Consider the following 71579-nt stretch of genomic DNA (forward strand, 5'->3'; position numbering starts at 1 on the left):
CCTCAGCCTCAAACCACTGCCTGTTGTTTGTTTGCTTCTGATAAGATAGCAACCTAAGACAATAAACAGGATAACGAGTTTGTTTCAAAAACATTATCTTCATCAAGATTCTTAATCCACACTTTCACTAATGAAAATATGATTTGTTTTAAAAGTTACCTTAGTGGTGTTTGGTTTTGCAAGCTTGTTACAGATGAAAGCTGGGCATTTTTTGCTATGTTAGTTCCTATGGTGTCATTACATTTCTAAAACAGAGGACATATTTCAAATGAAGGGAAGTACAAAATGATAAATTCAGACATGTTGACTTTTCCTTAGGCTGTACAAATACAGCTCTTTTGACCTCTATTTACAGGTCATGATTTTGAAACATTATTTTTCCTGCCATCAGATCTGCTCCAATTTGTCATTTTGGTTTCCCTAAAAAAAAAAACACTAAAAGAAAATTGCTATAGTGAATAAATTAATTTGCATTGCTGTATATTTGCTTAATAGGCTCATTTTTGTTATGTGTTAAATAAAGAACATACTGTATAACTGAAGTGAGTATAGCATTTACTTTTTAGTTAGGCTTTCAAAAAGAAACTCTGATATATACCTATTACATGAAATATATTAGGAGACCTCATTATAGTGTGAGTTGATGTACTCTTAAAAGGGAAAGACAATGCATATTTATAGCAAGGAAGGTCAAAAGAAAAGGATGTAGAACATTGCTCTGGCATGCTGAAGAACAACATAGTGGTACAGCAATAAAACTGCTAGCACATTTACAAAGCTAAGCAGGGTCTGGTATGTTTCAGATTGGATGGGGGAACCACGTGTTGCGATTCCTACATTACAGGGCGTTTGACTAGATGATCCTCATGGTCTCTTCCAGCTCTACAATTCTATGATTTTATGAAAACAAAGGCACAATGAAGTCAAATGTAAGCACTTGCAAGTTCCGTTGATTTTTCTGGCAGAATTAAGAGACTACCTATATTTCTCTCACTGAAGTCAATGGAACTTCAAATTGTTTATTGGCATCACATAAGTCTATATCAAAGGATGAAAAACATAAATATTGCTGAATTTATTTATTTAATTTTATGTACCACTTAATTGTAACAAAGCCTCTAAGTGGTTTACAAGAATCAGGGTTTGAGGGTTTGTAGAGCTATTCCCCTTTCTATCAAACCTATACCTTGTTAGCTGAGAAGAATGGGAAGGACCAGTGTAGTAGTGGTGTAGATTGGGTGGGTGAAGTGTTTCTTGCTGTATGCCTGCATGGAATCTCTGATTCAGGGGCAGAACCATATGCATAGTTCTGTCTGGATAGATAGGTGAGATTTTCCTGCAATTCTTTGGGGGCGGGGAATTGTTATCTACAGGCAGAACAAATTTTCTGGTTGTGTAACACCTCCCACTGAATCAGTGACCTTGAATTTTATTGTTTTGCATTAAAAAATACCTAAGAGAAGGTGATGGCTGTATAGATGTAGCTTGTGCCCCTCTCTAGAGAAGAAGGATTGTGTCTGGTAACTCCATGCTTCTAGCATCAACTATGGAAGGGCCACAGCTCAGCAATTGAGTACATGCTTTGAATGTAAAAGGTCCCAGGTTCAATTGCTGGCATCTCCAGGTAAGGCTGGAAGAGAACCTGAAGCTCACCTCATGTTGGAAGCGAGAACATATTTTGTGGCTACTGCGCTGGTTACCATTTAGCTTCCAAGTCTAAATCAAAGTGCTGTTTTTCACTTTTTAGGTTTTTCACAAAGTAAGACCCAAATCTATCTCAGAAATCACCCTTCCTCATATAAGCCTGTTACATAGTCTGTATAGGCTAAAGGCACATGAGGCCACCATTCTGCTAAAGCTGAGCAGATCTGGGTTCAATCGGTGCCCATATATGACTACCTGGGAATCACATGTACTCTGCCTTGGATTCCAAGAAAGAAGAAAGGTGAGAAATATACGAAAGTAAAATAAAAAGAATCTGTATCAGTGGAGTCCTCCTCCATATAGCTGCATCACATGAAATGGGGACATCGGAGGTGAAGATAAGGGTCTTTTGCTGGAACTGAATGGCTCCTTTAAGGGCTTAGGACACTGTTTTATTCTGTCAGACCACTGGTTCATCTAGCTCAATATTATCCACACTAACTGGTAGTAACTCTCCAGAGTTTCCAAGGGGAGTCTTTTCCAGTCCCACATTGAGATATCAACTATTGAACCTGGTACCTTTTACAACTGAGACATGGCCCTGAGTTGTGTTTAGCTTCAGTGAATTTATAAACCCTATCTCTTCCAGAAGCTTTTAAAAAATGTTGCTCTGTTGTTTGCTTGGATTGTTTTTGTATGTTTTGTTTTTATTTTAGTATTTATCCTACTGTATCTTTATGGCTTTAGTTTTTGTGGTGGCACATAAATGAAGCAATATAATAATAATAATAATAATAATAATAATAATAATAATAATAAAACATTTAGACACCTAGATTTGTTTTTCTGTTGCTGGTTTTATATATGCGTAGAATGTTACAATGTGAAAATTGACTGCTTTTTTAAATCAAATCATCTTTTAAAAAAATTGCTCCTGTCTTGCCCCTGGTCTCACCTGCTTTCCATTTGCATACCTGTCTTTCATTTTCTACATGGCTGAAGTATATACTGGTCACTGCTGAATGTCCTGCAGAATCTTTTCTCATTTCCATACCTATATTATTTAATGGCAGTTTGATATAATTAGCCATTACATAATTTAGCTTTACTATTAAACAACTGAAAACAAAATTGACAGTAAATGCTTATAAACAGCATGAAGGTAATCAGAAACTACCAGCTTGAAGATGACAAACTTCAGGGCAAATATACCAGTTTCTTAAAGCATATATAGATGACTGCTGAGAAGAACTGGCACAAAGTATTATGTGGAAAAGTCTCTCAATACTATATCTGTCACCTTTGGTGTAGGTAATTCAGAGTACAGAAAACACACTGATGTATTTGCCTATACAACAATTGTGATCATTCTATATTATGATTATGATTATGATTATTATTAACTGCAAATCACAGGGTGGTTTACAATATAAAAACATAGCTGCTAAACTAGGTGAGGATAGCTGATGAGCCTCAGACTTCTCCTGCATGCGAAGACAAGCTATGGCGGATTGAGCAGATGAGACCAATAGTGGGTCCAATGGTCAAGAAGGCAGTTTCTGCACATGCTATAGAGGGAACTGAGGGGCAGATGGGGCTCATCAACCTGGAAAGGTAGCCCATCTAGGAGAAGAAAAACTCTGGTCCTAAACATCCACTGCCTTGCAGGATATCTCTGGAAGAAGAAAAGCCTAAGGAGTAAACCCTACACAAATCTGGAGTCCTTAACACAATTGGATGGCACCTTGTATGCCTCCTTCTGTCAACTCCTGCAGCCAAGCTGGTGCCAAATGTATTGCTCTGCTTTTCTTTGGACCACATCAGTAAGACCGGGGGGGGGGGGAGGATCTTGTCATCTGGGCAGCCCAAGAATGCCATACACACACTGCCCAGGCTTGTGCCCTGGGGTGGTGATGTCGGTGCTAACACAGCAGTTTGTCTCCAGCAGCACTCCATCATTTCCCGAGACAGACATATGCCGACAAGAAGTAACAAACAAAAACAATACACACACCCAATAATAATCATATGTATGCTTTCAGAAACATTAGTGCCCATACAATGATTGTGTCTACTGCACAGAGTGTAGAGTCCCCCTCAGATGTGGGAAGGACTGCTTACTATGGGATAATTAACATCTACATTACTCCTCACCTAAAAATGAAACCTCAAAATATTTTCTTTACAGATATAAATTATACCTCTCTGCGTTTGCTGAAACAATGGCTTCAGAGTTGAGAAACTTTGGACTAATTTCTGACAAATGCTAGGAAGCTGTAATGATTCATACATCTGATGCTTATCTTTTAACACATGGTGACTCTCTTTGAACAAGCTGAAAGAAGAAAAAAGTTACAATGAAAGCAAAAAAGGTGAGTGGAATTTTTTTTTTTTAAAAAAGAGAGAGATGTGAAGGCCAGGGCTGGCTTAATGAGGTAAAGGACAAAATATTGAAAAGATGTACCTTCTCTGCCTAAGCTAGAATCCATTATAATATATTTGCTGGGTAATACCTGCCAATGGGCATGACACAAACATGACAAACAGAAAGAACGTAACATGGAGCCATATAGGGACAAAACATTTAATACATCCCTCTACCTTCCTTTTTTAAGGAAGAAAAAAATCCCATTCTAAAATGCAGTATACAGAGGATCTTGCATTAACTGCAATAAAACAAAGACATGTGACATTAAATGCAGAAAGATAGCACAGTATGTATATTATAGGGTTGACATATGTCCAGAATTTCCTGGACATAACTGGAATTTGGCCATCGGAAATAGTGTCTGGGCAGAAATCGCCGAAATGTCTGGGAAAATCCAGATGTATGGCAACCAATGTCAGAAGTGTAGATTTTGGCAAAATTCCTTAAGAATAGCTCAGCATCTTTGCAAAAAAAACCCAACAAAAACAAAAAAACAAAACCTCAACAACTTTTGTATCTGTATTTCCGCTTTTAGAAATATGGCAACCCTAGTTCAATGGGAGATTTGCCAAAAGTTTAAGTGAAGTCAGAATTGCACCCTTAGACTTCAGTAAAGTATAGAGATAAAGCTTTTAAATTAAATATTTCTACCTTGATAAAAAGGTATAAAAGCAATGCTATTCTCAACTACAACTGCATTGACAGTTCAGAACTAGCCCCTCTTATTCGTGTGTTGATCAGAAGGTCTGCACTGACATTAGAGTAATGCAGGAGCCACTTTCTACTGTTATAGAGCACTGGCAATAACTATTCCCTCTCCTCTGGGAACTCTAGTGTTATTTTTTGGAGGAGGGGGACTCACATACAAGATAATGTAAGGAATCAATACAATATAATCTGCACAATCTTCAAACACTACAGCTCCTATTATTCTTCAGGGAAAGCCTAGGCAGTTAAAGGGGTATAAACATTATATATGTTTGTTGTGCAGATATGTCTGAATGTTTATATAGATAGGATTATAGCATTACAGTTTATGGGACTTGTTTATGTGTGATAAAATCAATTTTAAAATATTGCCTTTCATCAGATGCCTTCCATGTTTCAAGATCTTTTGCATTTTCCTTTTCTATCACTTCAGGATTGTGTTGATCTTCTTTAATCTTTTCAATTTGCTAAAAGAAAAATTATATAAACAAATGATATAATTGTATCCATGGACAGTATTCAACTAACTTCTTGTACTAGTTCAAGGATTAGCACTAGTTTAAGGGGATTTCCTCCCCCACCCTTCTACATATATCTCACCTGCTCTCATGGATTGGAGGAACCCCCAGAATAGATTTAGGTAGTACAGAGATGAGGAGACGGGGACAGAATCTTCTACCACAAAGGGAAAAATCCTTGCACTAACAGAATATTTATTGTAGCACTACGTTTAATACAGTGCCCCCCTTTTATTATGCACTACAGGGTACCCCATAGGCTTCAGGTTCCTTAAAAGTTGCAAAGTTGCTTCCAGCATGGAAAGGCAGTCTTAGTTTTCCATGACTTGTCTACACTAACCCAAGAAACCCAAGGGTCTATCTCTGCTTGCCCTTGTTTAATTAATGGCACCTTTCCACCTTAAAAAGCCCTCAGAATGACTTAGACCAATAGTAAAATATAAAAGGAATCAATTACAGTAGCTTAGATTCAGAACTTGATCTACTCTCAGGAGAACACTTGCCCTGACGAAAGAAAGGGAAGAAATTTTCACTGATTCCCACTTTCCACTGCACATAGCCCCCTATGAATCTGTTATTGAGAGCTGTGGGAACCTCTGAAGCAGTATAGAAGGTAGGGAGGCTACAAGGAACTAGTAAAATCACCTTCATCTGTCAGATTGCAATCACTTTTGTAAATGAAAGGAGCCCTTTTGTTCATGGGAGGCCATGACAGGATCCAATCTATTACATTTCTTTAAACTTATTAAAATCAGAATCTAAACTACAAAAAAAATTGTTAAGTTTTAAGACAACAGAAAACCTATTAGAAAAGGTCATCTCTCTATCACCACCACGGAAGCCTTCAGATGGGCTCTATGCTGTTTTGGCTGAAATTTTCAGATGTTTTTCTTCATTTGCACTCTTATCTTTGTTTCTGCTGTCTCATTGCCTGTAGCTGCCTAGTAAACCACAAAGATGTTTCAACTCTGGCAAGAGGGAAAGGGTTCTAGGGGCTATTGTGTCCACTATTTGAGTCTGTGTACACACCATACATTTAAAGCACATTTCCTGCTCCCACCCTATAAAAGGAATCCTGGAAAGTGTAGTCTACCCCTCATAGAGCTACAATTCCCAGCACCCTTAACAAACTAACATTGTCAGGATTCTGTGGGTGGGTGCATAAAATGTATGTTGCATATATAGCCTAAGTGAGCTCCAAAGTCCACAACCATAGCTTGTGGATAGTAAAATCAGGAGAATAGTCCTGCAATGGACAGTAGTATTCAGCCACCTGAATACTTCCCCAGTCTGGCAACTAACCTGATGCATTAGTCTCTGGAAATCTTAAGTGGTCCTCCACCCTTGTGGAGGCTTGAGGAACCTATAAAACCAATCTTAGATCTTATGGGGTATGTTCAGAAAAGCAAGTGCTATAAAGAACCCTGTTGAAAGGGATTGAAAGGCTCTGAATCCAGTTCTTCAAAAGATGTAGGGGCCTGAGGCCCAAGTCATACATTTATTAATAATGCTTTGCCTGACACATACAATCTTTTTACAGGTGTTACTGTGTGACATGCCATTAGACTATGCAGAACCTTTCAGACTTTTTAGTGGAAACTGATATACAGATTTTAAAAAGCTGACCTGGCCTGACCAGTTCTCTTTGTTCAATAATAATGCATGGATCATGCCACATTGTGAATAGGATGCAGGATTTTAGGTGTTTGAAGGGGAGGTATGCTAGGTGGTTTTTAATTCCAACTCTGGCAAGAGGGAAAGGGTTCTTTTGAATTGCCATAGGTATGTGTGTGTCTGAAATGAGGGTGTTTATGCTGCTTGTGACTGTGTGAATATGACATGGCAATGTGGCCTTTCTTTTACATTGATTGAAGAGAGAGAAAGAGAAAGAAACCAGAACACTGAGCAGTGAAATGGTTCAAATCTCTGCTCAGCCATGAACTCTGTGGGTAGCCTTAGGCAAACCACTATTTCTGAGCTACTGCCCCAAATCTGCAATAGGGGACAATAATGGTGACCTACATACTCAAAAGATAAAGGAAAAAGAATTGTAGCTGGAGCTATTAGTGTCTTCAATAAAATGTAGTGTAAAGTTTTTCTGGCAACAACAAAGAAATTTCACTGACATTTATATATTACCTCTCAGTTCCTTTATTTAACTTCTAATCAGTCAACCACTATGTAGCTGGGTCTTCAGTCTCTCCCCCTCCCCCTGCCCATGTCTGTTGTTACCTGTCAGATTCTAAAATCCTGACAGGCGCTTAACATAGGATGAAGATATTTCTTTTAAATTTGTGGGAGTTGGGAGGCAGTGGGGCTCTGTTGAGAGGTGGACTGGTGGAGAGCATCAGGAACAAGGAACTGCATCAGGGTGGGGGTCAGGATTTGGTAGATCTGAGTGAAATGCGAGACCTTGGGTGATTATGTTATCTGATGTGTGGTTGGGTATCATCCACAATGCTTCAGAGGAAATGAGGAAATCCCATTTTGTCATCTTAACATAGTAAGAACACAATAATTACCAACTACGGAACAGAGCTTGAAATAATGCAATATATCTTTAGCAACTGTGAGTGATATAGTAGTGTTTTAGCAGATGGTAACATAGCATGGAATTTAAAAGGCATTTTACCTGTTTGAAATAATTAATTTTCCTTTGTAGTTCTTCTGCTGTTTTTTCTAGTTCAAGTGATTGCTGCCTGAGAACCACTGCATGCGTAAGAATTTCTTTTGTGTTGTGCCTCAAAGAAGCACTTTCTTAAGTTAAGGAATCAATAAAACATACACAACAAACAGTCAAAGTAAAATGCTAAATGGAAACACATTTTAGTGTGCTCACTTGGATTTAAGCCTTTGAAATAAATGAACTTATTCACACTTACGCTGTTTAACTTGGGCAACTTTTAATCTCAACCCAGATTCAGCCACATTTGTGCTGAACATGTTGTCTGAATCATTTGCTATTAACCCAGAAATGTGCTGGAATCCACATTTGGATGATAAACAGTGGCATGCCATGCAATATTTAGGGCTTAATGTTCAGATAAACCACTTATCACAGTCTTTGTTCATGCCTGATGGAGGGGACAGTTGTCATATCACAACTGTGCTGGTTGTGTGAAATGAGTTCTAGTATTTCAACTGAACTGAACTGAAGGATTGAGCTTTCAGTGTCCTCCTGTGGCTAAAGAACTGGGTATGAACAACATGTAAATCCTTAGATTTATTACATTGCTTTGGAAAAGCTGAGGCTCTGCTCTGCTTCCGAAAATCTGAAACAATGTTAAGAACGCTATTGCAAGAATTAAGACCATTCTGAATAACAACTATAAACATCATACTTATCCCATTTTTATCCCACCCTATCCTTAAGATTCATGGTGAATGATATATGACAAAAATGTACCAGTAATAAATGCACAGAACTTTTAACATTTATTGTAAATAATTTAGAACAAATCTTTACTTGTGAATAGCAAATAGAGCAGTAAATAGGGCAGTTCTAAACTAAAGTTAAACTAATATTTCTTCCTTGCTCATGACTTGTTGATTACAGTAGCTACATGGCCTGAACTATAGGATTTGTTCTTACCCCTCTACAGTGGTGCCTCGCAAGACAAAATTAATTCGTTCTGCGAGTTGTTTCGTCTTGCGATTTTTTCGTCTTGCGGAGCGCGGATTCCCTGGGTATTAACGGCTTTAAGAAAAAGGAAGCAAACTCGCAAGACGTTTTCATCTTGTGAAGCAAGCCCATAGGGAAAATCGTCTTGCAAAGCAACTCAAAAAATGAAAAACCCTTTCGTCTTGTGCGTTTTTCATCTTGTGAGGCATTCGTCTTGCGAGGTACCACTGTATGTCAATTACAGTTCAATAGACTTCTTTAAGAGCTGGAAGACAATGTAGATAGATACCTGTGTTTTTCAACATCTTTCAGCAATCATAAAGTCAGTAACAAAGGGAAGAAAAACCACAGCGCAACTCTTAAACAGACAATTTTTAAGCTGAGTATATGGATACATCTGTAATGCCCACTGCGAAAGTGACTGGAACGGACCAGGTTCTGGAGGAAGGAAAGTTGTTCATGAATTAATCTCATTTTTACGCATTTTGGGTAAAAACTGGTCACAAAGGTTTTTAAAAACAGCTTTTCATTCCAGATTGTGCTATATCATATTCTCACCATGTTAATCTGCACAATGGATCCTGTTTTGGATCCATTGCTGTTGCTTGAGGCTCAGGTGGCCTTGGTGGCACGAATCTGGTCAAGGATAGCCTAACGTCTGTCGTCTATGCTCTTGTAACCTCTAGGTTAGATTACTGAAACGTGTTATATATGAGGTTGCCTCTGAATGGTTCAGAAACTGGCTGCTGCAGAATTCAGTGGCCAGATTGTTCACTGGGGCAAGATGGTTTGAGTATATCATTCCAATCTTTGCCCTGGCTGCCAATTAGTTTCCAGGTTCAATTCAAAGTGATAGTTTTAACAATAAAGCTTTATGGCTCAGAACTGCAATACCTCAAGGACTGCCTCTCCCATATGAACCAACCCAGACCCTGTGATCATCATCAGAGGCCCTTCTTCGTGTGCCTCCTCTGTGAGAGGTCCAGAGGGTGGCAACACAAGAACAGGCATCTCCTGTGGTGGCTCCCCATCTGTGGAACACTCTCCTCAGGGAGGCTCATCTGACATCTTTGTTACATATCTTTAGGTGCCAGGCTAAAACATTCCTGTTCTTCTAGGTCTTTGGCTAGTTAAACTATATACACCTTTTAAATCGGGGGTACTGTTTTTGTTTATTATAGTATGTATTTGTTGTTATATTGTGAACTGCCCTATGATCTTCAGATGAAGGGCAGTATAGAAATTAAATAAATAATAAACAATGACAATAATATCAGGTGGCTTGAAGGGCAACTGTTGATCTGGGCATACCCTTAAAGAAAAATAATCCCAACTCACTGTAATCTGTTGAATTAACTTTTAGATCCCTTCCAAACTCTTTTATTTCTGTGGATGAATTCAAAGCATTTTGGCTTGCCTTATAGAATGTTTCCCCTTCTCCTCCTGTCATGTGCCATTCTAGTAGTTCTCCCCGCAAAACACCCAGACCCCATTTTGTGGGGGTGCAGAAGAAAAAAAGGGTAAGAACCTCATTGCACAAGACCGGGGTTCCACTGATGGAATTCATTAGGTGAATTCCACCATGTATATTTTATTTCAGTTGGGATAACTGGCATTATAGAAACTATGTTTTTACCTCGAAGCTCTATCACTTCAGCTTCTTTCTTTTTAAGTAGCTCAGACTGCTTCAGAACTCGGTTTTGGATTTCTTCAAATTCGTTTTTTTCCTGGTGATATTCCTGAGCAATGGCAGTTGCTAAATATTTTTCTTGGTGCTGTTTAAAAGTCTCTTGATACTGAGTTGTGTAATCCTGGTACATTTTCCTTTTAAAACAAGGAAATACAATCACCCGCCTTAGACGCCACTTTAACTATCTTTTCAAAGCAAAGCCAGTACTTGAGACAATTGCTCAGTTCAACACAGGGGAAATTTGAAAAAAAATATGTGTTGCCTTAATTGAACTACAACATAGTTGGGAATATGAGAAACCACCTGTATTTTTCTATTACTTTTCAGTGATAGGATGCAGTCAGCAATTGCCACTGAAGTGGTGGTGTACCCCAAAATATAATTCTCCATTAAAGAGTAGGTCCTTATCTTCCTGAGTGTTCACATTTTTATAGGTAACAAATTCATTGCTTATAATCAGCAATATTTTATGGAAGTCTTAATATACAGCTGTCAAACATTTCTACATACTTGTCTTTTTCTGTTGATTCCTGGTAATTCTGAAGTTCCTTCTGCAAATATTCTTCATGCTGACTAAGAATCATGTATGTTGGTTTCCAGCTAAGGCAACAAATTTAAAACTACTGTAAGCATCTAATTATTAAAAGCATAGTTTAATTATATTCATAAGTAACAAAACCATCATAAAAATGGGTAATTCCCACCAGCACCTTTCTATTTACACTCTCCCTGCTTGCTACCAGAAGATAATGTGATGATGTCCTCTGAGAAACAGGAACCCGGGATATACTTTTGGCTCACAGTCACCTTTGTGAGCCTAAGCTAAAACCTCTGTGCTTTTCTCATTGATTTCAATTGCATGTAGCTTGTATCCAGTGTAAAGTTCAGTACTAACATGTGTACCAACTTTTCATATCACAAAATACTTACACTCAAAAATACTCATTAATACAATAAAACTAACTGGAACCCAGAAAACCTTCTCAGTTGCTGCTCTCAGACGCCAGAACTCCTTGCCAAGGGAGGCCCAGTTATCCCTGTCTCTGATGACTTTCCACTGGTTGGCAAATGCATTTGTATTAATACAGTACAGTCCTTTGACCCATATGTTGATTTGTAAGTAAGTTGTGGTTGGCTCTAAATGGTTATTTGTTATGTTTTTCAGTTTGTATTTTATTGCTGTTTTATTGTATGTTGATATTTTTATTATACAGTGATACCTTGGTTTACAAACTTAATCCGTTCTGGAAGTCCGTTCTTAAACCAAAGTGTGTTTTTCCATAGCAGCAGGGGACTCAATTTACAAATGGAACACACTTAACAAGAAGTGAGACATGTTCTGCTTCCAAGGCAAAGTTCACAAACCAAAACACCTACTTCCGGGTTTGCAGCGTTCTTAATCCAAGTTGTTCATAAACTAAGCTGTTCTTAAACCAAGGTACCACTGCATTTGTATTATTGCTGCTAGCTGACTGAATTGCCATTGGGCATAAACACAGGATATAAGTGTAACAAAGAAATAAATAAATAGCAGTAGTTAAGAAACTGGTGTGAACCATGCAGTGCCGGATTACCAAATAGAGAGTAGGGGCCCCACGACAACAGATCAAAATAATATTGATTTGATCTTGAAAGAAAATTACAACCAAGCTTTCCGAGTTCAATGTTATCCCACTAAAGCACACACACAAGGGCCCGCCCCCAAGTTTGAGAATGCCTAGGGGCCTCTGAAAGGGTTTAATCCAGCACTGGAACCATGAAGTCCCCAGTTCAAATCTAAGGCTGCATACACACTATACCTTTAAATCACAATCAAAGCACATTTTTCCTCTCAAAGAATTCTGAGGAATGTCTTTTGTTAAGGGTTGCTAGGAATTGTAACTGTGAGAGGTAAACTATAATGTCCAGAATTCTTTGAGAGAAAGAATGTTATTTAACTGTACTTTAAAGGTATAATGTGAACACATATCACAAATTTTCCAGGTGTCTACACCCATTCAGACACTTTACCACCCATATGCAGTATGTAAATAATAATACTGACTGACCTGACTGACAGAGTTGCTGTAAGATTATAGAGATAATGTACTGAAAGCACTTTAAAACCTCAGAAAGTGCTATGTATCTTCCCTGTCTATAACAAAATAACTTCACACCCCTTCTTACTAGCTAAATCCATAATTGCTTGATTACAAAGAGGTATATTATAGCCAATTGCGGTTTCAGAAATAAAGTTTTTACCATATACTTACGCATTACAATTCTCTCTACAGCTATTGTTTCGTTTGCGTAGGCTAGCAATTGCCTCCTTGTTCTTGTTAATTTCTTCTTGTAGCTGACAGATCTCAATCTTTTTCCCTGCAGTATTTGCAGAATATACTGAAAGAAAATGTTTATTTCATGTTTGATGGAATTTAAGATCGGAATAGGTCACTGGGATACAAACTATACAACTGGAACCACCCAATATGTTCCAAGGTTAGAGCTATAGAGCAGAATTTACCTAACAGTATCATCAGCAGAGGGACGCGGGTGGCGCTGTGGGTTAAAGCCTCAGCACCTAGGACTTGCCGATCGAAAGGTCGGCGGTTCGAATCCCTGTGGCGGGGTGCGCTCCCGTTGTTCGGTCCCAGCGCCTGCCAACCTAGCAGTTCGAAAGCACCTCCGGGTGCAAGTAGATAAATAGGGACCGCTTACCAGCGGGAAGGTAAACGGCGTTTCCGTGTGCAGCTCTGGCTCGCCAGATGCAGCTTGTCACGCTGGCCACGTGACCTGGAAGTGTCTTCGGACAGCGCTGGCCCCCGGCCTCTTAAGTGAGATGGGCGCACAACCCCAGAGTCTGTCAAGACTGGCCCGTACGGGCAGGGGTACCTTTACCTTTACCTATCATCAGCAGAAGCTGTGCACAAAGACTTGCTTACACAACAAGACCTGCCCTCCTCTGCTCCCCACACACTCTCCCAAAATTAGTTTGGGATTGGGGGAGAAGGTATAATTCCGACCAGCAAGGTGAAATGCTTGCACAGATAGAATGTTTGAAAGAGCATGATGCTAAATTCCACCCAGAATGTTGATCAAGCACCTTCTTATGCAGGCATAGGCAACCTCGGCCCTCCAAATGTTTTGGTACTACAATTCCCATTATCCCTAGCTAACAGGACCAGTGGCCAGGGATGATGGGAATTGTAGTTCCAAAACATCTGGAGGGCTGAGGTTGCCTATGCCTGTTCTTATGGATACTGGAGGTCTACTATGCATCTGGAGCTCCCCTGCTTTCTAGGGCTGCTACATTTGTTTCAATAAGGTAGCAGGTCCTTGTGCATGGTGGTTTTTGTTTGTGTGTGTGTTTTTTGTTAGACACGCCTTTGGATAGACACCACAAGTTGTGAATCATAACCAATTCTCAGACCAAGAGTACAACTTCTCGACAATGAGGACCAGTTTCCATTACAACCCACCAAGGATAAGAGGAATGTTTCTATCAAGGAAAGGCAAAGGGCATGCAGAAGTATATATGAGAGCTTAAACTGCAACAAATGCAAGATTCTGACAAAATCTATGTATTAAAGTCGACTCACTCTGTATCTGTTGCCTCAAATGCTCCTTGGAGTAAGATGCTTGCTGCAGCTGAAACACTGTAGCAGAAACATATAGATGAATGATATCATTGCCTTCAGATATTACGGTAAGTGTGAAAACTATTTTGCATTTTAAAACAGTAACTTAGTCACTTGAATACTATATTTTATTTCAGTGCTAGGTGTATTCAAGCTGTTTGCCTATGGCTTGCCTATATTAAACTATACCCTATCAGCTGCTTCCCCTCCTTCCGCATCCCAAAGCTGCTTTTCCTGCATTTCAGATGCATTTCCCTTATAAACATCCATCCAAACCTGTACAAAGCAGAAAACTGCTGATGGGGAAAGGAGAGGAAGAATTAAACCATTCCCACCATTCTTTGCTATTAATTCTCCTCTCTCAAATTTGCTTAGAAGTGACTGTTAGGACCTTATAACATGTAGTTTGGCGTCGAGTGTAATTCTATCTTAACCCAGTAACACAGATCCATATGGGACTCAGCTACATTAGTACTGTAAAGAAAAAGTGTTTTAAATGTGTTATAACACTGTGAGGCAAACAATATATGCAAATAATCAAAAACTATAGGTAACTGAAGGACTCTCCTTTGCTTGTTTCCAAAGCTGAACCACACGGCAACATACCAAGCTGTAGCAGTAGTTTGTTCAGGTTGTTTAACATGACATCAGCCATTTTGTAAACCTACATGAAGAGGGAAAAGAAAAGGAAGAACATAATAAAAGAACAAACTCACAATGACATAATAGCCCCAGCAATACAAAATGAAAATTGGAGACAAATGAAAAGAAAACCCACCCCTTGCTGTAAAGGCCTGGGTGTAGGGTAGTAAAGTATATAAATTCTATTATTATTATTATTATTACTACAGGCTATGCTAGCGCGGGAGATGCTTTGTAAGGCAGGGGTGAAATTTTCGTGAAAAAGGAGGGAATATGAGGCTAACATTAACCCTCTTGTAAAATTATCCCACTTTGTCTGAGGCAGTTTTTTCCACTGAACTGACCTGTTCGTAATGATAGCTGGAGTCTTTAACCAGCTTTTTACCATTAATAAATTTTAATGTATCTGAATAAGCATCACAAACTTTCCAATCTTAAAAGTGTTCAAAGTTACACTGCACGTTCACCAATCTTTTGCCCATCATAAATGTTTCCACAGGTAACGATAAACACGATCCTTAAATGATCAGTCAGGAGGAGTGCTTAGCACGACAGCGACATTTTTGTCTAAATTCAAAATTAAGTCAGGTGTAAAGTTTCCAGACCACATAACATGACGGTTCTGGGTGAAATCTGCATTTCTACAAAACCCTGTTTCTTTCTTTCTTTGTTTATTAAATTTCTACACAGCCCCCTCAGCTGAAGGCCACAGGGCAGTTCATTCACTTTAAAAATACTTGCAAACCACAGCCTTCACCCCCAACATGATTTAAGGGCAGTCTGACAACAACAGTAATAAAAATAGATTTTAAAACCCTATTGATGACAAAAAAAACCCCACCACAAACACGGTTTCAGAAGAACAGGTAAAAATAATCTGTGGCGTGTATGACACCAGACCTGCTGTCCTTTGTCAAAAAACAAAACAACCCCCCCACTTCGTTTAGGGGGGGTCTTGTTTATTCAATGGGGGCAGTAAGGCTCACAGGGAGGCTGAGAGTCAACCTCTTAAAACACTGTTCAGCAGAAAGCAAAATGGCGCCGCCCTGGAGGGGGGAAAGCGCGGGAAAAGCTGAGGAGGCGGAGGAAAGGCGCGCGTTTCTGAGGCGTTTCTCGCGGTGCTTTAACCGCCGTTTGGCTGCTGTGATCCGCCTCAGGCGCTCGGCAGCCTGTTTCCCGCCTTTATTTTAAGTCCTAACGGCAGCGGGGCGGGCGGGGGAGGGGAGCTGCGCCGCCTGAGGAGATTCGTTTGGCGGGAAGCCCTGAGGGCGTTGAGCCCGCTGCGTCCAAGAAGGCTTTGCTCCCTAGTCAGTCCCTCTGGGCGCGGTGGGGTTTTACTTCCGAGTAGACATGATTTAGGGTTGCGCGCCCTTCCTTCGGGGACTTATAAAATCCTACGGCAGTTAAAATGTGGGGTTCTTTTTTGGGGGGGGTGTAATTAGTTTGCTTGTTGTTTTGTTATATATAATAAAGTTCTCATTTTGCATTATTCTGTTGTGAAGCGTCCTGGGCTCTTTGGATTAAGGGGTGGTATACAAATTTAATTGGTGGCGACGATAAATATATAAAAATAACGACGACAGTTTTCTTCTCCAAGCTTAATAGGGTTGAAATATTTCAAAAAGTGAAAATCCAGATACAAAAGTGAGTCTTCCAGGAAATTCTGGACATATGGCAATCCCACGACCAAGCACTTTTGTGTGAAGGGCGGTATACAAATTTAATAAATTATTAGAATTATAGTCTACTAAAAATTAGCAACAAGAGTATTCTTCTCCAAGCACATTTGGATGGAGGGTAGTATACAAATTTAATAAAATATTATTATTATTATTATTATTATTATTATTATTATCTATATTAACAACCATAATCTTCTCCAAGCACCTTTGGGCAGTTCCCCTGTCATGTCTCAGATTGCACGTCTGCTTGATTCCCTGCACAACCCCACAAGAAGAGTGCAATCCTAAACCATATTTGCTCGGGATTAAATAAATGCACCCATTTTTTTTAAAAAAAGATTGAAGTATTAAACAGTACTACTACCAGCCATTTAAGTGTGTGGTTCTTGGCTGAAATGGTTCCAGCTGAAAAAAAGCTATGTATACAGTCAATGTTAACAGCTATGATCCTGGAGGAAGAAGTATCCAGTTTTCCAAAGTACATAATATTGTGATTTGACTACTAGGAAAATGCAATATCATACTGCACCAAAATTGGGAAATTAAAGGTGGTCATGAGAATAGCCCCAAAGTTTTGAATACTGTACCTGACTGAAATCAGTGGGAACAGAACTCTTTGTATTTGGTTTTTTTTTTTTTTTAATGAATCAACTCACTTTCTCTTCCTTTCTCTTTCCCCAAATACTCTTGAAGAAAAGCAATGAAGATGCTCCATCTACTGGAGAATTGATGCAGCATATCCCCAGACGATTTCAGGCAGCTGCCACCTATGTGCTGATGACAACACATGCACAGATGACAGCTTTGGTGAATTGAAGTTCAGTGTGGGAAAACAAATCACAGTGGCCAAGCTAGCCAAAAGACACTTGGAAGGCCCACAAGCTGGACATGAGGGCAATGACTATTTCTCACCCTTATCCAGCAATTGGTATCTAGAGGCTTGTTGCCTCTAAACCTGGAGGCTGGTACCCACTAGCAGCTACTGGTAGGCAGAGTCAGGGATCACAGTTGTTGTTGTTTAGTCGTTTAGTCGTGTCCGACTCTTTGTGACCCCATGGTGGAGTCAATTAATTGCGATCTTCTCCTCACCCACCTCCCTTGCAAAGACACAAAGGACTGAATACAAGGTTGCAGCCCTATGCATGTTTATATCATAGAAGTGTAGAGTTGGAAGGGACGCTGAGGCGCATCTAGTCCTACTCCCTGCAGTGCAGGAACCCCGACTAGAGCATCAGATGTTGTTTTAGGGGAGTGCAGCCAGTTTGGTCACACTGGCCATAGAGCCTTGGGGGTGCTGCTGGGGCCGCCACAACTATGATTTACAATGGAGCATGAGAGGTGTAAGAGAGCCGAATTTTAGTGTCACACAGGGCGCCAATGAAATTTGGGGTCCCAAGATCTGCCACTGAAAGCATCCATGACAGATGGCCATCCAACATCTGCTTAAAAGCCTCCAATGAAGGAGAGTTCGCCGCCTTCTAAGGCAGTGGTGTCCAAACTTTTTTCAAAGAGGGCTAGATTTGATGAAGTGAAGGGCTGTGGGGGCCAATCAATGTTGTTGACCCTTTTTTTAGGATTGAAGAGTTGTTGTGCTTTTTTAAAGGGTTGGAGTTGTTGAGCTTCTTTTAGGATTGAAGTAGTTGAGGTTTTTTTTTAGGATTTTACCCCAGGAAATAAACTGCTATTGGGACTGGATTGAACCAACCGGCAGGCCGGATTAGGCCCCCAAAACAAACTTTGGACATGCCTGTTCTAAGGGAGTCTGGTCCATTCTCGAACATCTTTTACCATCAGAAAGTTCTTGTTTAGTTGGAATCTCCTTTCTTGTAACTTGAATCTGTAGTGAATGGTAGTAAGCCTCATTGAACTCAGTAGGATGTACTTCTAAATACAGTGGTACCTCAGGTTAAGTACTTAATTCATTCCGGAGGTCTGCTTTTAACCTGAAACTGTTCTTAACCTGAAGTACCACTTTAGCTAATGGGGCCTCCTGCTGCCGCTGCGCCGCCAGAGCAAGATTTATGTTCTTATGCTGAAGCACTCTTTCTGGGTTAGCAGAGTGTGTAACCTCAAGCGTATGTAACCTGAAGCATATGTAACCCGAGGTACCACTGTAGATCACAGCACCTCAAGGCATTTCATTGACCCAAGGGCTTTGCCAGACATGGAAGCAACTGCTGGGTCATGTGTGAGCCGTGCAGCACTTAAAATTGAGTACAGTTGTTACTGTCATAATTCTATCCCCAAAGTATTCTGTGTCATTATAAGGGATCCCAGGGTCCACCCCTTAGATTCCATGCAGCTTCACTGCAACACATACATTTTCCTGCCCCAAGCAACCTCATGAGTTGCTTGCCCAATTGAACTGGCAGAGAGAACAAATAGGAAGAGCATCATGGGTGCACATGTTTGGAGAAGCAGATTGTTTAATGAGAAAGAGGGAAGTAAAATGTGGTAGTCTAAAGCTGATGGTCAGGCAGGAGATGAAGGAAAGATGCAGCAACTGGAGGAGGAGGAGGAAAAAGCACATTGGAAGTGAGATATGGGCAGATGCAATGAATTAATTCTGCTCAAAATGTAGCCTATTGTCAGTCACAGACAGGATATGTTGCCTGAGGAAATGAAAACTCACGCATCAAGAAATGCAGGAGGAGCATGGAGGAAGCACTGACTAAACTGACCTTAGGTTGAAAACACAAAGGGACAGAAAATGAATCAGACCAACATAATTGCATAAAAAGAGAGGTTTATTTATAATATATACAGTATGTTTTAATACACAGTTGCTCAAATTTGGCATTGAAAAACACCACTGAATATACTGTTATATAGGCATCGGCCTCTTCATCTGTGCTACAATCTCTTCGTTTTATTCTGATTTGCTTATGGCATCGTTGTCTGTTTACAGTATTCTGTCACCACCTCACCACCCTCCCTGCTGCAGTTTAAGGCACTTGTTAATGTCTTTCTGTCACCAAGCTTCTTGTTTCATGAATGTCTCACAAATGAATCATGCATATCCAGCCTAAGGCTGCAATCCACACACTTCCCTAGGAGTAAACCCCATTGTAGTGGGACTTACTCCAGAGTATACATGCATAGGTTTACATTGCAGAACTCTTTTTTGCTGCTCTGATCCATACTCATCAGAGGAAACAGGTGTACATTTCTTAACTGCCCCTAAATCATAAAATCATAAAAAGCTCAACAACTTCAATCCTACAAAAAGGTCAACACATACAGTATATTAAGTAAAATAGAAACATCGCCACCTGTCCCCGTCCCACTCACCTTTCCCCCATCCACCTCTTTCTCCCTTTTTCTTCGTAATGTAACACTAATGTCTCAACAAATGAAACTGATCTGTAAAAATGTAACGGGGGGGGGGGGGGGAGAGCCATTGCTCATACTTTTGTAAACCCAGAAAATCTTTAATAATAATAATAATAATACTGTAATAATAAAAGGTCAACAACTTGGGTTGGCCGTTTGGTCGGCCCTCACGGCCCTTCACTTCATCAAATCTGGCCCTCTTTGAAAAAAGTTTGGGCACCACTGCCCTAAGCCTTACACACAAGCACTTTTGTGTTTGTTTTTTAACATCTGAGCAATTGGAATGCTGATGAACATCCTGTAACACTTCAAGAGCTGAGCTAGTGCAATAGATGAATACAGTAATAGAATCATAGAGTCTTAGAGTTGGGAGGGACCTGAGGGTCATCTAGCCCAACCTCATGCAATGCAGGAATCTCAGCTAAAGCATCCTTGACAGATGACCATCCAACCTCTGCTTTAAAACCTCCAAGGAAGGAGAGTCCACCACCTCCCGAGGGAGACCATTCCATTGTCAAACTGCTCTTACTGTCAAAAAGGTTAGTTTCTATTCAGTCAAGGAAGAACTCTTGCAGTTGATTGCTATGGAGATTTAAAAAAAAACACCAGAATCCTATGTTTACCTCAGTCCCCCACCCCTCCCGTTTTCTTTACTCGTATGTATCTGATTGCGTCCGTTTGGCAAAAAATACTATTTTCCTTGAAGAAGGATAGCATTCAGTGCTTTAATTGATAGTTCATTCATCTCCCCTCAACTATAGTAAGTGCCCTAAAACATTATTGAAAGCTTGGCTTTGACAGTGTGGATAAATTCACGGATAAGAACTTATACAATTGTTACCCAGCAAGATAAGTTGATGGTTACTCTGACAATGGAACATCAATAGCATAGCTATGAATGGGGGGGCAGGCGGGGTGTGTGTGTTTGGAATCCCAGACAGAGAAGCTGATAATTGCCATCCAAGGTCAGATATGAATTACAAGTAATATACAGCAAATTCATTACTGGAACTACTTACGATGATGACAATGCCATAAATGTTGTTAACAAAGAGGACCAATTGATTGCTCCATCATGAAGTGCCTTAAGTTGTCAAATACTGATTACAAAGGCCCACAACTAAATAGTAGAAATGAAAATCCTTCATACATTTGGATGAGCAATGTCATCTCTAGTATAAATGTTCTCGCCATAAAAGCACATCATGAAATAATTCACTCTTATTTTATTGAGGCAAGCCAGTGATTAACAAGGAAACATTGTCTCTGATAGGTCAAACATTGAAGTTATGGATGGTCCCCCCCCAAAAAAAACACCCCCCCAATAATTTTACTCCTGAGCTGAGGAAATGCCAAATGCGGTTGTAGAAATACTGAATATCAAAGTGTACACACATAAATTAAGTTGTTTTAGAAAGCAAATACAATAACTTCCATTTTCCCAGTGGAAGAGGGGATGAGATATTCATTTTTAAATGGAAAGGCTTGCTGCTCAGTGTCTCAAAAGCTTCAATAGATGCAGTTTATGTGGTTCCAATATTATTTCAGCCATCATAAAGGCTGAAAACTTATTTTTATAATTGAGAGGTGATCTCAATGTTCCTAAAATAACAGGTGTCATTGATAGTTGGCTCATAATGAGCCTAAGGCTTTTAGGCTTCCCATAATCCTCTGGTTGGACACAATGACAACAGGAAGCTGGACTAGTCTGGCCATTGGCCTAATCCAGCAGGGTCAATTAATATTATTAATGCTATATTTTAAGCAGAGCCTGATACTGTCTATGGCAAGGTGGGAAATCTGGAAATGTCCAGATGTTACTGAACTACAGCTCCCATCATCCTTGACCATTGGCCATGCTGGCCACGGCTGATGGGAGCTGGAGTCCAACAATAGCAGGAAAGTAACAAGCTACCCACCCTTGGAGATTAGGAATGAGTTCTAGCTGTGCTCTACAGATCTCCTCTTCCTTTCAGTGACTCTCATTCCCAACACCCTAATGGCACAACTACCAACACCAAAACTGTATTTTGTTTTGTGTTGTTCTGTTACATGACCTGTTTGGAGGCTCATCAGACCAAAAAGCGGGATATAGATGCAACTTTGTAAACAGATTCTGTAAAATCCAAAAAAGAATAAGACTATCATCTTTTAAAAGTTAATAAATCTGTAAATAAATAAATAAAATGCAGGAGCTGGCTATGTACAATTCTTATCACAAGCGCCCCCCAAGCAAGAAGCTTACCCCACCAACTTGCCCTGCCGTTGCTGAACTCCTGTCATTATCTTACGCTTTCCCCCTTCCCATTTTTTTCCCTGCAGCCACCACTGATTCGTATTGACCCAAGACAGATATTTATTTATGAATTAAGCCTGTCAAACAATTGGCAAGACTTGTGTATGCAAACAATATAGCCTTATGCCACTAATATTGCCAAACGTGAGATACACAAGTTGCAGAAGCGGATGAGAAAACAATTATTAGGCAACACACAGTCCAAAATTATATATAATGGGAAGTTGCCTTCATATTCTTCATACAATTCCTTATCTCTTGTCCTCAATGGAAAACCGGCCTGGGAATCTCCACCGGACTTTCAACGGGTGCTTTTTGTCCAGGAAAAGAAGCTGATAACGGCTTATACCACTTCACATTGTGGGGGTGGAATGACATTTGTGAATGCTCACACATGCATTCCAAACCAAAACCTTTTACAAATAGAAAAGCAGAACAGCAGACAAGGGGCTGGGCTAGAATCTTTCCCTTTGCCATGCTAGCATCCTTGTGATACAGAGTTATTTTTACAAATCTTTTAAAAATGTGGTCTGTCCCGCCCCCTCCTAAAGTGGTGCAATCCATTGTGCCACCTCAGAACTTGGCCATTCTGCTGCAAATATATAGACCGGGCCATTGTTATGATCCCCGAATGTGAATTTGGAAAGGTAAAGGAGCCCTGGACGGTTAAGTCCAGCCAAAGGCGACTATGGGGTGCGGTGCTCATCTCGCTTTCAGGCCGAGGGAGCCAGCGTTTGTCCACACAGACAGCTTTCCGGGTCATGTGGCCGGCATAATCTACTTCACATAGATTGCACATTTATAAGGTATCTCAAGGGTGCGCCTTTCCTCAACAAAGGAGGAAAAATCTACACAGCAAATAAATAAGCAGGCAATGCAAATTAAACAAACGTGTATAAATTGACCTGCTTTCCGTTGATTGCCTGATCTTATTGTTCATGTCATGGCAAACATGAATCCAGAAAACAAAACATAAAAAACACGATTGGGGAAGGTACGCAATGTTATCCACAGCATAATTCCTAAAAAAGGAGAGCTGTTTTGTTTCGTTTTACCATTTATATCCACTATCACGAACAGATTCATTTGTCTAAATAAACCAGTCGTTTGTTCTTTGACAACTGTTCCATTGACTCCGGAGAGATTTTTTTCTTTCTTTCCCCATCCTCCTGTGCTGGATTTAGTCTCATGAGCCTGCTGTATGATATGCAAGGCGAACAGTAGGACTTTGAAAGTATTAAATGTTTCACGGATGACAAAGGGCCGCTTTCATCCCCATTACACTTGTTTGCTCCTTGACTCAGTATAATGGGATGTTGTGCTGGAGAGGCTTCCCTCCTTACGCAGGAAGAGGGGTATGTGAGTCACAGGGCAACATTGTACTTGGAATGACAGATTTGTCTGCTTAAACTGGGGAGATGCACTTCTGCGCTTAGAAAACAGTCAGCTTGCAGGAATCAAAAATTTAGCAAATGGCTCTCTCTTCTGTAGATCAGCCTCAGATCTCAGGGAATTGCAACTCCCTAGCAAAGCTGCACAGAAACCCCGAAGTGATAAATGTGACGGTTTCACAGCTATGACTTTGCACTGTATTATTTTATGTCTCTATTTTTCCTCCCTTACTCCTGCTGGTTTTTTTTTTTCGTGCGTGAGAGAAAGAAATAGAAAGAGAGAGACAAAAGAGAAGAGAGTCTCTCCAAGAGACAGGGAACCAGGCCTTTCTTACAGAATGACAGATTTATCGGAGAGACAACTTTCAGAATCCTTGGCGTCGCTACAGTTTGGCAGGAATCTAAACTGCTTTCAGTTTTGACTTAACCCTAAGGGTCGGATAGGCACTGATTAAAAGAAGTAGCAGGTCTGAGGCTCATCCTCGGTGCTGGACTCTCCAATTGGCAGACTAAGTACACACTGTTGGGCAGCAACAAAGCAGGGGCACATTTATTTTATTTTATTAGAATTTTTATTTTTTTTAGAATTTGACATTTGATTTTTTTAAAAAAAGAAAAGGCTTCGAAGTAGTCATCATGGGAAGAATCAGAGCTTTATTTGACCTCCGTACATTCCACAATCTTCTCCCAGTTTTCTGTTCTCTTTTTTCCTGACTTACCCCCAACTAAACCAAGGTAGATGGAAACAATGCAAGGAAATCAGATCCTGTCAAGTGTTGCAATAAATCCACGTTTTATTTTATTTATTTTATTTTATACTTAACAAAGTGACCAAGCGCGTCGCAAATAGCTCGGTTCTACCCCTACTCGATTCTGCTACGCCCATGAGGGGCACCATAACTTTTTCGGTACCTAGAGCCTAGAAAGGTTTTAATCCGGCCCTGGTCACCACGGATATATTGCCTTATTTTAAGCCCTGACTTTTAAAGCTTCTGACCCGCCCCATCCGTAAAGCACAGATGGAGGCCCGTGCTGATTTGTTTTGTTTTTCATACCTGTTTCGTGACAAATGATCCCGGCGGCTGTTTTCACACGAGCCTCAACGTGGTTCTGAATGTTTGCCTTCTGAACGTTGAGAATGGCTTAACGCGTGCCTCCCAAAGCACCCTCGGCCCTCTCTTGTGGTGGTGTTTTGTTTCGCGGGTTTCTTGCGCACGTGTGAACGCTCCCTAATGCTAAATAATAAACAGGAGTGGAGTAGTTTGACACCCAACTCTATCCAAATTAGGCTTTTACGCACGCGTCCGCCTTGCTGCGACAGAAATTACGCACGACTCTGCTTTGCTGCTGAAATTAGGACGGGCCTCAGTGCAGGAGCCAGTGGAAGTGAATATATAAAAATGCCTGAACGCACGCACGCTCTCTCTCTCTCTCTCTCTCTCTCTCTCTCTCTCTCACACACACACACTCACACACACACACACACACACACACAGAGAGAGCGAGCTGCTGCAATGTATTAGATGTTCCTGCCTGTATACATAGAACTGCGGTCCGGTGGACAGAATCGGGCGCCTTGAGAGCTTATTCCCCCCTGCCAGGACACCCGAAGGCCGCTTTTAATCCAGCTGTCCATAAAAATCGAGGTGTGTGCACCTTAACACCGCCCAGCTGGTCCTTGGAAGCGCAGAGGGCGCAGCGTGGATGGCGTGAAGAATCTGCTTTCCAGCCTCCTCCCGGCGTCACCGCTCTCGTCCGGCCCAACGACCGAGAAACTACCGTATTTTGATTCTAAATTCCACAGCACCCTCAAGGCTCCAAATCAAGGAAATGCTCCATAGAGCAGAGCTAGTCAACGGGTTGACTCCAGGTGTTTGGGACTAAAACCCTCATCAGCTCTAACCATTGGCCATGCTGGCTGGGGCTGAGGAGGATTGGAGAACATGCGTAGGGCGCCACATTGGCTACCCCTCCCTGCTTTATATAGAGAGGAGCATTTAAAATAGCTGGTTAAACCAGGGTTTCCCAAACTTGGGTCTCCAGCTGTATTTGGACTACAACTCCCATCATCCCTAGCTAGCAGGAGCAGTATTCAGGGATGATGGGAATTGTAGTTCAGCTGGAGACCCAAGTTTGGGAAACCTTGGGTTAGAGCAAATTCCCTTTCAGAAGTCTTCTGGAACATAGAAAGCTTCGCCTTATGCCATGGGCCCATCTAGCTCAATACTGTCTGCACGGACTGGCAGAGACTCTTCTGGGTTTCAGGTAGGGGGTCTCTCCCAGTCCTACCTAGAGATGTCGCTGAGGATTGCACCTGTGACCTTCTGCATGGAAGGCAAAGGTTTTACCGCTCTGCTGAGGGGCAGCCCAGCAGTGAGGAAGTGCAACACCTCTCCACCGTTGTTGTGGTATTCAGCGGTAGACTTCCTCTGAGAGTCTGGATTTGATATCCCGCTTTATCACTACCCTAAGGAGTCTCAAAGCGGCTAACAATCTCCTTCCCTTCCTCCCCCACAACAAACACTCTGTGAGGTGAATGAGGCTGAGAGACTTCAGAGAAGTGTGACTGGCCCAAGGTCACCCAGCAGCTGCGTGTGGAGGAGCGGGGAATCAAACCCGGTTCACCAGATTACGAGTCCACCGCTCTTAACCACTACACCACACTGGCTCTCATACCTGGAAGTTCCCATTTAGCTGTTACAGTTGATAATCTTCTTCTTTACCACCAATTGACCAAAAGCCATCTAAGCCACTGGCTCGAAGCCAGTAGTACACGTGAAAGGGATCTAGAGGTCTTAGTAGACTACAAGCTTAACATGAGTCAACAGTGTGAAACTGCAGCAATAAAAGCGAGTGCTATTCTAGGCTGCATCAACAGTGTTCAGATCAAGGGAAATCATTTGTTGTTTAGTCATATCCAACTCTTCGTGACCCAGTGGAACAGAGCACGCCAGGCACTCCTGTCTTCCACTGCCTCCCTCAACTTGGTCAAACTCATGCTGGTAGCTTTGAGAACACTGTCCAACCATCTCGTCCTCCGTCGTCCCCTTCTCCTTGTGCCCTCCATCTTTCCCAACACCAGGGTCTTTTCCAGGGAGTCTTCTCTTCTCATGAGGTGGCCAAAGTATTGGATCCTCAGCTTCAAGATCTGTCCTTCCAGTGAGCACTCAGGGCTGATTTCCTTCAGAATGGATAGGTTTGATCATAGTACCACTCCATTCTGCCTTGGTCAGGCCACGCTTGGCATACTGTGTCCAGTTATGGGCACCACAATTAAAGAAAGATATTGAGATACTGGAAGTTGTGCAGAGGAGGGCAACCAAGATGATCAAGCCTTATGAGGAACGGTTGAAGGAGCTGGGTATGTTTAGCCTGCAGAAGAGAAGACTGAGAAGAGGTATGATAGCCATCTTCAAATATCTGGACGGCTGTTCCATGGGAAATGGAGCAAGCTTGTTTTCTCTGGCTCTGGAGGGCTTCAAATTACAAGAAAGGAGATTCAGACTAAACATCAGGTGGAACTTTCTGACAGTAAGAACTGTTGGGCAGTGGAACAGACTCCCACGAGAGGTGGCGGCCCTGCTTCCTTGGAGGTTTTTAAGCAGAGGTTGGATGGCCATCTGTCATGGATGCTTTAGTTGAAATTCCTGCACTGCAGGGGGTTGGACTAGATGACCATCGTATCCCTTCCAACTTTATACTTCTATGACTAAATACTCTGTTGTATGCAAGAGGTGGTAAACAGCGCGATCTTATACTTGGAAGTAATCCCATTGAATCCAACGGGTAGAGGGTTAAGCAATCACTATCAGTTTGCTAAAGAAATGGGGTCAGTTTTCTCAGAGCTAACCGGTTGGCGGCCAATTACATGCGCCTATGCTTCATTCGCCAGTAAAATAATGAGCGCGATCCAGGTATATTTAATCTACCCTTAACTCTCTTTCCCTTTGAAAGAAGTGGGAGTCAAAAAGGCGCAAACCCTGCTCAAGGCAAACATGTTAAAACCCATTTATTTCATCTGGAGTCATTTAACAAACCGCTTGATTCTCACTTTTAAATCGATGGCGCCTTTACAGTGTAGTCATATACGTGTCTACTCAGAAGTAATCCCTATTGAGCGCAATTTACCCCCAGGTAAGGGAGGGTATTCCAAGCTGGAGTGCTTTACTCAGACGAGAAAGGATCCAGCTTTTAACCCAGTCCGAAACACATTTACTTTTCTATAGGACGTGCAGCGCGACCCTACACCTACTTGCACGGAGCTATGTCCTACCGAATGGTAAGCGTGAGAAGAATTGTGGCATGAACGTGCGCGCAATGCGAAATCGTTGCCGATTTCGTATCCAGTCCTGTTAGAATTAGGGCGCATTTCAGACGGAGATTGAGGACCTCACCCCAAGCAGACATCGCGGGGTGAAGAAGAAGCGACCCGGTACCCCACGGCTCCGGGATGCCTCTCTCATGGCGATAAACACCAACACAAAAGTCGTTCAATGGCTGGCGTCTCCACCAGCCCAGTTCTTAAAATCAGCATTTTTCGTTTTATTTTTCACGACTTATTTTGAGCATACCGGTTCCAGTTCATTGTGGTTCTGGTTTAGGAACACCGGAAGCTTTTCAACACCGACTCAGGCCAACAGGACATCTCGCTCGGCTTTGCCACTACACTGGCAAGCGGCGTTTCAGGTTGGATTTTCTCCCGGCCCTGCCGGGAAATGGCCGGAATGGAACCTGGAACTTGCTGCGCGCGAAGCAGATTTGATAAGAGCCCTTCACTTTGTTTGTCCATGACTGGGAGAAAAGCAATGACAAACCTAGACAGCATGTTAAAAAGCAGAGACATCACCTTGCCAACAAAGGTCCGTATAGTTAAAGCTACGGTTTTCCCAGTAGTGATGTATGGAAGTGAGAGCTGGACCATAAAGAAGGCTGATCGCCGAAGAACTGATGCTTTTGAATTATGGTCCTGGAGGAGACTCTGGAGAGTCCCATGGACTGCAAGAAGATCAAACCTCTCCATTCTGAAGGAAATCAGCCCTGAGTGCTCACTGGAAGGACAGATCGTGAAGCTGAGGCTCCAAGACTTTGGCCACCTCAGGAGAAGAGAAGACTCCCTGGAAAAGTCCCTGAAAGATGGAGGGCACAAGGGGAAGGGGACGACAGAGGACGAGATGGTTGGACAGTGTTCTCGAAGCTCCGAACATGAGTTTGACCAAACTGCAAGAGGCAGTGGAAGACAGGAGTGTCTGGCGTGCTCTGGTCCATGGGGTCACGAAGAGTCGGACACGACTAAAGGACTAAACAACAACAAAGCGAAAAAATAGCAAATAGTTTGACGGAATTGGCTTCTGAACCTGTGAATCGGGTTCTACTGGAGGCCGCAATGGGCCTCGAATCAGTTTCATGTTCTTTTAATTTTGCTATTTATTATTTCAGTGTTGCTCTGTTTATTGTTCTATTGCTCTGGTTATTGTTCGGGAAGAACTTTCCTACTGTAAGAACTGCTCAGTCGTGGAACGGAAAGTGGTGTACTCTCCTTCACGGGATCTTTTAAAGCAGAGGTTGGATGGCCATCTCTTTAGCAGGGATTCCTGAGTCGCAGGGGGGTCGACTAGATGGCTCTGGGGGTCCCTTTGAACTCTCCGATTCTATACGTACCCCGCTTGTGTGCTCTGCAGAAAAGTGTCTATAAAACCGGTCCGAACCTTCGGCGTAGCTGGACAGAGGAACCGAGTTGCATCACGTCCAACTCTTCTGCCTTCAAGAGGACTAGGCTCTTGATAAAAATAAATGCTTACGGAATGGGGTCCTCCCCCCCCCCCCACTCAGCGTTTCATTACACGCACACAAACACGCCTTGCCCGGTCTTGTTTCTCTGCAGTTCTCCTCCTGTCGTCTTTATGAAAATGAGCAATATCGAAAGGCTTTCCATCCCGCTAGCAGCAAGCCTCGCATAAATGATGAAAATGGCTCGGAGGGTTTTTTTTCAAGTGAACTGTGTAGATCTGTGAAAATAATATCAGGGTTTTCCGTCAGAATGAACTTAGACGCGAAGCCAGGCATGCCATAATGTGACCCGACACCTCCAAACCATCTGCGCTATGTATCCGCCGTCTGATTTACCAAATCTTTCCGGGAAAAAGTCACAGTGTGCTTGATACTAAAGAAAAGGCAGTAGAAGTCTCTCTCTCTCTCTCTCTCTCTCTCTCTCTCTCTCTCTCTCTCTCTCTCTCTCTCTCTCTCTCTCTCCCCTCCTCCCAAACAAACCACGTCGAATCGGAGGGCATCTCATTTTACGTCTGCGCGGGGACCGAGGAGTGTGTGAAAAATAACCAAGGCGAGGCTTGAAAACAGAATTGATTTATTTTAAACTTTAAATGTGAAAGGCCTGGCACTAATATAGAATTTAATTCCAAATTTCTGAGATTAGCTCTATTCCCTCTCCTCTCCTTTTCTTTCCAGAAAAATGGATGCTTGCTTATTAAAGACGGAAGGGGGAGAAAAGCAAAATAAATCGAGAGACAGTCTGTGGGGTTAGAGTGGTTAGAATGTCACAGACCGGGATCTGGGAAAGACCAGGGTTAAAATCCTCTCCAAAGTCCACTCGCTGCCTCCCAGCCTGACCTACCTCACAAGATTGTTGTGGAGATTAAATGAGCCGGGGGAGAATCATAGAATCCTAGAGCTGGAAGGGGTCCAAGGGTCATCTAGTCCAACCCCCTGGAATGCAGGAATCATATAGGCCACCTTGAGACTGTAAATAAATATCAGTTTATTCTATCTCGTTGCCCGAGACGCCATCAAACTGCAGATTCCAACCCTCCGGGAAACGACTGAATTCCGTTTGCTGACACCGACGAAGACGAAAATGTTGCTATTATTATTTCATGGGAAGGTAAAATAGTGGCTCGTACTTTCTTAGACTTCGCAGGGAGAAAGGGGAAGAAATATTGGGGGGAGGGGCCAAAATCATGACTAAAAGATGATCCATAATTTAAAAGACGCCTTTAAGTTGCTCACCCTGACCTACAAATGACTTCTCACTTCTTCCGCGGCTTTCCTGGGTGTTTATTCGAGGCCGCTGAAGCGAAAACAATGAGGTTTAAAATGGAAAGGATGGGTGCTAAATAAAGGAGAAAATGAATGAGGGAGGGAGGAACGGATCGGGAAAGGGTCGATCCTCAGCAGGCCCTGGATGGCGGGCAGAGGATTATTCCTTTCCCGTGGTAGTTTTCATGAGGGTGGCGTTAAAGGTCTCCCCGCAAAAGAAAACATCTAGAACTCGGTCGAGAAGGGCTGAGCTCTGCACCTGGGCTGAGCTCTGCGCACTTGGAACCGGAGAGAGCTTATCGCTAAGGAAATATGCATAGGATCGCTGTGCGCGGGTGCCTTCAGCAAGTCTTGGCCAGAACCCAATTTTATGGGCGGCGTTAAGTAAGACAGCCTCAGGCCACCTGGTGCCCTTCAGATAATTTGTACTACAACTCCCAAACGTCTGGAGTGCACCAGGTGGCTGAAGGATGTGTTAAGATTATTCCAGGTTCTCGCGCTGAGATTCTTCTTTTCCGCACTGCAACCCCAGCATCTCATTCAAGGCTCTGCCCCAACCCCCTTACAAAACCCCCAGTCCCATGTATGGTCCAAGCAACCCAATGGCCGTTGTTTTCCCCAAGCGCGCGCCAGTTAGGCAGGAAAGGAATCTTAAGATGTCACTGGAAAAAGACCTTTTGTGTCCCTTTGCGGATCATCCCAAAGCCAGGCGAAGAGGCTGGAAAGGTGGAACGCGTGGCTGGCTGCACGTGAGAGCGTGTCCGGGCTATATAGGCTGCCTAGATTTGGGCGGGTTGCGTGTCCATGTGCTGCGAATCACAGCTTGGCGGCGAGGCCTCTCCGCGCACAAAGTCCCAACTTCCATCTCTGGCAAAGTACCAGGCGGCAGCTGATTTGAAATACCTTCCGCTTAAATCTCCAGAGAGAGCTGCTGCCGGTCAGAGTATGCAATAGTGGACTAGATGGGCGAACAGTCTGACCCGGGTGCAATGCTTCGGAGTCCTCCGCTTCCTCTCATCAGGCTGTATGAAGCTAGCTTTGAAAAAAGATTCAGGTAGGTAGCCGTGTTGGTCTGGTGCAGTCGATATATATATATATATTGTCCAGTAGCACCTTAGAGACCAACTAAGTTTGTTCTTGATATAAGAACAAAGTGCATGGACACTTCTTCAGATGCACTGAAACAGAAGTCACCAGACCCTTATATATAGTGGGAGGGTGGGGTGGTGTTTTTTCTCAGGAGGGTAGTAGGAGATGGGTGATTGACTCATTGAGTATGGTAAACCTGTTGACGCTACTGGACATTTTTATTTATTTAAAAAGAGACGCATTTTCCTGTAATGAGATACTTCGGAGTGGGGTCGCGGTGCTTTCCCTTTCCAGATCAGATGCTGAATGAGTTGGTTTTATTTCGGATTATATTTGGGAAAGTTGAGTGGCACAGTTACCATTCCCTTTTCCTCGAGAAAACCACACCGCTTCGCCATCTCAGGCAGCGCCCGGTTGCGCCTGCGCCCTCTATCTGAATACAGCGCAAATCTCTTGCAAAGAAACACTCTCCCCATCTCCACCCTCCAGTTCTCCCTGCTAGCGAAGGGCCAGTGCAGTGACTGGGCGCTGTCGACCGCGGGGAGGTGCTGAAAGGAAGAAAGGGAGAAGCGGGGAAAGGGCGGAGGACGCCCACCCTCCTTCTCCAAGCGCGCTCGGAGCTGCTGCGCTGGCAGGATTTCGCTCTTTGATTGGCAGAGGCTTGGCAGTGATGGGCAGGCGGCCTGCCATGGAAACCGAGGGGGCAGCCAATCTGGCGAGGCCAACAGCAGCAAATCAGAAGCTGGAAGGGAGACCGAGGGTGCGGTGTGTGCATGGGGGGGAGACGGTGGTGGAGGAAGCGGGGGGCTTTCCCCTGTTTCCCCTCCCTCGCCCTCCCTCCTCCATTCACGCACAGGTCCCTCCCTCTTGCCAACTTGAGGCAGCCGCCGGAGCGCGGCGCAGTCTTTCTCCCAGCGCCCTAGCGCAGCGCGCGCGCGCGGCGGCCGCTGCTGCTGCTGCGAAAGGTTAGCCAAGCGAGCGCCTGAAGCGCGCAAAAAGAGGAGGAGGAGGGGACGGGAAGGGTAAGAGAGAGAGAGATGATTTTTACCCCTTATCTGGAGGGCTGAAGAGAGAGAGAGAGCGAGCGCTGGCTTTCTGAACCCAGGAGAAAAGCGAAGAAGCGTGGCTTCTGCCCAAACCAGCGCCGCTGTTTGGAGAGGCGAGGCTCTGGGAGTCGCTTCCGACGCGTGGAAGAGTCGCTGCAACCCTGCAGCCCCATAACTAAGGGACGAGGCGCCTGGACCCGCGGTAGAGGCAGCCCAGCCCGAGGCGCGGAGAAGAGGCGCCTCGATTCGGCGTTCCCCGCGGATTGCGCGCAAGAGGTGACCCGGAGGAAGCGTGGTCGCCAGCAGCCCAGCCATCCCTCTCGCCTGCCCTGGCCCCCTCGCCGGCCGCCTCCATGTTCCAGCTGCCCATCCTCAACTTCAGCCCTCAGCAAGTGGCCGGGGTGTGCGAGACCCTGGAGGAGAGCGGCGACGTGGAGCGCCTGGGGCGCTTCCTGTGGTCGTTGCCGGTGGCGCCGGCGGCTTGCGAGGCTCTCAACCGCAACGAGTCGGTGCTGCGCGCGCGCGCCATCGTGGCCTTCCACGCCGGCAACTACCGCGAGCTGTACCACATCCTGGAGAACCACAAGTTCCCCAAGGAGTCGCACGCCAAGCTGCAGGCGCTGTGGCTCGAGGCCCACTACCAGGAGGCCGAGAAGCTGCGCGGCCGCCCGCTGGGGCCGGTGGACAAGTACCGCGTGCGCAAGAAGTTCCCGCTGCCGCGCACCATCTGGGACGGCGAGCAGAAGACGCACTGCTTCAAGGAGCGCACGCGGCACCTGCTGCGAGAGTGGTACCTGCAGGACCCTTACCCAAACCCCAGCAAAAAGCGAGAGCTGGCCCAAGCCACCGGACTCACCCCCACGCAGGTGGGCAACTGGTTCAAAAACCGCAGGCAAAGGGACAGGGCCGCCGCCGCCAAGAACAGGTCGGTAGCGCACGGCGGGGATGGACCGAGGAGGAGGAGGAGGAGGAAGATCTCGGGGGAGGGTGGCTGGTGGGATGGCGACCGCGCCGCTATAGATACACTCATACCCTTCCTAGACTCTTGCGCGCACTCACGAGTTCTCCAAACACAGATACGAAGATTGAGATCCAGTTGCGCTGCTGGCACTGTAGGAAAAAGAGATGGCCCTCTTATTCCGCTCCCCTCGCCTGGCGATTTCTCCTTCTTGTGCCCCCACGTCCTCACTCCATTTTATTGGGTTAGTTGTTCCATGCCCAGGGGCCTCAAAGCGGACCAGCGCCCGCTTGGAATCCCCTTTGCAGCGACCGTCTCCGCTTCCAAATAGCGGGGAGGCGAGGGTGCGAATCCTGCTGCTCCCGTTCCCCGGCCCGCGTCAGATTCACTCGGTTAGCTTCGTTTGCTGTCTTTGGGTATTAGCTTTTAGGACCGAATCGAGATAGAAGCTGCTAACGTAGGCAGGAGGAGGATACTCAGGCGAAAATTCATGTTCAGGTTGCCAGAATAGGACCCGTTAAACTGAAAGCACTGCACAATAATCCCCTCCCCCCCTTTTAAGTAAGTTGAATTGGATCTGAATTCGTAGGGGGGAATCCGGGAAGCCGTTCGTGTGTATCTGCTCCGTTGAAACAGATTGGGGGTTTTAAACTTCGCCTTAAGGTGCCTGAAGACCGCATATGTAAAATGTGCTTAGAATCTCCCTATTCCACGGCCGCCTTTGGAGCAACCTCATCCTCCCAATTCAGTCCAAAGAGCAAGGACTTTGGAGGAAATTTGCAGTACAGTTTTATGCACCTTTACTCAGAAGTAAGTCATACTGAGTTCAGTGAGGCTTGCTCTCTAGATACAGCGTTTAGGGTTGTACTTTCCCCTGCTCGAATTTCCCACAGAGTGGGATTGTGGGAGGAGACAAGTAAGAATGTGAGCTTCTTTTGTCCACCCGGATCCTAAACCCGGAGCTGGGAAATGAATTGCAAAACAAGTATTAAATTACCAATTTAGCATCAAGCCACATTGATATCAGCAGGGCGGGCTGCTATTTAAAAACCAGATTTCATGTAACCGATTTCCAGATGAGCAGCCTTGATCGCCTTTTGCAGAATAAGCAACGCCGCAGCATTGTGGGACCTCCAAGAAAAAACTAATTAATTGTGGCATAAGCTTCCTAGAGCAACAGTCCACTTCATCAGACGCACAAAGCATTATCCTGAGTTGCTGGTACATAGTTGGGTGGGGGGTTGTAAAAAAAAAACTTGAGGTCAGGGAGATATGAGATGCAGAAATGTCATTTTACTTCCAAGTAAGTATGTTGAGGATCAGCCGGGCAATTACATCTGCTTACTTTTCTGCAGCGTCCCTGTATCTGTAAAGGTGTACTGCTGTTGAGACTGTTGCATTCTGCAGTTTAATTAATGTATGGGACATCTTTTTGGAAATTAATTTATGAAACATCTTTTTGGGAGGGAAGGAAACTAGGCAGGTTTGGAGAACTGCAAAATGATTCTTCAAAGAATTAACATTAAAGTAGGAAAGAAAGCAGGTACATAACATAGGATATAGTTTTTTTTCTATTTTAAAATCTATTTTTTACTATTGTTATCTCCTCTAACAATTTATCTACAATTAAAGTTTTGGCTTTCATTTTTCTTTTAATTTCCTTTGACTATCCAGCACATCATCTCTGCTTGACTAAAGGAAAAATGCATTGCCTGTATGTATGAATGCATAGGTAGAGACCAGCTGATGGGTTTAAAATAAGCATATCTTAAAATACAATATCTATTTCAGTACCGGGGGTTATCATTTAATACCATTATGCCATGCTTGCTGATACCCATCTATACAGATGGATATTTCTAATACTGTTAATGCTATCTGGTGCATAACCTCGTTAATGGCTCATTTAAAACAAGCATTTCCGTGGATCAAGCTGATTGCTCGCCAGTCCTAAATGCACAAGAAGTCCCCTTTAACTCGAAAGAAGATATCCCCAAGTGTACATGGACACGGGACCACACTTAAATGATTTTTTTAAAAAAATGGCTTACTTTGAGTAATGAGTTTCGAATCAGTCTCTGAATGCAATCAACCACGAGCAAGCACTTTTAATTTAAAACCAGGAGCAACTCGGGAGCAAAGTGTTTGAGCAAAATACTTCCCCTGTTGAGAAGTATGTGGTATGGCTATGCCATTCTCCTTTTAAGCAGCTGTCCGTTCGTCCATCCATTTTCTAAATCCAATTTGTAAAAGGACATAGACACACTGCTGTGTTTCAGTGCAAAGACACAACAGCAGTAAATGCCCGTATTCAACTGCAGCAAGACCCACTTCCAACAGAATTCAACACGATGGTATCTTGAAAGATATGGTTCTTAAAGCCTCTTTAACATGGCAGTAGGCAGCGGGATTGAACCTGTCAAATATTCAGTTGTGATTCATGCATATTTTAAGGTGCATGCCATTCCTAGGAAATTCACATCAGCTTCCCTTCACCATTATCCTTTATCCCTCTCTAGGGTTACGGTTTGGATACAGCCCATAATTTTAAAAAGATGCTCAATGTTGCCATTTAAGCGTAGCACTTTTACTTAGCCAAACAGGGAGCTGGTTTAAGGACTGCATGGGGAGCTTGACGTTAGGAATAAATAGGGAAAGTAAAAAGAAGCAGCCTAGCTTAGAATGGGAAAGGATTTCTGATGACAATTAGGTGCACTAATTAGCACGAATGACCTATATTTTGCAGGAGGCGTGTTTACGATTCCATTGTGCCAAAGTGCTTGAATGTAAACCACGGACTTCAGTAGGATTCTTTCGGCTTAAATCCAATAGGATTCTTTCGGCTTAAGTCTGCGAATCCGACTAACAGAACAATCCCATACAGGCTTACCTAGGAGTAAATCCTGTGCTGCGGGACTGATTTCTGCGTAAACATAGATAGGCTTCCATCTTACAAAGTTTAAATGTGAGGGCGATGCACACCAATGTATAAACAACTTGCAAAGAGAGAGACAGAAAGACAGAGAGGGGGGAAATTGCTGGGGACAAGCTGTTTTTGCGATCCAGTCGAAGTATATATTCTTGAATCTATTCCTCAGTTACAGCCAATGAAGAAGAGAGTTTTGCAACATGCATGCAGCTATAATCCCCATGCATGTTTACTTGGAAGCAAATCTTTCTGAGCTCAGGTGCACACGGGATTGCAGCTGTAAAGAGATTCTTAAATTCAGGCAGTCCCACAAAAGCCGATGCAGCAAAACTGGAAATTAAAGGACTTTTATTTCAAGTGGGTTGCGGCTTCTTCAACTGAGAGAAAGGCTACAAGAGAAAAAGCAGAACATTTAGCAGACTGTGTTTAAAAACGGCCCTGCTGTTTGTTTTTAAAAAGCATTTTCCAAATCTACTCTGGATTGCTCAGAGCTAAAATTGGTTCTAATCTTAACATCCTTGAAAGCTTTGTCAGAAAATACTCTTCTTTGTTCTGTATTTTTGTGGAGGTGTCATTTTTAAACAGTATTGACTCTTTATTTCATAAATGTTTATAAAATAAGGGCGGAGCAATAGCACACACAAGAAAATATCATATTACAAAAACAAAATTTAAAACCCGGTGTACTTGGGAGTGGATGTTCCATTTATACAATAAGTACAAAGAATGAATCCAGTGAAAAACACACTGTTTTTGGTTCTAAACTATCCATGGTGGAAATCAGTTTGTAGGACATTCCTTAAATTACTGGAGAGGAGCTGATTCCAATCCGTAGTACAATCTGCAGAAACTGCATTTCCTCCCCATTGTAGTGGAAGTGAGGTTAAATTTATTGGAACTGGCGGCGGCGGCGGGGGGGGGGGAGAGAAACAATGTTTTGAAACACTTGTGGGGACCACAGCCGCCTCAAATAAGTGATCCAAGATATATTTCTGCTAAAAGTTGCTTGAAAGCAGGTCTGTTTAAAATTACTATTACGCACTATAGTTTGCAGAAATAGAAACTGCTGCTTCGATGCCAAATTCTTGGATCGTCACCCATTAATGTATTTGTCTTAGGTTTGGTAGCTAAAAGGAGCCGTTTCTATAGACGAGGCTTAACCCTCGGTGCTTAGATTAACAGAGTTCTTCGGTTCTTTGTTCTAAGAGATGTAGTCAGCCTTAAAAATGAGCCTGGCTACATAAAGAGGTGAAGAGATGATGATGATGATGATGATGATGATGATGATAGAATAACAACACTAATAACAGTAAAATAGCATATATCAAGAAGTTGCAATATTTCACAGATGTATTTTATTTCAGCTCTGTAACACCCATGTTTGCCCGAGGCAGGTTTAATTTTAAAAACGTGATTTTCAGAAAAAGAGAGGAGGGGAAAACAATACAATCTTAAATTATGTTCCTAGATGTTATTCTGTAGGATGTGTTTCACATCTGCTTCAAAGTATTTCTATCTTGAACTGGTCTTCCATGCCGATTCTACCCAGAGAGTGACTATTGTTAACTGGGTCCATGTGCTAGGTGTGTGTGCCTTTGCTTTTTTATATTAAAAAAGCTGTATGTGTGATGACTTCATCCATGTCGATAATACTACAGCATCTATTGTGAGGCAGAACAAAACAAAAAACCACTAAAAATCTTCTCAAAATACATTGATTTTGCCTTTTTTGCTGCTCTACTTTGAACGATACATTGCTCTTTTTGTACTTTTTGCAGACATGTTCAAGGTAGAACTACAAAAAAGCATTATGTGTTGAGAACATTTGTTGTGGACTTCTGTTGTGTCTGACAATGACTGCTCTAGCAGACCCTTTGAACATCACTCAACCCTGCAACCCTTCCCTACTGAAAATTTCAAAAACTGAAATGAATCCATATATATATATATATATATATATATATATATATATATATATATATGCTTTCGTAGATTTTCACGGGTACAGGAATGCAGGTTTTGGTGTCCTCGGGTGTCTTCCCGTGTAAAAGTTGGGGTGTCTGGGCGACGTTTCGACGAGGTCAAAGAAGATGACGAGTGAGACCTCGTCGAAACGTCGCCCAGACACCCCAACTTTTACACGGGAAGACACCCGAGGACACCAAAACCTGCATATATATATATATATATATATATATGTTAAAGGCCTTTGATTTATGTTTGAATATCACCTCCAAATTGTATGGGTTATTACACAAATGAAAACAATTACTCCCAATGAAAACAAAATGGGGGCCAAATAAAATGTAATTTACAAGGTCTGGGTGTTGGCGGTATCATATAACATAGCATTGCAAGAAAAATAACAGTAGAAATAATCGCATTTACAGAATCTGAAATAATCTGAGAAATGCATTCTTGAAAAGAAACTTCATCCAGAATATTACGGATATATATTAATGTTGATAATAATACAATTTGGAATTAGGGAAATATAATTTAAATGCACAAATGGCTAAATTAAAACTGCATGAGTGGATCAGTTGGCAAGAGTTTTAAAACCTTGCAGTGGCTGCAAATGTAGGCGTGGTGAATTAACAAAGTTCGCAGAATGAGGAAGAGTCAGAACTGGTTCCAGTTGACCTGTCACACCCCCTAGCCCCTAAAGCAGGACAAATACTCCCTTGAGCTATACCAATGTGTTTCTCAAACTTCCCGCATTCAGGAGGAATTTCCACCCTGATCTGTCTGCTGAGGAATCTGTGTGCAATTGTCAGTGAACCCCTGGCCATTGCAGAAAGATCATGGCACGAGGGACGCCCATCCCCTGTGCAAAGTGACCGACTGTTGCAGAAGGCACACAACCCTTTTCTTTGGCTGTGCATTAAAGGGAGGAATTGGTAATGCTCTTTCAGGAAAGCTTAGAATTGTAGAATTGCAAGGGACGCGTGGGGGGGGGGGAGTCATCTAGTCCAACCCCCTGCCGATGCAGGAATCAACTGGCTTGTCTGTCGTTCCTGAACCTTCACTGAGGACCTCTGACAAATTTCCAGAGTGTCTTAGGGTTCCCTAGGGAGATGGTTTGAAACCCGTGGAACCCTGCACCAAAGTTAAGGTAAAGGTAAAGGGACCCCTGACCATTAGGTACAGTTGTGACCGACTCTGGGGTTGCGGCGCTCATCTCGCTTTATTGGCCGAGGGAGCCGGCGTACAGCTTCCGGGTCATGTGGCCAGCATGACTAAAGCCACTTCTGGCGAACCAGAGCAGCACACGGAAACGGTGTTTACCTTCCCGCCGGAGTGGTACCTATTTATCTACTTGCACTTTGACGTGCTTTCGAACAGCTAGGTTGACAGGAGCTGGGACCGAGCAATGGGACCTCACCCCATCACGGGGATTCGAACCGCCGACCTTCTGATCGGCAGGTCCTAGGCTCTGTGATTTAACCCACAGCGCCACCCACATCCCTGCACCAAAGTTACGCTGAAGTTATTTGTACATGCATGTGAAGTCATTCTATGACTGGCCATTTTAAATTGTGGAAGGGGCCTTGGCTAGGATAGCTGATGGGGAAGTGTAAGACACTGGCTACTGCAGCTTCAGATTAGGTGGTTAACAAGTGGATAAGATGGATGGAGTTGGGAGCCAATAGGACCTAGCTGAATTTGGCAAACATGGCTGTAACAGAAAACAGTGCTTAGGAGCCTTGAAGCTGATATGATGCTGATAATAATAATAATAATAATTTTATTTATATCCCACCCTCCCCAGCCAAAGCCGGGCTCAGAGCGGCTAACAACAATAAAAATAACACAGTTTACATAAAATCATAATCATTTAATTGAAATACATTCTGAAATCAATTCATTCCAAAATCAATTCAGAATCAAATTCATGGCAACCATTGGGCTAGAGTTCTGTGAGGATTACCAAAGGAGGGGGTCAGACTGTGCCCTGGCCAAAGGCCTTTTGGAACAGCTCTGTCTTGCAGGCCCCGCGGAAAGATGTCAAGTCCCGCAGGGCCCTAGTCTCTTGTAACAGAGCGTTCCACCAGATTGGGGCCACAGCCGAAAAAGCCCTGCTGATAGGGCCAATTTTGGGCATACTCATTTCTTTATACCTCTATAATCTCTGATTGAAGCAGGTTCATGAAGAAACACAATAATAATAATATTATTATAATTTATTATTTATACCCCACCCATCTGGCTGGGCTTCCCCAGCCACTCTGGGTGGCTTCCAAAAAAATATTAAAATACCGTAATACATCAAACATTAAAAGCTTCTCTATACAGGGCTGCCTTCAGATGTCTTCTAAAGTTTGTGTAATTCTTTATCTCCTTGACATCTGAAGGGAGGGTGTTCAACAGGGAGGGTGCCACCACCGAGAAGGCACTCTGCCTGGTTCCCTGTAACCTCACTTCTCGTAGGGAGGGAACCACCAGAAGGCCCTCGGCGCTGGACCTCAGTGTCCAGGCAGAACGATGGGGGTGGAGATGCTTCTTCAGATATACTGGACCGAGGCCGTTTAGGGCTTTAAAGGTCAGCACCAACACTTTGAATTGTGCTCAGAAATCCAAAGGAAGGCAAATATTTAGGGCAGGGTTGGCTAGTCTGTGGCCCTTCATATATTCCCAGACTCCTGTCACCCCCTGCCAATGGTCAGGGATGATGGGACTTGTAGTCCAATAACACCTGGAGGGCATAAGGTTCCCCCACCATAAAGGAAAGACAGAGTGATTTCTGAGGAGGCAAAATGTGTCTTACACTGTTAGTTGTAAGGATTTTTTTTTAAATTTCCTTTGCAGTAGCTGAGTAGGTGAACAGGAAAATTACATCTTTAAGTAAGCTTTTGCCTTCTCTCACCTTCCAATGAATGACAAAGGGTACAGATTCCAAGATAAGCTTTTGTCCTTTGGGGAAATAGCATGCATTGAAATAATAGGGAACAGAGTGGCTTGGTTAAAGTGACATGGTTAAAGTGAAAGTCTTTTTTTAAGCGGGTGGGGTGGGGTGCGGGGATATGGTCACATCATTGTTGTGTACCTTTCTGAAACTCTATGGCCAAGCCACCCCACTGGGAATACGAAAGGCAGTACTTCTTTATGCAGTGCATAATTAATCTGTGGAACTCATTGACACAAGGCACAGAGTATATGCTTTAAAAGAGCATTAGACAAATTCATGGAGGGTAGGTGTATCATTTGTTATTGATCATACAGTAATGCTATGATTAGAGTGGCTGGGGAAACCCAGCCAGATGGGCAGGGTATAATAATAATAATAATAATAATGATGATAATGATGATGTCAAGGTCTAAATGATGTAGAAATCTGAAATACTGCTTCCCTCCCTATAAACCCACTCATTTATTAACATCAACATAGCAAGTCATCTTGGTATAATTATTATTATTAAAATTTGTATACCGCCCTATGCCCGCAGATCTCAAGTTAAAATCACAATATAAAAAACATAAAATGCATAATAAAAACAAAAACAAGAGCAACCCAATAACCCCCCACCTCCACAACACATTTTTAAAGGGTATTGGATGTCAATCAACCAAAGGCCTGGTCAAAGAGGAACATTTTTGCCAGATATGTAATGAAGGCTCTGGCCAAACCTCCCTGGGGAGAGCATCCCACAAATGGGGAGCCACTGCAGAAAAGGCCTCATTGGAAGTTCCACTGCCCACAGAAGTTTGAGTGGTGGTGCTCTGGGAGAGAGCATTCTCTGCAGCAGCTCCTAAGTTGTGGAATTTCCTCCCCACAATTGCACTCAGGTCCCGATTGTAAGCTTTGTTGGCCATCGGGAGAACAGAATGTTGGACTAGAAGGGCCTTTGTCCTGGTCCAGCTATTTCTGTGTTCTTGTGGCTCATTAAAATGATTTATTAGTTCTTAAGTCTGCCTGGGCTTTTGTGAAATCAGAGAACCACTCTCCCTGTATGGATATGAGACCCCCACACCCTGCAATGTGCTGAGAGCAGCTGGGAAGTCCTAGTTCATGGGTAGGCAAACTAAGGCCCAGGGGCCGGATCTGGCCCAATCGCCTTCTAAATCTGGCCTGAGGACGGTCTGGGACTCAGCATGTTTTACATGAGTAGAATGTGTGCTTTTATTTAAAATGCATCTCTGGGTTATTTGTGGGGCATAGGAATTCATTCATTCTTATTTTTTTCAAAATACAGTCCGGCCCCCCACAAGGGCTGAGGGACAGTGAACCAGCCCCTTGCTGGAAAGGTTTGCTGACCCCTGTCCTCGTTCACCGAGAGCCAGTGTGGTGTAGTGGTTAAGAGCGGTAGACTCATAATCTGGTGAACTGGGTTCGCTTCCCCGCTCCTCCACATGCAGCTGCTGGGTGACCTTGGGCCAGTCACACTTCTCTGAAGTCTCTCAGCCCCACTCACCTCACAGAGTGTTTGTTGTGGGGGAGGAAGGGAAAGGAGATTGTTAGCCACTTTGAGACTCCGTTGGGTAGTGATAAAGCGGGATATCAAATCCAAACTCCTCCTCCTCCTCTTCTTCATTGCCCTCTCCATGCAGGCATGGAGAAGCATGGTGTCTGATGATGCAAACACGACTGCTATGGTGTGTGTTTTTGGCTAACAGAAACAGAATAGCTAAGAGCTGGAGAAGTGATAGGTTGCAATTCCTGAGACAGTGGCAGAGCATATGATTGTGTTTCCACCTTTTGATAAGACGAAGAGGACTGTAGAGTTAGTAAAGGTAAAGGTAAAGGCACCCCTGCCCGTACGGGCCAGTCTTGACAGACTCTGGGGTTGTGCGCCCATCTCACTTAAGAGGCCAGGGGCCAGCGCTGTCCGAAGACACTTCCGGGTCACGTGGCCAGCGTGACATCGCTGCTCTGGCGAGCCAGAGCCGCACACGGAAACGCCGTTTACCTTCCCGCTGGTAAGCGGTCCCTATTTATCTACTTGCACCCGGAGGTGCTTTCGAACTGCTAGGTTGGCAGGCGCTGGGACCGAGCAGCGGGAGCGCACCCCGCCGCAGGGATTCGAACCACCGACCTTTCGATCGGCAAGTCCTAGGCGCTGAGGCTTTAACCCACAGCGCCACCTGCGTCCCTTGTAGGGTTAGTACAGGGGTGCAAACAACATTAGAAGAGCCTAGTGGTGTATCCAGTCCACCATCCTGTTCTCACAGTAGCCTATCAGATGCCTCTGGGAAGCCCACCAACAAGACCATAGTGCAACAGTGCAATACAGCCTGGACACTGAGATCCAGCTCCGAGGCCCTTCTGGCGGTTCCCTCACTGCGAGAAGTGAGGTTACAGGGAACCAGGCAGAGGGCCTTCTCAGTGGTGGCTCCTGCCCTGTGGAACACCCTCCCATCCAATGTCAAGGGAAAAAACAGCTATCTGACTTTCAGAAGACATCTGAAGGCAGCCCTGTTAGGGAAGTTTTTGATGTTTTATTGTGTTTTTAATATTCTGTTGGGATGCGGGTGGCGCTGTGGTGTAAACCACTGAGCCTTAGGCTTGCCGATTGGAAGGTTGGCGATTCGAATCCCTGCAACGGGGTGAGCTCCCGTTGCTCGGTCCCTGCTCCCACCAACCTAGCAGTTCGAAAGCACATCAAAGTGCAAGTAGATAAATAGGTGCCGCTCTGGCAGGAAGGTAAATGGTGTTTCCGTGTGCTGCTCTGGTTTGCCAGAAGCGGCTTAGTCATGCTGGCCAAATGACCCGGAAGCTGTATGCCAGCTCCCTCGGCCAGTAAAGCGAGATGAGCGCCGCAAACCCAGAGTTGTTCACGACTGGACTTAACTGTCAGGGGTCTTTTACCTGTACCTTTAATATCCTGTTGGAAGCCGCCCAGAGTGGCTAGGGAAACCCAGCCAGATGAGCGGGGTATAAATAAATCATTATTATTATTACTATTACTACTGCTACTATTTAGTTTAGAGGCATACTGCGTCCAGCAGTGAACACAGAACAGAGGCATCAAGACATTGGTAGCATTATTAGAGGAGATTACATATTTTAAAGCCATAAAAGTTAGTGAACATCACTGCCACTTTGTGCAGTGCAGATTCCATAGTTTAACTGCGCTGTGTGGAGAATCCCTTTCTTTTTTCTGTCCTGAATCTTCTAGCATTCACCTTCATTGGACTTCTCGGTTTTTATGAAATGCCATGCATAAATTTTATACACTTCTTGCCTTTTACTGGGCTTTTCTCTAATCTGAGAAGTCCCAAATGTTGCACTCTTTCCCAATAGGCAAGTTGTCCCATCCCCTCGATCCCGTTACCCTTTCCAGCTCTGCAATGGGGGTGCCAACCTGAATAAAATATTGGGGTGCCAGGTAAGCCCTGCCCCACATAAATCGATCACATGACATGACACATGCACAACATTTGAATGGCAATGTCCATTAACTTTGGGGGGCCCAGTCTCCTCAAATATTTTATGGGGGGGGGGCAAAGGGACATCAGCCCCTAGGAGCCGTCTCCTCCGCTCTGCAATTACTTTTTTGAGATGAAGTGACCAAAACTCTAAATAAATAAATAATATTTATACCCCACCCATCTGGGCGGGTTTCCCCAGCTACTCTGGGCAGCTTACAGCATATTTAAAACTTAATAAAACATCAAACATTAAAAACTTCCTGATACAAGGCTGCCTTCAGATGTCTTCTAAAAGTTGTGTAGTTCTTTATCTTCTTGACATCTGATGGGAGGGCATTCTACAGGGAGGGCACCACTACTGAGAAGGCCTTCTGTCTGGTTCCCTTCACTTCTTCCAGTGAGGGAACCAGCGGAAGACCCTCGCAGCTGGATCTCAGCGTCCGGGCAGAAGGATGGGGGTGGAGACGCTCCTTCAGGTATACTGGACCCAGGCTGTTTAGGGCTTTAAAGCTCAGCACCAACACTTTGGTTTGTGCTTTGAAACGTACCGTTTTCCAAATGCAGCCACACCACAGATTTGTAGAGGAAAGTATAAGCTGTATAGGCAGGTGAGACCTTGGGCTGCTCCAGGTGTGAAGAAGTATAATGAGTGAGCACAAAGGGAAAGAGGTGTGTTCATCTCTGCCAAAGAGACAGGGGTTCTCATTAATATGGTCTGCTAGGGGTATGCGTGTGTGTTTTTAATGCTATAGTCTATTGCAATCATTTAATTAAAAAAAAACATTGTGTCATTGTTTTACTTATGGCTGTATTTTGACAATAATAACAAACATAATGGATTGTGTCCCGTGTTAACCCGACTCAGAGTAGATCCACTGCAAATAATGAACTTATGTCCATTGTGTTCAGTGGATCTGTTCTGAGTAGGATTTAGTTGGGAACATCATCATCATCATCATCACTATCACCATCATCATATAGATTGTGAATCTCCTTGGGATACCTAAATGCAGAAAGCATTATATATCCAATATATCCAAAGCATTATATATCCAAATGTATTACTGCCTTAATAATAATGATAATAATTTTATCATTTATACCCTGCCCAAGCCCATCTGGCTGGATTAAATATGCACCACCAGAAAACAACAACAAATTTAGAAAACAAGTGTGTGGCGCTCACTGGCCGTCCTTAGCCCAAAGGTGGAGGGCCAGCATTGTTCCTCGCCCCTCTAGAAATATGAATGCACATTGCCCGGAAGCAGGAGGCTGCGTCTTGGTGCTGAGGACCCCTGTCTAGGTGGCTCAGGGATGGGCATCGGGGGTGCAGTGGGTGGGCCCGGAGACAGAGGTGGGGGTGTTCCGGAAGGAGGGAGGGGGCAGCCCTTGATTATTTCCGCTGCCTCCCCAAAGTGACGGCTCCCTCTCGCTTCTCCCGCCGCAGGCTCCAGCAGCAAGTTTTGTCGTCGCAAGGCGCAGGGCGGTCGCTGCCGTCGGAGGAGGAGAGCGCCGGAGAACCCCTCCTGGGCGCCGCCGCCAGCCCCGCCGCCAGCCTGTCCAGCAAAGCCGCCGCCTCCTCGGCCATCTCCATCACTTCCAGCGACAGCGAATGTGATCTGTGAGAAGGAAGAAGAGGAGGACAGGAGGAGGAGGAAGGACTGACGGACGGGGCGGTCGGGCGCGCGGGAGAGCCGAGGGCGCAGCAGCAGCAGCGGTGGCACAGCCGCCTCCAGCAAGCACTCCTAGCCAGCCAGTGCCTGTCTGCCTGCCTTGCCCGCCTTCACGGCTTCCTGCGCCGCTTTGCCTTGTCCGCAATCCCGGGCCCGACGGCTGGTGGCGGGCCTGCGGAGCAGCCGGAGTCTCCAAGGACCGTCCAGCCCGTCTGAAAAGCAGGACGCGAAAACGCTCGGAGAGACTCCGCTGACGCTTGTCCTCCCAGCGGCATCTTCGTCGCCTTCCATCCTTCAGCCAGGATCTGCTGTAAAGATGCCTCAAAAGTCACACACACAGGCGGAGAGGGAGAAAGAGAGACGCCAAACCTAGAGGGAGGAGGATAGAAATTGCAGCTCCGTCGCCTGCCGCAAATCCTAATTCCTCCCTCTGGGGATTTCCAGCTGAAAAGTTGCTGGTGGTTGTTTTTCGGAGGTTGTTTGTTTGGTTTGGTTTGTTAGTTCGCTTTTATTTTTAAAAGTTTTTTTTATACATATACATATATATAAATATAAATATAAATATTCTATATAATGTTTATTGACTTATTTAAAGAATTGCTCTGTGGGTAGATTGTTTTATTTGATTATCATAATTGCTATTATTAATTATTATTAATATTATTATTATTATTGTTTGAGGCTTGATGCCTGCGTGCGCTGGTGATTTAATTTCCTTTTTCTCCCCGTGGAGCATGTGCAGCAGGACCAGGGATTGTAGGGGGAGGGGGCGGCCAAATCACAACAAACAGACCAAGAAACGAACAATTCCAGTGTAATAAAATAATAGGTGAGCGAAACTGAGATTCTTTCTTTCCCGTCCTTGACTTAAAACGCTTTTTAAAGCAGGAGAAGAGTTGGAAGCGCTTTGTTTGCATGGATCTGGGGTCTAAACAAGGTCCACAGAGAGCACCTGGGTGTGGATTTAAAAGAAAAGAAGTGAATTTAAAACCAAGCGTGATTTCCAGAAAACCAGAGTCGGCCCATTCTATCCACGCTTATTCATTTTCGTTGGTGCGCAAAAAAGAGAAGGCCCTTTATTGCGCTTGTGGATTCAGCACCAAGGAGGTTTTACGGTCTTGGAGTAAAGCAGTTTTGAGAGACAAACCGAGCCAAAGGAAGGAGGGTGGGGGGAGAGAAGGGAGCGTTTCGGTACAAGAAGACAAAAGTCAGGAAAATCTTTGGGCCTTGGAAGAGAGAACAAGGCAGCAGTCTGTCCTATCCAGACTTAGGAGTAGTTATTTTATTAACTGCATTGCAACGCCGTCCAGTAACCGAAGTTCTCCGAACCAGTTACTCTTTTTTTTTAAAGCAATTAAAATAACAGCATAATGCAATGAGGGGTAAGCCCTGATAAACTCAACGGGTCTATTAGGATTGCAGTGCACAGCTGCTCTTTGCAGAAACTAGAGGTTAGGTCGGAGCTGCAAAGATTGCATCTTTGCCTTTTCTGGCTTCTGAATTAAGCCCTGTTTGTACGCACAGCGGGCTAATGCAAGGGGGGGAGGGATATTGCAGCCATCTGGGTAACGCAAGATGTAGCTCCTGTGTCCTTTCAATATGGAAAACAGGGCAGATTTTCAACAGTGCTTACTTTAAAGTAAAAATATCCCGGGGATAACTTGCAGTTGACAGAGGATAAATTGGGCACCATACACCCACGATCCATCCTTTTGAGTATGGCTTTATGAGCATAAACTTGGCGCGCTTAAAAAATGCTATTTACCTTCAACATACCAGTTTTATCTCCTTATGCTAGAGAGATCCTGCGCAAAGTGATGCGTCGGATCAATGGCCTTCTGCGCGCTAATGCTATACACAGGATGGGGCGGAATAAATTTGCAACCCTACAGAATACTGACACACTTCCCCCCTGAACACTTATTTGTAAATGTGTACATAACTGGGCTGCACCGCTGGGAAAGGAGCCAGGATTTAAGTTGGGGGGGGGTAGACTCCGTGTTATGGGGAGCAGGCTTCGCGTTGTGGATACAGAACCTCGGTTAAAGTATTTTTATTTATTTGATCTTGATTGGCTACGCCCATGGACCTTTCCCTTTTTAAAACCAACAGCTTTTTGTAAGGCGCAATGCAACCCGGCTTAGCTTTTGGGTCCCGAGCTAATGTTTCCAACAACCGATTGCAACAGGGTACTTTTGTTATTACATCAACATCCCGCGTTTCTTCTGTTGTGGAAGCTGAAGGCTTTTCCCGGGGGGGGGGTCCCCGAGTGGTCTCCCATCCACGCCCTAACCAAATCCAGCCCTGCTTAGCTTCGCGTTGCATCCTGCGTCGCCGCGACCTTCTTGCGCCAAGACGGATGGAGAGCCCTTGTTTACCTTTCACGAGCAGCTAAAAACAGCGGGCTCGTTGCACTGCTAGATCTCAAGCTCCGAAGCAGCCACACAACTCGATGTGTGGAGGCAGAGGGCACCTTGGCCGCCCGGTTCCCCCTAAATTTTGGGTGGGATATAGCAAGATTCCGCGCGCTTTACCCGCTTAATTTTCTTCGCCGCGCACTCGCTCCCTGACTCGGGTTTGCAGAGAAAGCCCGCGCCGAGAGGCAGCTAAGCTCCTTGCGCGCGTCTCCCCCCTCCGCCAGCCCAGAGGATTTCACAATATTATACAATTTGAACGCTGATCTTTTAAATCACTTGAGCTGTGCTTTTTTCGGTCTCGCGTTTTGTCCTCGGGGACTCGGCTACCCGAATAAGCTGATTGCTTGCTTGGCTTGGCTTCTTTGCAGCGGGAGAAGGAAAGGGAGCGCGCAGGGGAACCTGCCCGAGTCCTCCCTCCCTCCCTCCCTCCCTCCTCCGCCTCCCGCCTGCGTCGCCCCCTTTTTCTCCCCGCCGCCTGGCGAATTCCTAGAAGCCAAGCGCGGAGCCGGAGGCGGTCGCGGCTCGCGCGCACTGCCTTCGCCCGCAGCGCCTTCAGGGCTGGACCAAGACATTTTGCTTCCTGATGCGCAAAGAGAGAGCGCCGGACAAGGGCGCTTGCAACTAGTGCAAGGCGTCTATGCGTGGATAGTGGGGGTCATGTTATTTTGGCACCTACAGCAGAGACTTCCACGACGCACGTGGTGGGTATTTTTGTTTTTTTGCTCCTCGCTGGCAGCAAAAACGCAACAAGAATGCATTAAAGAGAGCCGCGACTAAAACGTTGGTGCCCTTCCCTCGCTCCAAACCAGCTGCCTAAGGCAGACGCATGCCTAGGAAAATATACATCAGTCACGGATGCTTTAGTTGAGGTTCCTGCCTGGCAAGGGGTTGGACAGGAAAGCCCCTGGGGGTCCCACGCAACTCTACAAATTCTTTGATTCTATAGGGTGCCTTGTAACGAGTCAGAACAACGCTTCACCTGCCTTTGGTTCATCTCCGCCAATATTGTCTACACGGACTGGCAGCGGCTCTGCAGGGTTTCAGGCAGGAGTCTCCCCAAGCCCGAGCTGGAGATGACGTTGAGCAGGTACCCCCAAACTCGGCCCTCCAGCTGTTTTGGGACTACAACTCCCATCACCCCTAGCTAACAGGACCAGTGGTCAGGGATGATGGGAGTTGTAGTCCTAAAACAGCTGAAGAGACGAGTTTGGGGATGCCTGACGTTGAGGGTTGAAGTTGGGACCTTCTGAAGGCAGCCCTGTTTAGGGAAGCTTTTAATGTTTAACGGACTCTTGCATTTTAATATTTTAAACTGGAAACCCAGCCAGATGGGCGGGGTATAAATAATAAATTATTATTATTACAGTGGTACCTCAGGTTAAGTACTTAATTCGTTCCGGAGGTCCGTACTTATCCTGAAACTGTTCTTAACCTGAAGCACCACTTTAGCTAATGGGGCCTCCTGCTGCTGCCGCGCCGCCGGAGCACGATTTCTGTTCTCATCCTGAAGCAAAGTTGTTAACCTGAAGCACTATTTCTGGCTTAGCCTGAGTCTGTAACCTGAAGCGTATGTAACCTGAAGCGTATTTAACCTGAGGTACCACTGTATTACTTCTGCTTGCGGGGCCGGGCCATCGATCCCCTCCTTGCGCTGCGCTCCTTGGCTGCTTTCTTTTTCTTATTATTTTTACAATAATAATAATAAAAGAAAACAAAACAGGAAGGAAGGAAGGAAGGAAGGAAGGACGAATGAACCATTGAACAGACACTTACTTGCCTTACTGGTTATCACGGCGCCACTTGCTTCCGAGTGAACATCTATAGAATTGAGGTGCATAATAACATTTTACTTCTCAGTAACAAAACTCCCTGTTTCTGGGGGAATCGTTAAATGCTCAGGATTTGGTGTAAATCTCCATTTTAATCATCTCTTTCTTGCCTTAAGAAACATCCCATTTTATCCAGTTTGGTACGGGAGACCAAACAGCGAGGAGATACCGGCTGGGTGCGTGTGGAGGAGATAGGCGCTGACGTTGCATTAAGCCCGCACTGCAGTTTGGTTGAGTACAGCTCTTCCCGGTGCCCCGCCATTAATGTGATTTAAATAGCGTGAAGGATTAATGCCGATAAAATAATAGAAGTTTGAGGAGGGGAGGGCGCGCGCTGCGAACAGAAGGGAGAAAGGGATCTCCGTTAATTAGAATCCCTGTTTAATTAAAGGAGTGGGACATGCTGACGGCCCAGATCCAATAAAAATTTACCAAGAAGCGCTTGGGGTGCAGTAGGATTCCATGCATGTTTACTGGGGAGTAAGTCCCACTGAGTTCAATGGAGACTTTCTCCTAAGTAAATGCATCTTGAATTGCAGCCTCACTGCCCATCTCCATACATGTTTACTCGGGAGTAAGTCTCCCTGAGCTCAACTTGGGGCTTACTGCAGGTTAAGTGTGTATCTCAATAACAGCAGGAGGAAGATGGTCAGAAAAGTCAGACCATGCAAATGGATAAACCAAACCACTGGGGGTTTTTTTTGGGGGGGGGTGTCCACTCTAAAATGGTAACTAAAAAGCTTCTCGGGTTGGTACCTTATTTTGGAGCAACCCTCCCTATCCGATTAGGGTGCGGCCTTCATTCATCAGTTTGCAGCCTGTGATTTTTAACATAATTCATAAAAGAAAAACGGCCCAGTATCTTCCTAGGCTTTAGGAAGTTCTTAAAATGGCTGGCAGATCTATCTTTTAGCTCATGGATAGGCAAACTAAGGCCCGGGACCGGATCTGGTCCAACCACCTTCTCAATCCGGCCGCGGACGGTCCAGGAATCAGTGTGTTTTTACATGAGTAGAATGTGTGCTTTTATTTAAATTGCATATCTCAGTTATTTGTGGGGCACAGGAATTCGTTCATTATTATTTTTTTCAAAATATAGTCCGGTCCCCCACAACAGTGGCGTAGCGTGGGGGGTGCAGGGGGGCCGGCCGCAGCGGGCGCAACATCTGGGGGTTAGGGTTAGGGGGCGCAAATCCACGGGTTAGGGGGCGCAACCCACGCTACGCCACTGCCCCACAAGGTCTGAGGGACAGTGAACCAGCCCCCTGCTGAAAAAGGTTTGCTGACCCCTGCTAGCTGTCTACTCAGCAGAAGGTCCCACTGAGTTCAATGGAGCTTACTCCCAAGTAAATAAGTACAGGATTACAGCAACAATTGCACCAAGGGTGGCTAACCTGTGACTCTAACCTGTGACCCTTTGCCATCAGCCCCAGGCCAATCCTGAACTGAATCCTGAACTGGTTGTTCTACAGACTTGGAACCCCGGGCGTGTTTAGTGGGATGTACATGCCACTGTGCTCCTTGGGGCTCATCTAAGCCTTAAGCACATGGGTGTAATGGGGGGAGCAAGGGGACAGCTGCCCCCCTTAATCAAGTAAATAAATTAAAAATACTAAACCGAACGTTGAAATTGTAGAAAGATTTTGACAGATTTTTCTGAGCATTTGGGGTCAAAAGAAAGTGATTTAAAAAACGGTTATTGAGAGATTTCATTCCAAATCTGCTAGACAGAGCCAGACAGAGGATGATGACAGGTGGGTGTCCTGTCCCCCCCCCAGATAAATCCTGGCTATGGCCATGCTTAAGCAGGTGTCTAATGACCTCAAGTTGAAACCCTACACAAGTTGAAACCACAGCTATGGTTTTCCCAGTAGGGATGTGTGGAAGTGAGAGCTGGACCATAAAGAAGGCTGATCGCCGAAGAATTGATGCTTTTGAATTATGGTGCTGGAGGAGACTCTTGAGAGCCCCATGGACTGCAAGAAGATCAAACCTCTCCATTCTGAAGGAAATCAGCCCTGAGTGCTCACTGGAAGGACAGATCCTGAAGCTGAGGCTCCAATACTTTGGCCACCTCATGAGAAGAGAAGACTCCCTGGAAAAGACCCTGATGTTAGGAAAGATTGAGGGCACAAGGAGAAGGGGACGACAGAGGATGAGATGGTGGGACAGTGTTCTCGAAGCTTCCAGCATGAGTTTGACCAAACTGCGGAAGGCAGTGGAAGACAGGAGTGCCTGGCGTGCTCTGGTCCATGGGTTCACGAAGAGTCGGACATGACTAAATGACTAAACAACAACAACATTGGACTTCTGCTGCAATACTTTTCAAACTTTCCTAGAAATAAGTGTGGGGTGTATTATTACCAGAGCAGTCAACAACATATCCTGTTGCCTAGAATGAACACAGGGGAATGTGGCTCCAGACAGGGAGGACTTCCTGTCATACCTGCTCTGAAGCTTCCTCCCCCTGTGTGTGACTAGGTAGATGTCTGTGACCCTAGCTGACCAGATAAAAGGGCTGGCCACGCAACCACCTCTCTCTTGGACTCCTACTTACTCTTACTTTTGGACTCTCATGGGTCTATGCCAGAGCATGGCTCAACCTTCACATAGGATGGAGTCCACAAGCAGAAAGTCTGAGATGTAGCTCAGACTTCTTTTCACTGTAACCACAAGATAAAGCCTGCCTTCAGATTACTGCTGTGAACTGAATGTGAGTAAAACTCTATTCTTACTTTTAAAGAAAGACTGTGTTGTGTTATTATTATTTTAAGAGGGAAATAAAGGGGGAACTTACCAGGAACAATCCAGACTGGGTTGCTTAATTAAAGGATTCTAACGAATAATCAACTTGCTTCCAATAATTTGCAAAGGGAATGTGCTCTGCCATTTACTCACCAGCGTGAGCGAGGAGGGATAATATCAAAACAATATATCTTCTCCTACCTTCCTTAACATTCCCACAAAAAGCTGCTTTGAACATAGCAGGACGTACTCCTAGTTTCTGAGAATCACAGATAGGTGGAGAAGCTATGCTTTTTTTAAAGTGGTGCAATACTGCTTTAAATGTATAATGCGTATGGGGGTCTTTTTGCTTGTGTGAAACCATTTTCTTTTTGCCTGCTTTGTTATTTGTCTCATCAACTTTATTGTGTGATCCTAAGTTTTAATATCTTCTCTGGTGATCACTCGTAGCCGAGTAAGATTGTCTTCCATGAACACGGTCATAACAGTTGGTCCGTAAGTGACTGTGGAGGCCAATTCTGGATCCACAAGTCCTTCCACATTGGGGACATAGGTTTCCAAATGGTGGCTGTATTCCACTGCTTGGAACAGAGGCTGTATGCTTCTGAACCTATGTCCAGCATCTTTGAATGGGAGAATACTTCAGGAGTGAGCCCTGAGATAAAAAATCCCTACCTTTCAGGACATCTTCGGGAGAAGAAAAGGCTAAGGAATAAACCCTACACGAATGTGGAGTGGAGTCCCTAAGATGGTTGGATGGCGCCTTGCACACCTCCTTCTAGGGGGTTGGACTCGATGGCCCTTGTGGTCTCTTCCAACTCTATGATTCTATGAACTTCTGTAGCCAAGCTGGGGCCAAATGTATTGCTCTGCTTTCCTCACCACTACCGAGAAGGCCCTCTGCTTTCCATCAGCGAGGTTGGTCTTGACATCTGGGTAGCCCAGGACTTCTATACACACTGCCCAAGCTTGTGCCCCAGAATCACTTTGGTGCTGCTAACACAGCAAAAACAACACGGGAGCCAGCAGTTACAAGTTACCTGTCCCTGCAGCCACAACAAGTGCTACTGGCATGGGAGAAGGAAAAGTTACAACAACAATAACAATAATTATATTATTTATACCCCACCCATCTGGCTGGGTCTCCCTGGCCACTCTTCCAGCACATTTAAAAACATAATAGAACATCAAACATTAAAAACTTCTCAATACAAGGCTGCTTTCAGATGTCTTCTAAAAGTTGTGTAGCTCTTTATCTCCTTGGCATCTGATGGGAGGGCATTCCACAGGGTAGGTGCCACTACTGAGAAGGCCTTCTGTCTGGTTCCCTTCACTTCTCACAGTGAAGAAGCTGCCAGAAGATCCTCAGAGGAGGACCTCAGTGTCCAGGCTGAACGATGGGGGTGGAGACGCTCCTTCAGGTATACTGGGCCGAGGCCGTTTAGGGCTTTAAAGGTCAGCACCAACACTTTGAACTGTGCTCAGAAACATACTGGGAGCCAGTGAAGATACTTTAGGACTGGTGTTGTATGGTCCACTCCCAGTCACCGGCCTAGCTGCTGTATTCTGGATTAGTTAAAGTTTCAGAGGCACCTTCAAAGATAGCTCCATAAAGAGCATGGAAAAAATGCCATTTGCTTATTTCTGGGAGTTACCGTAAGTAGCTGAGGTACAAACGATGCTGCTTTACTCTGAGTCAGACCAATTGATCCATCAGTACTGCCTAAGCAGACTAGCAGCTGCTCTCTCCAGGGTTTCAGATTCCCAGCCCTACCTGGAGATGCCAGGAATTGAACCAGCGAAAGGAAATGTTCTTCTACTGAGTCCTTCTCCAAATCCATGATAACGGGAGATCCAAAGACTCTGTTCCTGTTTTCACTGGATGATGGGACTTCTGGAGGTTTTTGCCTCTGCATGCACACACACACAACCCTCCAGTCCTTCCGTATCAGGGAGAAAAGGCTGGACAGATTGCAGAAATTGAGTGGATGCACATCGGCCCCGGAGAGGAGATGCAGGCCTGGTGCCACCCCACATATCCAGGTTTTGCCTCTGGTGACGGCATGAATCATCCTTCAGTCTGCTCAGCTTCCCTTCCCCTCCGCCATCTCCCCCACCCCACCCCACATTGGACTGGACCCAGCCTGCTTATGTTTAGAGGGCGGGATGAGCAGAAATCTGACTTGAATGGCATGATATAATAAACAGACCAGCATCCAAATTACCATAAGAACACTTTATATAATAATAATAATTTATTATTTATATCCCACCAATCTGGCTGAGTTTCCCCAGCCACTCTGGGCAGCTCCCAATCAAGTATTAAAAACAATACAGCGTTAAATATTAAAAACTTCCCTGAACAGGGCTGCCTTCAGATGTCTTTTAAAAAGTGGGTGGGCGCCACTACCGAGAAGGCCCTCTGTCTGGTTCCCTGTAACCTCACTTCTTGCAATGAGGGAACCACCAGAAGGCCCTCGGAGCTGGATCTCAGTGTCCAGGTAGAACGATGGGGGTGGAGACGCTCCTTCAGGTATACAGGACCGAGGCCGTTTAGGGCTTTAAAGGTCATCACCAACACTTTGAATTGTGCTCGGAACTGTACTGGGAGCCAATGCAGATCTCTCAGAACCGGTGTTTTGTGGTCCCGGCGGCCACTCCCAGGCACCAGTCTAGCTGGTGTGCACACCCTTGTGAGTGAGGTGTGTCCCCCCCCCCCCAATAAAAACCCAGTGGGTCTTACTTCCAAGTAGACATGCATTCATTCCACCAGACCAGCGAGATGTCAAATGCAGAGGCCGGACAGAGAGGCATTAAGAAACAAAGCAAGAATTGGTTATTTACGTTAAACAAAGCGCAGGAGAAAAGCCTGCTACAGGGCCCGCCTTGACCTGTCTCTCTTTAGGCGGACAAAGAGGAAAGTATTGTATCAGAAGTAACATGAATAGGGAGGGAGGAGAAGTGAAACAGCTTTTCCCCTCTATTCAGCCAGTTGAATACTTCCGTTTTCTTTTCAGGCGGGGGCAGGCCTGAATAGGGGAGTCTCGCAAGCCGGGCAGGGAGGCTGTCAAACTGCTCAGAGTAATAAGCTTTAATGAGAGGGTTTGCAGTCCTCCTTGGGACAAAAGGCAAGCTGGGGGGGGTTGCTGCTGCTGGGAAGGGGGGGCGTTGAATGGCTAATGCATTTTGGGGAAGAGATGAGTTTGGCTTGTGGAGGGATTGATTTTGCAAGGAGAAGAGAGAAAGGGGGGAGGCTGGGCCTCTGCCCAGCTGTGGACAGAAGAAGGGCCTCTTTTCACAGCTTCTACCCCCCCTTTTCTCTTTCTCTCATACACACACTCACAAACACCCACCCCCCTCCGCTTGCCTTCTGCTCATCAGGGCTAAAGCTGAGCAACAGCAAAGTGGGGACAACTGGACGGACAAAAGGGGAAATGAAACTTTGGTTAAACACACAAACACACACACACACACACACACACACACACTCACTCATACAATAGCTGGGGATCCCCAGAGTGGTTAAGCAGGTAACAGTCAAACAGGGAATTCAGGTTGGCATCGCAGATTCAGCTCCAGAAAGTCCAGCAGTGGCTGGGATCACGGATTTTAAAAACAGAGTCTGATTAAGCGCTCCAGAAAAGTTTGGTTGGGTATCGCAGAGTCAAAGCAGCTTCACACCAAGTACTGCAGGACGTCAGATAGGTTTAAAATAGCTTTAGACAAAGCAAGCCAGATTGGTCAACCTTTGGGAGGGAGATGTGTGCAAAGTGCACGATTAGAAAGCAAGGCAATTCCCCAGTATGCAAACATTGCACAGCCTTCCTTTAAAATAAATAAATAAATAAATAAATTTATTATAATTTTGAACTGGGCTGCCACTACAAAACTGTCCTAGGAACTTGTCGCACACAGCCATTGTGATGCCATGGGAAGACTGTTCAGGTCCCTTCTTGACTCACCGGTGTGTGTGCGTGTGTGTGTGTGTGTGTGTGTTACTTTAAGCCAATCCCCATCTCACAGCCTAACCTGCCCTGCAAGGTTGTTTTGATGTGAAACAAAATTGGGAGGGTGGCAGTGGTGCCGGGCATCTATGATCAACCTTGAGTTGCTTGGAAAGAGAGGACAAATAAGGTAGGTGGTCTGAGCTGGATTTGTAAGCAGCCAGGTGAGAACGTGAGGCCTCTGATGGATAAATTGCAGAGCAATTTAGAGCAAAGAATTTGCACTAAAGCGCATTTAGAGCTATCGAAGTCAAGAAAACCAAACAGATCTCTGGGCTGATATGCTGCTGTAACTCAGTTCGAGAGTGACAGCTGTGGAGGTCCTCTACCCTGCAGAGCTAAAAGAGCTGGCAATGTAAGGGGAATGTGATTTCTTATTTTCCAGGGTACTTTCTGCCCATTGTGGACTAGAATGGACTCTAAACACCATTTGATTTCAGAGCTGGCATTGAGAGGAGTCCAAGATACCTGTTTGATCCTTTGTAAAGTACCACTTTGTCCTCTCGAATGCCTTTTCCCACCAGTAAATGGTGCCACACTGGACAATTTGTGTGGTCAGAGTAGCACCATCCTCTGTTCTGGGACAGAGAGGCTTGCTCTGAAAGAAATACTGGAACCTTCACTCTGTATGCCTATTTGTGAAGTCAACGTGGATTTCTGCTTCTCCCGTTGGGAAATGAGGGAGCACAGAAATGACTAATTACGTTTCTTAAAAGAAAAGAAAAACGCTTTTAACAGTTAAGGGTAAAGGTAAAGGGACCCCCGACCATTAGGTCCAGTCGTGGCCGACTCTGGGATTGCGGTGCTCATCTCGCTTTATTGGCCGAGGGAGCGGGCGTACAGCTTCCGGGTCATGTGGCCAGCATGACTAAGCCGCTTCTGGCAAACCAGAGCAGCACACGGAAACGCCGTTTACCTTCCTGCCGGAGTGGTACCTATTTATCTACTTGCACTTTTGTGCTTTCGAACTGCTAGGTTGGCAGGAGCAGGGACCGAGCAACGGGAGCTCACCCCGTCGTGGGGATTCGAACCGCCGACCTTCTGATTGGCAAGTCCTACGCTCTGTGGTTTAACTCACAGTGCCACCCGCGTCCCTTTTAACAGTTACCTTGAGATTAAAAGGGGATGAAGACCTTATCATTTTGATAACAATCATCTTTAAAACTGTTTAATCAACAAGAACACAGGAAGCTGCTGTATATTGAGAGTCAGACCTATTTGTCCATTTAGCTCAGTATTGTCAACACTGACTAGCAGCAGCTCTCTGGGGTGTCAGACAGAAAGTCTTTCCCTGTCCTGCCTCAAGATGCCAGGGACCTTCTGCATGCAAATAAATGCTATACTGCTGAGAAGCACCCATTTCCCCCTATGGCTTTCTCTCCATAGAATCATAGAAATGTAGAGTTGGAAGGGACGGCGAGGGTCATCTAGTTCAGTGTTTTTCAACCACTGTTCCGCGCGGCACACCAGTGTGCTGCGAGATGTTGCCTGGTGTGCCGTGGGAAAAATTGAAAAATTCAAAAGATTTAAAAATAAAGTATTTTATAATTTTTCATATTTCTGTTTACTTACTATTTCATAATAAAGTAATTATAAAATACTTTCTTTGTGTTTATTTGATTCCTATTCAAGGGAATTACTTTGTATATAGTCAATGTAGGCACAGAGTTAATTTTTTTAACATTTTCTAATGGTGGTGTGCCTCGTGATTTTTTACATGAAACAAGTGTGCCTTTGCCCAAAAAAAGGTTGAAAAACACTGATCTAGTCTAACCCCCTGCAATGCAGGAATCTCAAGCATCCATGGCAGATAGCCATCCAACCTCCGCTTAAAAACCTCCAAGGAGGACTGGAATTGCCCAAGAAGGATGCAAGTCTGTTTCTGTATGCCACTACAGCAGCAAGACTTTTATTAGCCAAAAATTGGAAATACCAACAATAGATGAATGGCAGATGAAGATGATGGACTTTTTGGAGCAGGCGGACCTGACTGGAAGAATCCGCGACCAGAAAGAGAAGGAAACACCAGAAGACTGGAAGAAATCTAAAGACTATTTAGTGAGATATTGTAATACAGTGGTACCTCGGGTTACATACGCTTCAGGTTACAGACTCCGCTAACCCAGAAATAGTGCTTCAGGTTAAGTACTTTGCTTCAGGATGAGAACAGAAATCGTGCTCCGGTGGCGCAGCGGCAGCAGGAGGCCCCATTAGCTAAATTGGTGCTTCAGGTTAAGAACTGTTTCAGGTTAAGTACGGACCTCTGGAACAAATTAAGTACTTAACCCGAGGTACCACTGTATAAGATAATTAAGAAATCCCTAGAAGTAACAGACTAGGCTAAGGCAGAGAAAAAGATTAATAATATAGATTATTATGGATTACAATTGGAAGTAAGGTTAAGAAGTTTGTAATGAAAGAAGATACTGATGTTATAAATATGAAATAGGGAACTGCTAAATATGTAATATGATGAAATCCAGATTGGAGGATGTCGAGGAAGTCTTTTAGCAATGTAAATACACCAGGGAATAAGAAGAAAAAATTCTTCTTTTATTTTTTGTGTTTTCATTGTTGTTAAGGTTTTATGTTGTGTCAAATGTAATGTTTTGCTTTTGTATTTTTGTCTATGTGTTATAAGAGAAAACTAATCATTTTTTTGGAAAAAAAATAAAAATAAAAACCTCCAAGGAAGGAGAATCCACCACCTCCTGAGGGAGACTGTTCCACGGTCAAACAGCTCTTACTATCAGAAAGATCTTCCTGATGTTCAGTTGGAATTTCCTGTCTTGTAAATCATAGAATCCTAGAGTTGGAAGAGACCACCAGGGCCATCGAGTCCAACCCCCTGCCAAGCAGGAAACACCATCAGAGCACTCCTGACATATGGTTGTCAAGCCCCTGCTTAAAGACCTCCAAAGAAGGAGACTCCACCACACTCCTTGGCAGCAAATTCCACTGTCGAACAGCTCTTACTGTCAGGAAGTTCTTCCTAATGTTTAGGTGGAATCTTCTTTCTTGTAGTTTGGATCCATTGCTCCGTGTCCGCTTCTCTGGAGCAGCAGAAAACAACCTTTCTCCCTCCTCTATGTGACATCCTTTTATATATTTGAACATGGCTATCATATCACCCCTTAACCTCCTCTTCTCCAGGCTAAACATGCCCAGCTCCCTTAGCCGTTCCTCATAAGGCATCGTTTCCAGGCCTTTGACCATTTTGGTTGCCCTCCTCTGGACACGTTCCAGTTTGTCAGTGTCCTTCTTGAACTGTGGTGCCCAGAACTGGACACAGTACTCCAGGTGAGGTCTGACCAGAGCAGAATACAGTGGCACTATTACTTCCCTTGATCTAGATGCTATACTCCTATTGATGCAGCCCAGAATTGCATTGGCTTTTTTAGCTGCCGCGTCACACTGTTGGCTCATGTCAAGTTTGTGGTCAACCAAGACTCCTAGATCCTTTTCACATGTACTGCTCTCAAGCCAGGTGTCACCCATCTTGTATATGTGCCTCTCATTTTTTTTTGCCCAAGTGCAATACTTTACATTTCTCCCTGTTAAAATTCATCTTGTTTGTTTTGGCCCAGTTCTCTAATCTGTCAAGGTCGTTTTGAAGTGTGATCCTGTCCTCTGGGGTGTTAGCCACCCCTCCCAGTTTGGTGTCATCTGCAAATTTGATCAGGATGCCCTTGAGTCCATCATCCAAGTCGTTGATAAAGATGTTGAATAAGACCGGGCCCATGACAGAACCCTGTGGCACCCCACTAGTCACTCTTCTCCAGGATGAAGAGGAACCATTGATGAGCACCCTTTGGGTTCGGTCAGTCAGCCAGTTACAAATCCACTGAGTGGTAGCATATTCAAGACTGCATTTTACCAGCTTCTATACAAGAATATCATGGGGCACCTTGTCAAATGCCTTGTTGAAATCAAGGTAGGCTACATCCACTGTGTTCCCTTCATCTACCAGGGTTGTAATTCTGTCAAAAACGAGATCAGGTTTGTCTGACATGACTTATTTTTCAGAAATCCATGCTGACTATTGGTGATCACAGCATTCCTTTCTAGGTGCTCACAGACTGTTTGCTTAATGATCTGCTCCAGAATCTTCCCTGGTATTGATGTCAGACTGACTGGGCGGTAATTATTTGGGTCCTCTCTTTCCCCCTTTTTGAAAATAGGGACAACATTTGCCCTCCTCCAGTCTGCCAGGACTTCGCCTGTTCTCCAGGAATTCTCAAAGATGACTGCCAGTGGTTCTGAGATCACATCTGCCAGTTCTTTTAATACTCTTGGATGCAGTTCATCTGGCCCTGGAGACTTGAATACATCTAAACTAGCCAAGTATTCTTGTACTATCTCCTTAGTTATTCTGGGCTGTGTTTCCTGTGCTGAATCATTTGCTCCAAATTCTTCAGGTCAGGCACTGTTTTCTTTATCGGAGAAGACTGAGGCAAAGAAGGCATTGAGGAGTTCAGCCCTTTCTGTGTCCCCTGTTTGCATTTCACCATTTTCTCCTCTGAGTGACCCCACTGTTTCTTTGGAAGCCATTGAGTCAAGTCCTACCCCCTGGAGCAGGAGTAAGCAAGTTTGTTCCATCTCCCATGGGACAGCCCTTGAGATATTTGAAGAGAGCTATCCAATCTCCTTTCCATCTCCTTTTCCCCAGGCTAAACATACCCAGCTCCTTCAACCGTTCCTCATCAGGCTTGGCTTCCAGGCCCTTGATCATCTTGGCTGCCTCCACTCCAAAGAAACCTGGGAACTGTAGTTTCTGAAGAGAGCCGAGAGTTGTTAGGGGACCCCTATTCCCACCACAGAGCTACAATTCCCAGGGAAGAGGGATTGGTTGTTCAGCCGTGCTGGGGACAATAGGTCTGTGAGGGGAAAGGGGATCACTGAACAATGCCTAGCACCCTTAATAAGCTATAATTCCCAGGGTGCTTGGGACAGGAGGGGAAGCCATAATTGATATAGTATATAGGTTTAATGTAGAAACAAAGCTTTAAATGCATAATTTGTATGGAGCCCAAGTCCATTTGACTATAGACATGTGCACATTTGGGTGGGTGATCAGGTCCAGGCCAAGACATTTTGCCGCCTGAGGCAATGGAGAAGGTTTCAAAAGGCCTTTGGGTGTGTCAGGGTGTGGGGTGACTATACAGTGGTACCTCTGGTTACGAACTTAATTTGTTCCGGAGGTCCGTTCTTAAGCCAAAACTGTTCATAACCTGAGGCGTGCTTTCGCTAATGGCGCCTCCTGCTGCTCCCATGCTGCCAGCGCACAACTTCTGCTCACATCCCGGAGCAAAGGTCACAACCACAAGCATCTACTTCTGGGATAGCGGAGCTCGTAACCCGCAGCGTTCACAAGGAGGGTGGTACGTAACACGTGGTTCCACTGTAATCAACATTGATTTGCTGGCTTTATGGCTGATTCTTTGGTGTTTTTATTATAGATCTTATCTCTGCTTGTTATTTGACCATCTACATCATTTAAACCATTTTAGGGTCTCTTAAAACTTTTATCACACTGGAGTGTTTGTTTTACTTTGTGAACTGTTTGGTGAGCCTGGAAGGCAGGCTATATAAATCAAATGCCTACATAGGTACAGATACAAATACAGTGGACACTAGGGTTGTGAACGTGATCTGTGCGGGAAGCATGTTCACAGCCCACAGCGTTCGCAACCCGTCTACGCATGCGCGGGTCACAATTCGGCGCTTCTGTGCAAGCGCAAAGCGTAACCTAGCACTTCTGTGCATGTGCAAGGACCGGAACCCGGAAGTAACCCGTTCCAGTACTTCCGGGTTCGGCGTAGTGTGCAACCCGAAATTGTGCAACCCAAAATGCCTGTAACCCGAGGTATGACTGTACACACACACACACACACACACACACACACACGAGAGTTGGAAAACACAGATGGATCCAGTAGCAGAGCTATCTGCTTGGGCACCCGGAGCGGCACTCATGCCATGCACCTGGGAGATGGTGCGAGCTGCCCAGGGGGATGATTGGTGAGGTGATTGGCGTCCATTGGGGGCGATCGGTGCCAAGGGGGGCGATTGGCGTGGCGATTAGCACCCATTGGGGGTGATCAGTGCGACGATTAGCACCTAGGGGGGCAGGGCAGTGATCTGCCCAAGGGGGATTTTGTCACCCCCCTCAGGGATGACACCTGGGGCACACAGCCCCCACCCCCTTTCCTACGCCCCTGGATGGATCAGCAACATCATAGAACTGTGGAATTGGAAGGGACCCTGGGGCTCACATAGCTCAATCCTCCAACCCCCTGCAATGTGGTAATCTCAACATGCGGTCCCCCATCCAATTTGAAACCATGCCAGAACCTGCTTAGTTTTGCAAAGGTGCTGACAGTTTTATTTCTGCACCTCTATAGAGGCAGTTCTGGCTGTTCTAATTTATTGTGCCTGGGTAGGTCTCTCTGAGATACAGTGTGACCAGTGGCAACAGGTGCCCACTAGGATTGGTAGGGCGGAAGGCAAGGAGGCGAACAGTAGGTGGCACCAGAGGCCACAGCAGGCTGAGCCAACACATTCTAAGTTTTGTCCCCGCCCTCTTCTTCCCTGTTGAGTTCTACAAGGGGGCAATAGTTTGACTGTTTTTAATTCTGAATTTTAAAACTGGTGTAATCCACCTTGGGTGCTGCAGGTGTATTGCAGAACCATAGAATGGTAGAGTCTAGTCCATCCCCTGCAGTGCAGGGTCATCTAGTCCAATTCTCTGCAATGCAGAAATCAATGGTGTCAATGTGGTGTGATTATGACTGACAGGTGAGTTGTCCTCCTGCCCACCTGGCAAAATCCCAAAATCAGAGGTTGAGAGGGGCAAGTGAAGACTTGCAAAGCCCGTCCTGCAATGATCCGTTCAACCTTTTGCCACCACCACCCCACTTTTCCTTTGCCACTTCCCATGTCGGAGGTGCAAAGGAGGAGGGCAGGGAAGATCGCCAGCTCAGCCTACCCCAGCCCACTAGACCTCATGATCCCCTCTCCCTCGTTCTCCTTTGCCTACTGCCAATGTTAGAGGTACAAACCAGAAGTGGGAGAGGGGCGTTGCAGGAGGACCTACACCTTCTCCTTTCCTCCTCATACTGCTGCAGCAACAGCCAAAGAAGATGAAAAGTCGACCTGGCAGGAGCAGCAGCACAGCGGGTCTCTGCTTCTAACCACTTCCCTCCTTCCTCCTGCTGGAGAGACACTTCATCCTAACCAACTGGCAGTGGCGGCAGAAGCAGCAGCTTTCCTGGCTGGTCAGGGAGGAGGAAGGTGCTCGGTAGCAGTGCCAGCTGGCCTGGGGGTCTAGATTCCATAGATAGTGGTCCCCAGGGATGGCAGGATGAGCCAGTGGAATGGCGAGCTACTGTTCTGGCTGCCCTTCCATGCTTTGCCTAGGCCACCTATCCATTGCCTAATCACACTGTAATTCACAGCGCCACCTATCTGTAACCAAGCAAAGTGCAGCACGACAACAACCTTATATTTTTATTATAGCTGTAGATATAAATAGTTAGGATTGCGCTGCAAAGCACAGTACCTTCTTCCTGTGTTTACCCGAGCTATATACTTCATGCAGGAAGATCGTATAGCAGGCACATTTTTCCCCAGGACCGGTCCATTAAAGGGCCATTTTTTAACATGTACACTGTACAACAGAACCTCTTCCCCTTGGGAAAGGTGGAATTAACCTTTGCAAGCTTGTGCTGGATGGCAAGCAGCCGGACTCAATTCACCCAAGGTGGATGTTCACATCCACTTTGCTCACTACATTATCCGAGCCAGAGAGGTCACTAAAAATAGTTGCACAGCACTTTACATTTTCAGCCGGGAGACTTTTGTTATCATTTAGCTCCTTCCTCGCCGCTGCATTACCTATCACGGCTCCTCCAGCTGAAGTAATGTATTGGAGCCGAGCTCGGCTAAGTGTTCCCAGAGTTCACGCACTGATGGATGGAGTGATTCCAGCAATGTTGTAATCACTTGCAAGAGCGAGCCGAGTGACCCATTTCCAGCCTGAGTAAGATAAAGCTTCTGCGGACAATCTGTTGCAGAAGCTGAAGGTGTTCGGAGCTCCAGCTGCAGCATCTTCTGTAAGAAGCAAATAAACCTCACACCGTTTGTCAAATTCCGCTGTAATGAAAACTTAATTGCACCCTCCATTCCCCAGTTGTTGGACCCCCAGAGGCAAGCGACCACCTCCTTCAGCGATCATCTGGGCAATGCAATTTCGTACCTGCATCTTGCACCCCCAATCTGCACCTGCTAGTGTGGTATAGTGGTTACATATGGGGTAGGGAACTTTCCCCCTCCTCTTTGTTTATTTCCCCAGAGGCCCCCCCCCGAATACATTACGAAAACCTGTATTCCTATACATACACCACCATACATCTTATTAAGTGAGTCAAACGTTAGCATGAACCTTTGGTTTCCTGGAGAATTTATAAACAAAAGGAAACTGCTATTCTCCCACAAACAAATCTGTGCACTTTGTTCCTCTAAAGGTAAAGGTAAAGGGACCCCTGACCATTAAGTCCAATCATGGCCGACTCTGGGGTTGCAGCACTCATCTCGCTTTATTGGCTGAGGGAGCCGGCATACAGCTTCCGGGTCATGTGGCCAGCATGACTAAGCCACTTCTGGCAAACCAGAGCAGTGCACGGAAACGTTGTTTACCTTCCCGCCGGAGTGGTACCTATTTATCTACTTGCACTTTGATGTGCTTTCGAACTGCTAGGTTGGCAGGAGCAGGGACTGAGCAACAGGAGCTCACCCCGTCACGGAGATTTGAACTGCTGACCTTCTGATCGGCAAGTCCTAGGCTCTGTGGTTTAACCCACGTCCCTCTTGTTCCTCTAACCAGGCTTAATTTCATAGAATCATAGAACCACAGAGCTGCAAAGGACCACAAGGATTGTCTCGTCCAGCCCCCCGCAAAGCAGGAATCTTTTACCCAACATGGGGCTCAAACCCACAACCCTGAGATCAAGAGTCTCCTGCTCTATCGTCTGAGCTATCTAAGGCGTCAATGTTCAAGTTCTCACCTTTAAGTCTTTCCAAAACGTACCATACGTGCCCAAGGGCCACATTCCCTTCTAGGGGCCCCACACGTGGTGGGCGGGGCTAGAGGCAAAAGTGGGCAGGGCAATAGATGTAAATTTGGCCTTTTGTGTAGTAGGCAAGCTTCTACAAAACCCCCAACACAACAACGCTCCCTGTCCTCTCCTCCACCAACAAGCATTATCTGATCTAAAGGACCCATTCCAGCCAGGCAAGAAACCGTCAAAGAAGATGCAAAGCATGGCCAAAGAGGCTGTTTGGACACAGAGGAATGGTGGGAGGAACCAGCTGGAGAAACTGCAAGAGAAGAAGGCACAGAGCCTGGACAGTAGTCGTGGGACAATGATGAGTGGTCAGAGGGAAAAGAGGGAGAAGACTGGGAAGAGGAGGTAACAGGTCTTTGTGAGCTGGGAGAGTCTGTGGCAGACAGCAGTCCAGAATCAGAGGCAGAAGCTGAAGCAGGAGAGGAGGGAGGCCAAGAGGCAGAGACAAGCCAGGTTGAGGAAGAGTCACAGGTGCCTGTCTGTCCTGCTGCGACTGTTAGAATTCTAGCCCGTCTCAGAGGTATGTGCCTATCTGTTCAGGCACCGGCTGAATTCTTTAGACCTCCCTCCGGCGACTCCCGGCAGGAATAAACATACTCGAGGTCCGTTCCGGCGATTTTCCTCAGGCTGTGAGGAAAACACACCAACTGCTTCTCCTCCTTCTCCTCCTCCCTGCATATCCCCAGGGAGGGGAATCAGACACATATAGAAACGTATCTACATGTCTTTATTTGTGTCTTTAAGCAGTCATACAGTAAACATGTCTGCTCTCTTCAACAAACAGAGAGAAACTCCAAACACTCCACCCATGTACATCCTGTACAGGTCATGTGACAAACCCACTGAGCTAACATCCGGTGCTCAGTACAGAATGGATTGCCCCTTTGTTTCCATGGCAACAGTCACAAACTTCCTGTTTGGCTTTCCAGCCACAAGCAGCAGACTTGGCTGCTATAGCCTTTGCTTGCTGCCGCATTGCTGCTTTAGAATAACATACTCCCCCTAAAGTATCAATGCGTGCTGCGAGCAAAGCGTCATCCAGAGAAGAAAACAAACAGTTGTTATACTTATAACATTCCTCTGTTGTTTCAGTTCCACCCTTGGAACTACCCGCCACTGGTTTTACCAATGTACCTCTCTGGTTGTGTGACTTCCAAGGAATGAGTGCTTCTGCATTACCTTGGTTAGCAACTCTCTGTTGTGCCTTTGTCTCTGACTCAGACACAGCTTCAATTTGACCTTGGTCGTTTACAACAGCAACACATAAGTTAGCAAACTCTTGTGAATACCTCTTGGGTGGTACACCCTTCGTTGCTCTCTCAGACCTACGTAAGAGGTGCTGCTCTTCTTTGCTTTCTGGTTCAACCTTTGGACTCTTTGGAGAACCAGTACCAATTGTAAACAGTGGTTCATCCTCCTCTTCTGAGGGTCTAGTCATTATGTGAGATTTCCTCTCAATGACTGTGACAACTGAGCTGTCTGAGCTATCGCTGTCATCATCAGTACTACTGAACTCAATAAGATCAAACTCATCATCATTATCATCAGAATCATCATCACCTGTGGGAAATGTGTGAACAATCACTCTCTCCTGTTCAGGAGCACTCTCTAGAAATTTTGTGAGAATCACTTGACCAGATTCAGACAAAATTACTCTGTAGAGACCCTTTTCATAACCCACAAAAATGCCTCTGGCATTCTTTACTCCTCCTGGAGCTTCTGTTCTCACATGAGACCCAAAAACCTTGAAATGGGCAACAGAAGGTTTTCTGTGGAACAGTTTCTCAAAAGGAGAACATCCCAACTCTTTTGAAAGCTTTCTCAACCACGTGTAACAATATGACATTAGCGACTCAGCCCAGTACTCATGTGGCAGATGTGAACTTAGCAATTGCGCTTCCATTCCCTTTTGCAATTCTTTGTTCACCCTAACACAAACACATTTGTTCCAAGCTTCTTCAGAACTAGCAGTTTTGTGTTTTATCCCTTTCTTCTTCAGGAACCTCTGGAACTCCTGTAAAAGAAAAATTGGCTTCTCATCTGTGCAAAGACAATCTATGTCAGCATCATGCATATTTTTAACCTTGTCACAAAACTCTTTAAACCTTTCTAGGCTTCTTTCAGTCTCTCCAAAAGATAAATCCAGACAAAACCTGTAAAAGAATCAACACATATTAGGTAATACTTTGCATTGCCTCTAGATGGTGCTAAAGGACCAATCACATCAGCATACACCCGCTGAAATGCCTTGTCGACCCTCGAGGTGACCTGCTTGGCGTTTTTGTTGGCTACACCTGCAAAAGAAATCATGTTAGAATCACAAGAATTACATTCCATGTAATCACTTTGATCAAAAGTCAACAAATACAGTCCATCTTTCTCTTTGGCAGAAAGATACAACTCTCCATCTTTGTAGATCTCGCATTTCTCATCATCATAGGACAGTTTTAGTCCCTTCTTGGCGATCTGCGAAACGCTGAGCAGATTGTACTTCAACTCTGGAACCAAATAAACATTGTCTATAGTCAAGTTCAGACTTTCAAGATACACAGTCCCAATTCCGGTGGCTTCAAGCTCTTGACCGTTGGCTAGTTGCACAGCGAAGCTTTGCTTCTCAAACGTAGAAAATAGTCCTCTGTGTCCTGTCATGTGAACCGTCGCGCCCGTGTCTAGGACAAAGAAGTTTCCCACCTCTGGTGTGGCTTTTAGCGACATCAAAGCTTTTGCAGTCTTTGCCTTTGGCTTGGTGTGACCTTTGTCTGACGCCTCAGACTTTGTGGAGCTCGCCTTAGCTCCTCTGTTCTTACGTGGCTTCTTGCAGTACCGCTGAAGATGCCCAGTTTGGTCACAATTGTAGCATTGGACAACGTTCAAAGCTACAGTGTCTCCTCCAGTAGCTACAGCAGTGGGGGTGTTAGAACTCCGTTCTTGTCTCCCCCTGTCCTTCACTTCCAGGGCGGCAAGTCTGTCATGTTCATTCAGCACGACGGCAAAGACCCTCTCCGAAGTCAATTCATTCGCTGGGAGAGACCCCAGCTGACTGGCAACTGTTTTGTAAGTCCGATTCAGGCTGTTGATCACCATGAAGCAAAACACTTCCTCCTGCAGACGGAAATTGCGTTCCACCATCTGTTGACGCAGAAATTTCATTTCCGTCAGGTGCGCTTGAACATCTCCATCAGGCGCAAGCCTCAGGTTGGTCAGCTTCTCAAAATACAGCAACGCTGAAGAACCTGCATCTCTCTGATGTGTCCTTCTCAGCGTGTCCCAAACATCTTTCGCGTGGTCTAAATCTTGTATGTGGATCAGCTGCGAATCTGACACGCACAAAATTATAGCAGTTCTGGCCTTCACATCCTGTGACTCCCAAGCACGCGTTGGTGCTGCAGGGATGGGGTTCTCAATCACCCCAAACAGTCTCTGATTCTGCAGCAGGGCCTTCATCTTAATAGACCAAGATGCATAATTGTCACTGGTCAAAAGGGGCGGAGAAGGCAAAGCTCCCTTCTTTGCATCCATCTTGAGTCCTTGCATTGACTCTCAAACACAAGCCTCTAAAATCCAATAGCTGGCTTGTTTACACTCTGTGCCACCTGGCAGCTCTAAACGCTAGCCGCATTGGAATGTTTCTTCCAAGAGTTCCTTTGGAAGGGCCTAGTCATAACAAAACCTTGTTTTTGCCTCTCCGAGGCAAAAGGCTGACTTGTCCAGCCCTCTCGTGAAACTGGCCTTCGTTGCTAAGCAACAGCATTCCTTTTCCTTGAACAGGAAACCACAGGAATGTTTGGAATGCAGAGCTCTTGTCTCTCGGAGCTGTTTTTCCAAACGTTGCTCCCCGTGAAGCAGAGAATAACTCAATCTGCATTCACACTTCTAAGCCCGAAAATCTCATACCTGGGGCTCCGTTGCTTTGGCTGTCAGCTTCTTCTGGTCAGCTTCTGGCTGCAGAGAATCAGCCTTCTCACCTCAGGCTTCCATGGAGGCCACTCCTTGATGCAGAGGTCGATTAAAACAGCAACCGGCGTCTGCTACCACTGTTAGAATTCTAGCCCGTCTCAGAGGTATGTGCCTATCTGTTCAGGCACCGGCTGAATTCTTTAGACCTCCCTCCGGCGACTCCCGGCAGGAATAAACATACTCGAGGTCCGTTCCGGCGATTTTCCTCAGGCTGTGAGGAAAACACACCAACTGCTTCTCCTCCTTCTCCTCCTCCCTGCATATCCCCAGGGAGGGGAATCAGACACATATAGAAATGTATCTACATGTCTTTATTTGTGTCTTTAAGCAGTCATACAGTAAACATGTCTGCTCTCTTCAACAAACAGAGAGAAACTCCAAACACTCCACCCATGTACATCCTGTACAGGTCATGTGACAAACCCACTGAGCTAACATCCGGTGCTCAGTACAGAATGGATTGCCCCTTTGTTTCCATGGCAACAGTCACAAACTTCCTGTTTGGCTTTCCAGCCACAAGCAGCAGACTTGGCTGCTATAGCCTTTGCTTGCTGCCGCATTGCTGCTTTAGAATAACAGCGACAAGCTCCCCTCCCGCCCCCCATGAAGGCCACATTCCCTAGAGCAACCTTCCAGGGGGCACCTTCCAGGTGGAGGACTCAATTTAAACACTACCTTTGTAGAGTCGGCTAGTTTCTGCACACAATCACACACCACACTCTGTGTTCCATCCAGTGGCGTAGCGTGGGGGGGCGGGGGGGGGGCGGCCGCACCGGGTGCAACATCTGGGGGTTAGGGTTAGGGGGCGCAAATCCA

At 45.0% G+C, this 71579-nt stretch overlaps 2 protein-coding genes across 10 annotated transcripts in view; one reads left to right on the top strand and one right to left on the bottom strand.

The window, feature by feature from the left end:
* Window positions 1–17101, bottom strand: part of LOC309369807 (protein SIX6OS1) — a 26853-nt gene extending 9752 nt beyond the window's left edge. Inside the window, exons 1-13 of one of the 8 annotated variants that reach the window (XM_081911138.1) lie at window positions 16916–17081; window positions 14834–14891; window positions 14189–14245; window positions 12863–12989; window positions 11121–11210; window positions 10557–10744; window positions 9316–9358; window positions 7931–8051; window positions 5153–5247; window positions 3846–3979; window positions 2619–2698; window positions 160–245; window positions 1–53 (exon numbers count right to left, since the gene is read on the bottom strand). The exon at window positions 1–53 is cut by the window's left edge and continues 12 nt beyond it. In XM_081911138.1, coding sequence (XP_081767264.1) covers window positions 1–53; window positions 160–245; window positions 2619–2698; window positions 3846–3979; window positions 5153–5247; window positions 7931–8051; window positions 9316–9358; window positions 10557–10744; window positions 11121–11210; window positions 12863–12989; window positions 14189–14245; window positions 14834–14891; window positions 16916–17035 — 1252 coding nt within the window. In that variant the 5' untranslated portion in view covers window positions 17036–17081. Of the gene's footprint in view, window positions 54–159; window positions 246–2618; window positions 2699–3845; window positions 3980–5152; window positions 5248–7930; window positions 8052–9315; window positions 9359–10556; window positions 10745–11120; window positions 11211–12862; window positions 12990–14188; window positions 14246–14833; window positions 14892–15213; window positions 15688–15769; window positions 16089–16756; window positions 16789–16915 lie in introns of those variants that run through there. The other 7 variants (XM_081911143.1, XM_081911137.1, XM_081911142.1 and 4 more) reach the window with 7 other exon arrangements.
* Window positions 17102–33002: 15901 nt separating this feature from the next.
* On the top strand, window positions 33003–47680 carry SIX6 (SIX homeobox 6). 2 transcript variants are annotated; one of them, XM_081915461.1, is made up of 2 exons: window positions 33003–33681; window positions 46461–47680. In XM_081915461.1, the coding sequence occupies exons 1-2, from the start codon at window positions 33110–33112 to the stop codon at window positions 46636–46638; spliced, it is 750 nt and encodes a 249-aa protein (XP_081771587.1). In that variant the 5' UTR covers window positions 33003–33109; the 3' UTR covers window positions 46639–47680. The 2 variants fall into 2 exon arrangements, with proteins under 2 accessions (XP_081771587.1, XP_081771588.1); XM_081915462.1 differs by having other exon boundaries at window positions 33003–33622.
* Window positions 47681–71579: the final 23899 nt, after the last annotated feature.

This window comes from Podarcis melisellensis (assembly GCF_964234715.1).
Source record: "Podarcis melisellensis genome assembly, chromosome: 1".
Classification (NCBI taxonomy): domain Eukaryota; kingdom Metazoa; phylum Chordata; class Lepidosauria; order Squamata; family Lacertidae; genus Podarcis; species Podarcis melisellensis.

Excerpts from the sequence above, each read along its gene's own strand:
- SIX6 (XM_081915461.1), top strand. The coding sequence starts at position 33,110 with ATGTTCCAGCTGCCCATCCTCAACTTCAGCCCTCAGCAAGTGGCCGGG. Across the intron at positions 33,682-46,460 it reads GCCGCCGCCGCCAAGAACAG|GCTCCAGCAGCAAGTTTTGT; the intron begins GTCGGTAGCGCA and ends CTCCCGCCGCAG.